This window comes from Cibotium barometz, chromosome 13, assembly GCF_041138505.1.
Source record: "Cibotium barometz isolate CiBa-2024 chromosome 13, ASM4113850v1, whole genome shotgun sequence".
In the NCBI taxonomy this organism is placed as follows: Eukaryota; Viridiplantae; Streptophyta; class Polypodiopsida; order Cyatheales; family Cibotiaceae; genus Cibotium; species Cibotium barometz.
Window position 1 is genome coordinate 5413539 of NC_141058.1, and position 72089 is coordinate 5485627.

General features: G+C 38.3%; 1 protein-coding gene and 1 pseudogene across 3 annotated transcripts; both read left to right on the forward strand.

Annotated features, from left to right (window-relative positions):
* Nucleotides 1-20718: 20718 nt before the first annotated feature.
* LOC147632301 (F-box/kelch-repeat protein At3g27150 pseudogene) lies at nt 20719-23059 on the forward strand (annotated as a pseudogene). The gene is made up of 2 exons (XR_015267185.1): nt 20719-20869; nt 20980-23059. The product of XR_015267185.1 is annotated as an F-box/kelch-repeat protein At3g27150 pseudogene (transcript).
* A 30477-nt stretch (nt 23060-53536) lies between these two features.
* On the forward strand, nt 53537-56177 carry LOC147632302 (uncharacterized). 2 transcript variants are annotated; one of them, XM_086807118.1, is made up of 7 exons: nt 53537-53680; nt 53765-53858; nt 53944-54043; nt 54233-54325; nt 55108-55228; nt 55427-55678; nt 55829-56177. In XM_086807118.1, the coding sequence occupies exons 2-7, from the start codon at nt 53839-53841 to the stop codon at nt 55951-55953; spliced, it is 711 nt and encodes a 236-aa protein (XP_086663244.1). In that variant the 5' UTR covers nt 53537-53680; nt 53765-53838; the 3' UTR covers nt 55954-56177. The 2 variants fall into 2 exon arrangements, with proteins under 2 accessions (XP_086663244.1, XP_086663245.1); XM_086807119.1 differs by having other exon boundaries at nt 55430-55678.
* The last annotated feature ends 15912 nt before the right edge of the window (nt 56178-72089 follow it).

The following is a 72089-nucleotide window of genomic DNA, read 5'->3' on the forward strand; positions in this document are numbered from 1 at the left end:
GAGAGTGTTCTATTTAACATTTGTGAAAGGCCAAAATCACCTATAAGACAAAGAAAAAATGAAGACCACGCAAGTCTTATGCCAAATTTGTGAACTGAAAAAAGGAACATCTAACCAAACTAAAATACTAGCGAATCATAGTGTGTCTAGTATGCCACTAGGAGATATAAACATTAATATTAATACAAAATTAGGGATTGTTAACGGGGCTATTTTGATAATAAGTAGCACTTGCTCAAGAAGTTGCTAGTTTTGGAGTTGTAAATTTTTTGGATGAAGTCTTTTCTATAATGAAAAACAACTCATTTGCCTCTTTTACACATTCTGAGACGAGCTAGCAAGTTTGGCACATTAATGCTTAGGGTAAGCTCATATGCTATCCATACCTTGGTACCCTTTAATTCCCTTGACTACTTAAGGATGCTCACCTTATTAGCTCCAATATCATAGATGAGGTTTAGTTTGATTTTCTAGACACCTAACTTTCATGATCACTCACAAAATATTGAAGATTATTGCCTTCAAGATCATAGATGAGGTTTCGTTTTATTTTATAGACACCTAACTTTCATGATCACTCACAAAATTATTTGAAGATTCTTTTTTGGCATGCTATAGAAGAGCATGCAATCACAGAGTCATTTGAAGATTATGCCTTTTCCACTTTGTCTCTCTTAGATTAGAAAAGCAAAAAGAATATTGTGTTAAAAAATGTGAAGTACAAAACTTGTACAGGAAGTGGGCATGTGGCAATACATTATAGTTTAAAGACCTAGCAAGGAATTATTTTCCAATAAATTGATGTAAAGTAAGAGCAATTGTTATATCTAATATAAAGAATACTCTTAAAAAAATCTAATGTTAGATTTAAAGATTTCAATGTACCCAATTGATTCTAAAGTATCAAAAAACTTATATGTGAGTGTGCAATGCCAATTGTTAATTTGCTCTCCTTCTATTCATGAACATGGTAGTTTGTGATATTGATTATGCCGGTGATTCTAAACACACATTAGCACTTGATTGTAAAGTATCAGAGAACTTATATGTGAGTGTGCAATGCCAATTGTTGATTCATTCTCCTTCTAGTCATGAACATGGTAGTTCATGACATTGATGATGCTGATGATTCTAACCACACATTAACACTATTTTAAGTAAAAGGATCTGTAAAGTAAGTTAATGGAACTAACCTTTGCAAAAAAAAGGGGGACTTCAACATGCAAGGCATTGTCTTTGCTAGTTAGTTCATCAATTAAAAGTATTCATTGGTGTTTTGTATGGGACCCATCATCCATAAAACATAAAGAATAAGAAAATGCTTTTTTGAAGTTGAGATGACAATATGTTTGTTGTATTGTAGCCTTTAAGCACTTTTGAGGGCTTAAAATAATAAATGTCAAAAAAAAGAAAAAGATCCAAAGGCCTTAGCAGGTTGTTATGATGCATAGTTTCACCTACCCATGCACTTTATGATGATCTCCATTATATAGATTGAAAGGTAAGTGATTCATGAGAGGAAAGGATAAATTGTTTCCACATTACTTTTTATTTTAGGTTCAATTGGAGTTTGCGTAAGCAAGCAAGGCTACTGCATACATATGGTTATTTAATCATTTAATGGCTAAGTGTTTAATGGTACCCTTTCCAAAAACACCACTTGTCCCCTAAATGAGGTTCCAAGGCCACAAAAGAAAAGTATCCAAGATCATACTCTTACCATGCATTAGCTTCATTCCAATAAAATGTGTGGTTCTTTAAAGACAAAAGTTCATGTTAGCATACATCAAATGTCTTCCATCATGCATTCATACATAATACACTCTTTACGAGATAATGCAATACATTATTGGAGAGAAACTAAAAATATACTTTTATGGACTTTATAAGCCTCCCTCTTAAGGAACCATAGTATTTGATATGGTGCCAATGTGTGTGTGTGTGTGTGTGTGTGTGTGTGTGTGTGTGTGTGTGTGTGTGTGTGTATGTGTGTGTGTGTGTGTGTGTGTGTGTGTGTGTGTGAGAGAGAGAGAGAGAGAGAGAGAGAGAGAATAACATAGATTTATGTATTTTGTTTTAATGGTATTTGGAAAATAAAAATCCCCCATATCACATCCCATCATGCAATATGTATGGTGGTGCACGATGGCTTATATACACATGTACATCTTGGTGTCAATGTGACACATTTTTAATAGTAGGTTGCTCTAAGAGGAGTAGCCAAACCAATGGTTGTTTGATCTACCACCAAGATGGCCACTACACGTGAAGCTCAAAGTTACACTTTGCAAAGCCACTTGTTGAAATTGCAAGATCATATATTAAGCACCATAGATAATGGTTTTCCAAGATTGTAATATTTCTCAGGTGGTTGATAAGTCTACAACTAGTGGCAAAATCCTCATAAATTTATGCATACAAATTTTTTCAACTTCATTAAGCATACTAGTGGCGAGAAGATTAACAATTTTCACTCTAGATGATGGCATGGAGAAACAATTTGCACCCTAAATGAGGGCATATGTAGAAACAAATCCTATGATAAGAGTCTTATGTTACAAAGGAGTCTTGTATGGTTCAACACTTTTTGTTACACACAATACAAGTTATGGGTTTCCCTCTTTAGCACAATTAATCCAAAATGTTAACTATTTGGTCCCTAGAATCTCCATCCCAAGCTCTAAGGCAACTAGTGCAACAGTTGTGAGTTAGCCTACATTAGAACTACAAGAGATTTTTTGGCTTTCAAAAGACAACATACCAAAAAATTATGGTTGTCAAGGTCCTAAGTCCATCATCATTTTCTTGTTTACAAAAGAATTCCAAGATGGTAAGTTGGGATTAAATACTTAATTTCATATTCAAAACATAAGTCATTTTGTTACATGATATTATATCTTGTTGGTTTACTTACCTTATTACCTTCAAAAAGTTATATAAAACTTGTAAGTAATAACTATACCATATATACAACTATGCACATGCTAAATTGGTGTATTGACATGATAATAAATGAGTTTACCATGACGTAATGTTTTCAACTATTTTTTTTCCTATGTACATCAAATACTAATAAGACATTGTTTCCCATTTGATGTTTGGTTAGCACATTAACTTGTGTAGGATTTTGATAAGGGAGGATGGTTTGGAAAAATTTATATAGAATGTAGATGATAATAAAAGGAATATTCCTCTTATGTTATAGGTTCAATGGAAAATGTGAACGAGCGTGAAAGGGAAGTTTATAAATTTGTTTGCTAAGATTAGTGGGAGTGTTGGAGTTTGCCATTGTGTCAAAGAAAGTCATGGGTTTAATGAAAATGTGAAGCTATGGTCAAGCATGAATGAAAAGTTTACGGATTTGTTTTCCAAAGGTAGTAAGGGTAGTGTTGGAGATTTGGATATAGAGCATTGTGTTAAGAAATAATGATGTGTTATTTATGTTAAGAAATAATGATGTGGTATTATGCGTTGGAGTAATAGATATAAATGGGAAAAGACATACATGAGAGGGGACCTTAGGGAATCAGTATATTGCATGACATAGTTTTGGTGATGTATTATTTGTTGGGGCAAAGCTAATGACAAAAGCGTTTCTCTACTCGAGTCTCAGAGACGAGCGTGCTCGTCTCTGACCCCAGCTCGAAAAACAAAAACAAAAATATTATGTGTTGGGGGTAATCAATATATTTTATGTTGGCAATGCATTATGTGTCACTTGAGACCCCAAAAATCGTGTCCTCATCCTCTTATCTTCTACAAGCACTCCCAACTATCAATTTCCACCCAAAGAAAAATTGGCATAATTGGCAGACCAGTTTACGATCTTAGCAATTCAAAATCCTATATGTGTAGTTTGTAACCACAAGATTTATAGGCATTTTTATCTTGTTTGCATTCAATACTCTCCAAACCAATGTGAGCTTCAAGCAATGTGAAAACTTGCCCTATGATCTAGTTGGGCCTCCGGATACCCTTCCCACATTCCCTAGTAGAGCATTCACAAATGCCACATCCTAAAAAAGACAAGAATTCTCAATTCAAGTTTGCCACATCCTACAAAGGACAAGAATTCTCAATTCAAGTTTGCCTGTATTAGTGGTCTCTAAATGGGCCTCCTAGAAATTTTTCTCAATTCAATTTAAGGGCCCTAGGAGGTCCCCAAAAAAAGGGTATGAGAGGTCCCCAAAAGGGGGGAGGGAAGAGGGGGTGGGTGCTAGAAGGTCCCCCCAAAGCGCCTCCTAAGAAAATATCAGAACTTTTTCGATGCTTACATGGAATATCCAAATGACCAAGGTAAGCCTAGAATGTAGGCTGACAACCTCTCATAAAACAAAAAAACATAGTCAGGGAATTAAAAACTTCATAGAATATTCTAGCTTTAATGACACACATTTCTCTTGTAACTCCATAACACAATAGTAGTTTCAATATATCAATGTATAAACACGGATTTGAAAACAAAATTAAAAATTCTAAGAAGAACAAATGGAAACCCACCATTTTAAGAACCTTCAAATCTTCCTGGCTTGCAATTACTAAAACGTTCCATCTGCACTTACACATGTCTCCAAAATGTAGTACACTTTATATTTTACTCCCTATAGAGTATAGAGAGTATGGAGTGCCTAATAATCTTGAAGGTAGAAAAAGGCTTAATGATAAAGAGATGAGGGCACTCAAGTAGATAGACATAAAATACTTATATATTTGGTGTGACGGATTACCAAACCTTATCCTCAATTCAATAACACAACAACATTGCTATATTGGGTTGGTGATGGTCTCAATGAAATCTTCGAGTACTTCCTAAGTGAGGAGGAAACATTCCATAGGTTAAGTGAGGATCCAAAGGCAACATTTCATAGAAACTATTACTTTGTCATGAGTGAACTAATCATAGTTCCTTAATTAAAAGTTACCAAGAAAGTCAAGTTGAGAGATTCACATTAGAGATAGTTAGAAATCAAGGATTAGGAAATCATAAAATAATCAGATGTATATAGGCACAAGCAACTTCTTTGAAAAAGAAATTATAGGCCTAAAAAATACTCTTATACAAATGAAAAGATGAAAGGTCCTCATCTAGAGATCCGTCAAAGTTAAAAGAACTATCAAAGCATTACCTAATTATCAGTGCAAGGAGGAGCCATAAAGAAACAGATTTGTGTAATCAAATAAGTATTATTTCTCTTTTTTGTTTATACTTTAGTCCATATATCATGTCATATTATTCTCATCCTTATTCATGAGCATTGTATTATCAGTTCTCAAAAGAAGGTTGCTTATGCCAAAAGCGGTACACTACATTTTCTTGTCCCTAATCTCTAACAATGTTTTCTATTAAATCTATATTTTTATATCAACTAAATATTGTTGCAATGCTAATATCAAATTATATCTCATCCAAATTCAAAGAGAAAACAAATCGCCACAAATGTGATGAGAAATTTTCTCATATCAGAGGGCAAAGAAACAACAATCAAGGAGAGAAATGAATAAAAGCAGAAGATTATTATCAGCACTAGATGGAAAGTGTTATGGAATATAAATACTAGAAGTAGTTGTGTGATGCAAGCACATCACAAATAAAGACATCAAAAGAGGCACTAATTAGAAGGAAAGTCTTATGGAATATAAATACTAAAAGTAGTTGTGTGATGCAACTTCTAGATAACACTTGATAAGCTTGTGAAATACAAAGAAAGACATCAAAAGAGGCACTAATTTATAAGGAACTTCTAGATAACACTTGATAATCTTGTGAAATAAAAAAGAAAGACATCAAAAGAGGCACTAATTTATAAGGAATTCTGGATAACACTTGACAAGCTCGTGAAATTCTTGAGGAGGCATGACATCCGACTAGATGAGGCTTCAGAGTTCTAGAGAGTCTATACCAATTGCTAAGAGCATTTGTGAAGGTAATGCAAGAGCAGTACATCACTTTTTACATGGTGGGTAAGATTCTTTTACAAATACCTTTTGTATTGAGAAACATTAAATTAAATCTGACAAAATATTTCCTTTAGTCTTTCAAGGTGGAGTGCTCAAGGCATGGAAAAGTCTCATTGGAGGGCATGTGGGGCATTTTTCAAGTGTACAGGCATGGAGGTGGCAAGGATAAAGGTAGAAGAACTATTATTTTGGTTTTATAAAACATAGCCACCAAGAATTTTGGAAAGTTTTACAAGGACAATAACCTTCGCATCACATTCCAAACTATACTTTCAACAATGAAAATTGATATACTCTCTTTAAAATAGGGTAGGTACTCCTTCAAGTCATGATCTTTGACCACCGCACCTTCACTTTTATGCATACCTCCCTTATAAATAATATCATGTGATTTGGTTACCCTTTCCTCCTCCAAAGAGATGCATTCATGCCCCTTTGAAAAATCAATGGAGCCTAACTATCCTTTACTTCTTGTAGCTCTATCATTTCTATGTGCCCAAATAGAGAATCCTAGGGCCATGAGAATGACCTCTAGCTGTTTCAAACTAACCTTCCTTGGGGGATGATGAATATCCTTTACTTCTTGTAGCTATGTCATTTCTATGACATTGTGCGCAAATAGAGAATCGCAGGGCCATGAGAACGACCTCTAGCTATTTTGAACTAATTTGCCTTGGGGGATGATGACTCTACAACATTCCATGAAGAGTCTATAGCATCCCATGAAGATTTACAACATTCCATGAAGAGTCTATAGCATCCCATGAAGATTTACAACATTCCATGAAGAGTCTACAGCATTCCATGAAGATTTACAACATTCCATGAAGATGAGCTCTCTACAATTTGAAATGGATTGCCTTGGGATGATGGATCTAATGTGCCTTGCGATGATGACTCTATAACATTCCATGAAGATTTACAACATTCCATGAAGATGAGCTCTCTACAATTTGAAATGGCCTAGCCACAAAGGTGTTCTTGATTTCAACATTCATCTTGGTCTCAAAGTAATCAACTTGATCATAAAACTATTATTTTATCTCACACAAGTTACATCTTACAATATTCCTTGAAGATGAGTTCTCTATAATTTGAAATGGCCCGGCTCTTGGTTTCAACATTCTCTACCATCTCGATCTCAAAGTCTACCATCCTCATCATAAAACTATAATTTGAAGATGAGTTCTCTATAACTTGAAATGGCCTAGCTCTTGGTTTCAACATTCTCTACCATCTCGATCTCAAAGTCTACCATCCTCATCATAAAACTATTACATATCTTACACAAGTTACATTATCTTTAATTACCTTACACAATTTCAAAGCAATTCATTATCTCTCATATTGATACCATTAAGAAAAAAAATACTCCATATCATTAATCAATATTAAGATACTTAAGCATCAAAAGCCCCTTAGCTTTTTGATCAAGTGGCGGAAATAATAAGCACAATTCTTACAACTAGTGTGTATAGCATATCCTCCTCCTTCTATTTTTGTAATGATATCTCCTTTATATGGCTTTTCTAACTCTTTATATCCTATACTAAGAGCGTGCACAAAATCACATCATCCTGCTCTCTCTTTCTCTTCAAGAATATTTGTCTCTGGGTGTAACCTCTAAGAAAAGAATAAAGAACACAAAAGCCATATCATAATTAAATTATTTTGGGGTGCTTTGGGCAAAAAAATATCTTCTTATTGTCTGGCAATACCGGGATTGTAGTCTTTGATGAAGCCGCTCGAGTTCTTTTTTTAATTAGCATATCTAAGCTATGCACAAGATATCTCAACTAAATCAAGTCTCCTTGATCCGTTTGAATGGTGAGCCTTGGACATAGGCATGAAAGAGTTCTTTTATATCTATGAAATCCTCTTTGCTCCTTGTAGAACACATATGAAAGACTCTATCATTCACTTTGCCTCTTTAGAAAGTAACGTTGGAGGCCCATGAGTCAAAGGAGTGATTTCAAAGTCCCACCATGCAATCCTATAAAACAAGAAGAAAAATAATTGTCTTTGACTTCTTTCATGGGAGCTTGAACCATCCCATGGATTACAAACATCAATATAAAATACTTAAAGTGCTCAAATGCACTTGGTATATCCTAAAAATTCAAGAAAAAAGGATACATGAAGCACAAAGACGAGATAGAATCTTGGTTGACCAAACCAACAGAGTATGCTCTGAAAAATATCTCTTAATATAATAACAAAGTTATGGAATTGAAGCATGACAAGACAAATGGATGAGGAGTTAGATGAGGAGGGTTAGAGAATGTCTTAGGTTGAAGGAAACCAAACCAATAGAGTATGCTCTAAAAAATATATCTCTTAATATAATAACAAAGTTATGGAATTGAAGCATGACAAGACAGCTGGATGAGGAGTTAGATGAAGAGGGATAGAGAATGTCTTAGGTTTTAAGTAAGGACACAAAGATTCATAGGGATATAGAAATATTATGACGAGTTAGAATTGTCTTGTAAATGAGGGGATACATTAAGCACACATAACATATCTTTAGAAACATAGTATGTGCTTTCTATATCCCACTTGTTCCCTCTCATTTTGCATCATACTAACCTAGATAGATAGGGGATTGAAGGTTATTAAAATTTACCCTACTAATGAAAATGAAGAACTTGTTGTTGTAGAGAAAGAAAGTTAGTGAGAGAGAGCTTAGGGAACTACTTTAGGTTAGTTTTGGGTTTTTGAGAGAGAGAGAGACCATTGTACACTGAATAAGAGGTTGTACCACAAAAATAACCCACCAGGACACATGAAGCATTGACACATCATGCAAAACACCAACACACCACGCGAAGAGAGGACACACCATGTGAAGCACCAACACACCATGTGAAGAGGACACTGACATGTGAAGAGGACATAGACATGTGAAGCTATGACTAGGGGTCACATTCGCATGAAGATCTATCGAAAAGATTCTAGGGTCGCTTTGTGCCCTTGTCAACTGAAAGAGGGATACACTAAGAGCATACACAAGAATGAATATTTAGCAATGGTGTATAGGCTTGGTATATTGCAGGATGACGAGATAATGGTATTCGTGTGGTGATGATAAGCACAAAGGTATTAGGACTAATTATAGACATCGTATTCTTTTTCTATAGGTCTTTTTTGAGAGAGAGGTATTAGGCCTAAGGGTTATTTAATTAAGAGAATAAAGAAAGATTATTCTTTTATGTCATGACATTCTAGAGAGAGAAATTTTGTGTGTGTGTGTGTGTGTGTGTGTGTGTGTGAGAGAGAGAGAGAGAGAGAGAGAGAGAGAGAGAGAGAGAGAGAGAGAGAGAGAGAGAGAGAGAGAGAGAGAGAGAGAGAGAGACACACACACACACACACACACACACACACACACACACACACACACACAGAGATCCTTTTTAGATTAGTTTAGGGTTTTTGAGAAAGATAAAGAGAGAGATGACCACAAAGTGAGCAAGCAATTTCAACACAAAGAGCACCAACAAGGAGACAATCATGGAAGCATTAGGGCAAAGACACACAGAGGGGCCACAAACACAAAGGACACTAAAGCACCACCAAGGCAAAGACACACAGAGGGGGCACAAACACGAAGGACACTGAAGCACCACCAGGGCTAAGACACACATGCTTAAATGCATAAAGGCATAAACAATGAAGCATCAAGACTAAGACATGGGGCTAAACACATAGAGGCATAACGATCATGTTGAAGATAAAAAAAAGAAATTAAGTAGAAGGAAAGAGAGCACCGTCAACCACCATGACCTAGGACACAGACACATGAAGCACCGGCCATGACACACACATGCACAAAAATCATATCGGACGTCAAAAGAAAGTAGTCAAGCAAAAGTGGAGAGAGCATCAATGGTAACAAAACTAGATGATAATAGGTATTTCTCATCTCGCTACCCTTTTCTCTCTTTCTATTATGGTTTAGTACCTCATGTGATCAAATCTTTGATGCCATAGGGTTTTGTTTGTTTCTCGAGGGTTGCCTATGCACCTACCCTAGTTTGTTCCCTGACCTCATGCCCTAGGGTTTGGGCATGCATATTTAGTTTGGGGCATGTGTGTATGATGCTTAGGGGACTGCATGTAGTCTATTCCTATATCTACTCTATTGTGTCTACCACAATCTGTTCCCCCAAATTTGATGCCCTAGGGTTATCTGTTTCGGATAGTTATGGGGGCCGCTTAAATGTTTGATGCTATGATGTGACCGCTTATGTTTCTTTAATTGGATCTTCCTAGTCTTGGTACTTGTGCCATACAACAAGGTATCCCACACATCTTTATGTATCTTGTATATGACCAATCATAGAATTGGGCACATACATAACCTCGTTGGCTCTCTCATGACATGCCTTAAATGCGCGCACTTTTTCAGGAGTGGGTTTTCTTCTAAAAACTCAAGCTCCCTCTTGTCACTTGTAATAATAAACTCCCAATATCCTTAAGTTTGTCATCCTAAACTTTCATGCTTGGAAGTTGTTCTTGTCTAGATTCTTACTGACTGTTCTTACTGACTATTTGAGATAGATTTTTAGACATTGTCACATACAATAACTTTCACGTGCACTAAATTTAGTATTCGGCAAAACAAAAATTGTAATAACTTGTGCCATCATAACAAAAATTCTGTCGGCATGCACTTGTTGAGGAGTGGGTTTTCTTCTAGAAACTCAAGCTCCTTCTTGTCACCTGTTAATAATAAACTCCCAATATCCTTTTTCCATTAGGAAGTTTGTCATCCTAAATTTTCATGCTTGGAAGTTTTTCTTGTCTAGATTCTCGCTGACGATTTGAGATAGATTTTTAGACATTATTACATACAATAACTTTCACGTGCACCAAATATGGTATTCCATTAGCAAAACAAAAATTATAATAACTTGCGCACTCATAACAATCTTGTAATCTAGAATAATCTATTTGAGAAATACATACATAATTACAAGCAACACCATAAACCGGTAATACACCCACTTTATGTGAATCAGTCACATAAACATATATCGGATGCGTACATAGTCTAAGCAAAAACCACTAAGCACGATTTTCTAAGCAACTATTGTGACAATTTATTTTCTCAAAGAAACATAGTTCTAGTGCATAGTCTCTAAAGCAAGCATTGAGTAGTGACACATATTTCACCATAATAATTTCAAGTGGTTGATATTAACAAAAATTTAAAACTTAATTTCCTAAAATCTTACCAATATTTAACTTATATTCATGATAAATCTAGTATCACAAGTTACATAGTTTATATTAGAGACATGTCTAATTTCCACCTGATGATAAAATAATATATATATCCTAGATTCTTTCATAAGATTTAAGTAAATATATGACCTAACTAATAAAAATTTATTTGATTCATACTAGAGTAATGAATAAAAGAAGTGGTAGAGTGTTCTAAAAAAATTAATATTGTTTAAATAAATACTCTATTCTAAAGAAGATAAAGAATGTATTAAAAAAAGTCTATCTTCTTCAAGTAGATTAAATAAAACTTTTAGTATTTTTATATGATTTTTGTGTGTTAAATAATTCTCAAAGAAAATATAATTAAAAATAAAGAATAAAAAATTAAATATTTTTATTGAAAGACCACATGAATTTACCTAATTTAAAAAATAAGTAAGAGAGGAATTATGATTATAGTGATTTGTGAGATAAATTTTATATAAAGTATCACTAAAGTAAGGTTTATGCTTTTATAAAAAAATATTTGATTTTTATTTAAAAAATATATTGGAAATATTTCCAAATGGCTTTTTTTCTTCGATTTGAGTGGTTGAATTGGTAGATGTAGGAGTTAAGGCTACCTTGAAAACCTGCTAGTTTCACCATAGCAAAACTAGGTTTGAAGAGTAGAAGTCATCCATTTTTACCTTGAAATTTTGGCATACAAAAAAAAGATACCACACTTTTTGTATGGAAATATCATGCAAAGAGAAATGTTTATATCAGTTTTCTTTGAAGAACTTGACATAAAACTCAATAATTTGTATTATGCTTTCTATTTTTTTAATAATCAATATGCATATTTAAATAAAACTTCTCCTAATTTTAATTGTCTCATGCATATTTGAAGAGGTGAAGGGCCTCTCCAAATTTCTAGGAGAAGTGATAATTTTGGGATTTTATATTGTTTTGTAAACATGCATAGTGTACATTTTTTTTAAGAAAACAAAAAATAAGAAGAATAGTTCCAAGGAATTCACAAAATCCCTTTTTTTTAATAAAATAGATAAAGAGATTTTGAGAACATTTTAAGGAAAGTTATATTTTTGAGTTTTATTTTGTATTTGAACATGCATTGTGTATACTTCTTCAAGAAAATAAATAAATAAGGAAGACAGTTCTTAATGGATAATTTCACCATCGCTTGGATGCTCAAAAGATTTTTCTCAAAAAACTTGGATGCTTGGAAGTTTTTGTTCGTCCCCACGTGCCATATATGTGCAGATCCCAAAATCTCTATATATGCATTTCAAATTAACTATTATGCATAATAGCCTATACGAAATACGCACTGAAACATTACACAACTAATCACTATCATTATGACACTTTTGTTGTAGAGTGTCTGCAAAAACCTAAAAGGACTCTAAAGAAATGACTTCGAATAACCAAAATAATGATAGTAATGGTAATTTTGACCATAAACACAATATACATGTGCTTTTGCTACACTAAAGAGGACTCGCCAAGGTATGGCAGTGTCTCCTCCTATTATGCCTACTTTTGTTATCCTTGACTAGCAATTATCTAGAGAGATTTGCTTAAGAATGAAAGGGAAAGATATGGAGCTTCCCTTACCAATGTATCAGTTTTTTTACTTGCCTCTTAAGCTCGTTATGTGAACCAATGCTCTAATACCATGAGAAGAAAGTGGGGGAGAGGGATAGCTTGAGCTCCTTTTGCAAGCAAACTTCTTCACACACACACACACACACACAAGAATAGACAAGCACACAAGAGAGAGAAGGATGCCTGAATTTTCTTCTTTCTTCTTACTTCTCTACAACCATAACATAAAGATAAGAGTACATACTATAAGGGAAAGTAATCTACTACTAAAACATACAAGGTACATAGTGTGAATGTGACCATATGAGCTGGCATGCTATAACTGTGCCATAGCTCTAGTAACCAAAGTGGATGCCACATATGCAACATTTTAAACCTGATCTCACCAACCATAGCACCAATGGCATAAGTGCGGATGTGTCATCCTAGTGTGTCGTCCATATCCGCACACTATTTGAGCTCAATATCTCAACTAGTGACATGAAGTGCGACCTCAAGTGCATTCCTCTTCTCATCGCCTTTCTCCCTTTCTACTCCAGTACAGTGTTGTGTCTATGATGCTATGTCTAACTTTGTTGGGGTCATGGTCTAAGAAAGGATTGATTGCTCTCATAAATTAGGAGCATCCTTTGTGTGCGTGTCTGCTCTCATGACTTAGGGAGAGGATTGTGTGTCTGCTCTCATGACTTAGGGAGAAAATTGTGTGTTTACCTATCCCTAAAGATTTTCAATGTTAACTTTTTTGGGTTCCTTAGTGTAGAAATCCTTATCCGTAGCCAAAGTGCCCTCAATGCTTATTTAGTGTATAGTTTGGCAAATACGCTTGTGTATTCTACAAGCCCAAGCTAGATAGTTTCGAGATGGGTTGAGGCGTGATATATGATGCAGGAATTTGTGTATTGTAAATGGATGCATCAAGCACCCAAAATGATTCCTATCATCCAGTCTATCATTTGTGCTTGGTGTATCCTTAATACACAGACATTATGAACTCTCTTCCAGTAATGCTCTGTGTGATAAAGTTCTGAAGTAATCATATATGACTTTGTCAAGACATTTCCTCAAGATTAAGGAAATTCCCTTTCAAACACAGACATTATAAACCTCTTCTAGTAATGCTATGTGTGATTAAGTTCTAAAGGAATCCTATATAACTTTGTCAAGACATTTCCTCAAGATTGAGAATTCCCTTTCAAGCACATTTCTTCAAACACATGACCCCGCACTAAATCATAGTTACCTAGTGTTATTGGTATGGATTAAGACAATGCTTGATGGGGGCATGTTATCTAACTGTAACAAGTGGTGCCATGCTTGACGACTGTGTGTTGTCAAAGTGAAACAAATGGACTATGCTAGACAACTGCGGTCGAAGTGTAACAAGTGCTTGATGCAAATGACATGCCATGCTAAATGATGTGTATAGTGATACACTCATCGAAGTAGTGTAATAAGTGGTGAGACACACCATGCTAGATGATGTGTATGATGATACTCTCATTGAAGTGTAACAAGTGGTGAGTGTATGTTGTGTTTATGCCTATCGATGTTTCATATTGGGATTAATTGTTGTGACAGCAATTAATTGGAATAACTCATGTGTTTACATTTTTGAGATAGGTGATGAGCAGTGCATGTGTTGCACATGGAGGATCTTATTTATATCATCTCAGATTATTATTTCATATGAGTTATTTTATCGGCCATGTGAAAAATGATTGTACATATTATTTGTGTGTGCTTGTGCGTGGCGTTACTTTTTTACTAGCACGTGTTTTAGAGGAACTTTGGTTATTTTACACTTAGTGTGTGAACTTTAGTGCTTGAGTTATTTTTGTAAAAAGTGAAAAAAGCAAATCCCTATTTTGTACGCACAACTATTATTAACTCCTTGGGCTATATTTTGAATACAATTCTCAAAATACTCATGTTATGAAAGTGGAGCTGCACGCATAAGGGGGGAGATTGCACCCAATAGTGTGTCGATGGTGATTTTTACTCTATCTTATGTTTTTTTAAAGATCTTTGTGCTCATGTGCGTGTGTGTTTTTTCATGCCGCAATCAATAGCCAACAGGTTTTTATGTTTTTATGTTATGCTTTAATATTGTCAACTCAATTCAAGTCTATGCTTTGTTCCTTGATGCATATGTGAGCTTGATTAATTCTTCAAGAAGTACATGAGGTCCCGTGATACTTTTAAACATATTTCTTCAAGACTGAATGTCCTTTCTAATAGATATCGCACATTTCGACTTCAAAGAGAATTTGAGATTCCAATTTTGCATGTTTATGTATGAGAATAGAGATAAATAGAAAGAGAGAGTCTGAGTTCTCTTATAACATTTTAATGTTTTTTTCATTCATGGTGTAGAATGCTTGTCCTGTATGGGTAGAAGTAGTTGGTCTTCCCCCCAGGCTTAGGCATACGTTGCATGATATAGCTCAAACCCTAGGTTCTGTGTTATATGTCCCTGGTGTGATGAGGTCGGAGGGAGGTAGGGTAATAGTGTGTGTATCACTTGGAATTCACCATTGAAACCCCAAAATCGATAGACATGGAGCTAGGTCAACTGGGCACTCTGGAATTAGGCCTTAAATTTGGAGCTTTCCCTAGTGCATGTTTTCGGTGTGGTACGTTTGGTCATATTGTCAAAGACTGTCCTAAATTGGTTGCTATTAAGGAAGAGGTAAACGAGGATAATTTGGGAGGAAGTGACAAAGAGAAAACTCCTCAGGAAAAGCAGAAGAAAGAAGAAAAAGGAAAGGAAGTAGTGATGGAAGCCGGCAAAAATATGGTGGAAGGGGGTTGGGCTAAAGTAAAAGGAAAACCCAGTGTTAGGCAGGCTAAGGCTGAGGCAATGAAGGCTCAACTTAATCATGGAACTGAGAGTAGAAGGTCTGGGAATAGTGAGAATTTGAGTTCTATTTTTTATTCGAATCCATTCAGCCCACTCATTGATAGAGATAGCCCCCTTTGGGGCAGAGCAAAATTTTGATCTATTAACAAGTGAAACTACGAAAGGATCTCGAATTGATCAGATTAGCCAGAGGGATAAGGGGGAAGTTGAGATGGTTCCGAAAACTGTCTTATCATGAAGAATTATTTAGAATTTATGAGTTGCACATGGAACGTTAAAGGGTATTAAGGACAAAAAGAAAAATGCTCTGTTTTGGGGATTAGTTAGGGCTTGTTAGTTTTTGCTGTACAGGAGCACAATCTTTTTGGGAAAATTTCTAGATTAAATAGTTTCAGCGAATTGGGAAATATTTTATAGTGGAGTCATTGAATGATATGAACACACTGGACTTTGAATGATATGAACACAATGGCTTTGAAATGGGTGAAACTTTTGGGTTCAACCCTTAGTCTGAAGGAGGATTGTTCTTTGAGGAGGTTTCAAGCTGAAGATAGGCTATTGGGTCTTTTGAAACAAATGGTGGACTTAGATAAAGCTAAACGGTTAGAAAGAGACATTGAGGTGGATGAATGCTAGTGTGCCTTGCTTAAGTTGGGGAGGGAGAAAGCCCCGGGTTAGGATTGCCTATCTATAGAGTTCTTTATAGCCTTTTGGCCTTCCTTGAAAGAGGTGGTGGATGATATTTGTAAGAAAGCCTTCAATTCAGGGCTTTGGGATAAGGTTTTTAAAGAAGGGCTTGTAAAGCTCATCCCAAAACAAACTACTTTTGCAACAGGTTTGGTCATTGGAGACCTATTACCTTGTTAACAGTGATGTACAAAATTTTGGCCAAAGTGATTGCTCTTAGAATAACCCCTGTGCTGCAAGATGTTGTCTCTAGAAAACAACATGGTTTTATTAAAGGAAGGTAAATTTATGATAACATTTTTGCTATTAAAACTCAGTAGAAATGCATCATGTTGCAATTGGATTTAGAGAAAGCCTATGACAGGATTCATTGGTCATTTGTAGCTAGAGTGATGGAAAAACTGGGTTTTGGGGTCAAAATGGCAACATGCATTTACACTTTATCCTAGGGAGGAGGATACTCTAAAGTGTTGCTTAATGGAAGAGTGGTAGGGGGGTTTGAGATTAACAGATCAGTCAGACAAGGCTGTCCATTAGCTCCCTTGACGTTTGCTATTACCTCCCACCCTTTAATAGTTTCTCTAGAATCAGCATGCAGTGAAGGGAAGATTACTGGGTTAAAGCTCAAGTATAGTGAACAATTAGTTATACAATGTTTTGCTGATGATTCTTTATTATTTCTAAGGGAGCTGAGAATAATAATAATGTGAGATTGGCCTTAGAGATAGTGCAAGAGTTTGCCAATGCCTTTGGTTCTAAATGTAACATTCTGAAATCTAGAATTATAAGCTTGATTGAGGATAATGATTTTGATTTGCAAAGGTGGGGCTGTGAGGTGGTACAGAAGGGCCAAATTGTCAGACTGCTTGGTATACCTTTTGGTGTTGGGGTTACTAATAAACAACTGGTAATGTTGGCCATAGGTATTTGGACAAATTGAAAAAGTGGGAGGGCATCAGAGTCCCCTTTCATAGCAGGGTTGATATTTGCAACACAGTACTGAATGCCTATGTTATGTTTTTATACCCTGTGTTGAATATTGGGAAGTGCCACTGGAAGAAAATCATAGGCTCTATTAGAGATTTTCTTTGGAGAAATGTTAATGGGAAAAAAAAGTCTCTGTGATTGGCTTGCATGGAACAAACTTTGAGTTCCTAAAAAGGAAGGGAGCATTGGCATTATTCATATGCCCACTCGCTGTATTGTGAGAAATACTATGATTCTCCCTAGATGTTTATCTCAGAAAATTACTTGGGCACTAATGATGAGGGAACTGGTGGAGCTTGCTGATGTTATGGCTAAAGGTAAATGGGGGAGTCTAAACTCTTTTCATGTGCTCCTCGTAAGATCACCAGCTCAGATCTTTGCAAAATGCTATGAAAATGTTGGAAGGACAGTTTGGGTAGTATCATGGTTTGGGATGGAGGAGGCAGAGTAAGAGACAATCCTATGCTTAGTTTGGGTATATAGTGGACTCAAAAATTTAATCCCCCTCTAGCCCTACTTGATACATCTGTTGCAAAGAGTCTCAACAACAAAGGCATTAGGCACCTGGTTGCCTGTGATTTGGTAGGGTGGAAAGATGTGAATCAGTTATCTTTGGAATATCAGCCTAGTAAGGAGGGAAAGAGATCTGATGGCTCAGGTTTTGGAGGTGCTTTCAAAGGGAGTTATGCTCTACAGCTATTGATACCTCAATTTGGATTAAAGATTGGACTTGGCTCAATGGTGTCAAACTTAAGGATGGCAAAACCAGAGATATATATTCATTAATGAGAAATGGGGATGCCAATGTGCTGTATTGCAATAAAATCTGGAATGTAAATTGGAGCCCCTCTAGCTAAAAAAAGAGATGGAACCTACTCTGGGATTGCTAGATTCCTAAGAAGTTTCAAGTCTTTTTGTGAAAGGTTTGCATGTGGGCATTACCTATTGGCTCTAAACCCCAAAGGAGAAATATCTCTAGTGGCATCTGTCCCAGGTGTAGGTCATCACTTGAAGATGGTAAACATGTGTTTTGGGAATGCCTAGCAACCAGGGGTACTTGGTCCAAAATGTCTAAATGGATAGAGAAGAGCTTGGGTATGCAAACATATTGGGGGGACTGAATCTTGGGTAAATGGTCAGTTAGTAATGAACACATTGGTGTGGTTTTTAATATCATCAAACCTTGCATCTTATTGGAAATCTGGTCTAGCAGGAATGCAATTGTATATATGAGGGCAGTATGTACATGCTTGCAAGACTCAGAGTTGATGCATAAATGTGTTTACATGTGCTGGTCTGTGTGTAATGTGAATAATTAGATGCCCTGAGGTTGATTTGTTGATTCAGAGTTTGCAAAGGAATATGTTCTGAAGTCTGCCCCAGTACTTAGTGAGCTTCAAACATACTAGGGATAAACCCCTAACTCTGGATTGTATGATGCAGGTGAGATGTTGGGAAGGGAAGAAAAGGCCTCCCAATTTTGGTCCAAAAACTTTGAGGTGGTACCGTAAAGAAAAACAAGTTGATACATTTGTTGCTTTCATAGAAAACTCGGTTGGAACCAGACCCACTGTTAAAGTCTGGTCCAAGAAAGGGGGAATGTTGGAAAAGCAGTCCCCCCGTGGTTGCACTACAGAAGCTATGATGGAGGCTTGCATACTTTTGGGGTATGAGATTTCTTGGGAATAGTCTTGCTTTTTGATAGAAGATGAAAGATGGGAATTCTTGTGTAAAATTTCGAATGAGGTTGAGAAGGAGTAGTAAATTGTAATCCTGACTTGGTTGTATGACAGCTTTTGAACAGCTTCAGTTATATAAATAATTATTATTGATCCCAAACAAAAAAAAAAAGAATTTGTGTTCTTCCCCTCTCCTACCTACCATGAAGAGGACTGACATCAAGTAATAAGGTTGAACTCCTTTAAGAAGCTTATTTTGTATAACATGTTGAATATATGCAATTAGGAATTCTTACTTTCTGGTTTAATACTTGTATTAGCTCTGAAGAGTGTCAACCCTTGTATATTGTAATTCTACATCAATCATGTCAACCCTTGCATATTGTATAGCTCAAGAGTGTCAACCCTTGTATATTGTAATTCTAAATCAATAGTCAATCAAATTCATGGTTTTTTTTGCAGGTAAATCTTGGCTTGCCTTGGACCTTGACCAGTTGGATTGGTAATGGTCGTGTCACTCGGGAGCTGAGTGTTGCAAAAGGTGGGTTTCCCTAGCTTTGAGGAACTCGGCCAAAACTAAACTAAATCCAGTAGTGCCAAAATCTGCACAGTTGGGTTTAGGTAACCTAGCCAATCGAATCAGCTTATGGGTGTGGAAATGCAAAAGCTGAGCAAGCCATTCAATAGTTTTCCACTTACACGGGTCTAGTTAATTGGGCCGTGGGAAAGTGCTCTTAAACGTAACCATTCTTGCCAAGCGAAAACAATGTAAAACAAGTAGCCCATGAGCAGAAAACGCGCCCCAAAACTTAGATTACGTAGCTTCGACGGTAAGGCGGGATTCGGATGGAACTGGTTTGGCCATTCCGAAGCATTTCAGACACAGGCGGTCTAATCGTGGACACGTAAGTTCAAAATCTTATGTGGCAGTCCAGTCATGGACGGGCTGGGACAAATGTTATGGGCGCCCGCGCAGACCGGACATGCCAAGCAAAAGGCGAAGAGACCAGAGTTCATAGCCAATTTTATAGGAGAAAAAATCAAATCAATATAATATAATGAAGCTGTCCGCCTGTTTGTGAATTAAGGGTGGACAACGCGTTTGCCCCGGTGCGGACGCCACGAATTCGTGTCCGCGGATGCGTCTGAAGCAGGCATCCTGAGTCCGTCGCTTTTGCCTCGAATCCAAGACAAGATGACTCATAACCTTTGGTGCGACCCGGCTCTTAGAACGCGTGCATGGTGTGCACACTGCAAGCGTCACTCAACCTGCACAGTGCAAGGCCATTATTTATTATGGATTTTATGAAATTAGAGATTGGATTTCATCATCATCAACTTTTAAATTTTGAAAATCGTTTTTGGCAGTCCCAGATCTCGGCAGCCCGAAATTATCGCGGACTTATTACTGGACGATTGGACTTTTACAACGGAGAGTCGAGACGCTTTCGCGCAGCACCACTGGGCCGTTTGCCGTGATTGCGTGCTTAAGGACGGCAGCGGGGCGGCCACATGGACCCGGCGTCGGCCGTCGGGCGCCCCGGGTGGCCGGCCGGTCTGGACTCTGGACCGCTAGGGGACAACTTACAAGACCACGAGGTTGACTTTGACGAGGTTGCTAATTTTTAGGCAGTGAGGCTGCAGGCAGAGCCTAGGCTGCCTAGCCCTAGAGGCTCAAGCCTGAGAGAGCACATGATGATGATGGGTGGACGCCCACAGGCCCCACCACGGCACCACCTTCTTGGCAGTGACACAACGGCGGCTCAGAAATCTCTCATCGCCCTTAAAATCATGGGTTTGTTGGTTGTACTTAAATTGGCGAAACGCTGGATATGCAAATGGCTCGCTCAGTTATAAGGTATCTTTTGTCTGGACCCGCAGGCAACTCGTTGCTTTCACTTCAAATTTATTTCGCGTAATTTTCACGGTTAATTTCAATAACACACAATGTCTAATCTACTGTTAAAGTCTAATGTGCATGGACTCTGGCCGACACGTGGGAGCGCGACCGGGAGGGCCGGTGTGAGCCAGTTTAGAGCGCATCGGGACCAGGGTTGCTCTGTGCAGTCTTGTGAATGCACGCCGCTTCTCTCATCAGATCATGCCTCTTCGCTCTCCTGTGCCGTGACTGTGTTTGCACCGTCTGCCCTTGAGAGAGGAGTTGTGAGACTCGTGACATCAATGTAAGAGAGAAATTACAGAAATTTGGGGTCCCCCGGAACCTCGCTGTTCTTGCCCTCCTGTCCGCATCTCCTGTTTGTCTCGCTCAGGTCCCGCCCTTAACCTTGCGCCTGCTCTCTCCTCGTGCCATTCCTTGCCGTTTCTCAAGCGATGGGGAAGGGCAGCCGTGCAGGTTCGTTACCGGTCGAGCAGCCGAATGCTTCCGGCGATGGCCCAAGGCCAGCCCGCCGCAGTGCCAGAATCGCTTTGGAATCGGCCGATTCGAATTGTAACAACGGCAGCAGGAATCGCAGCAGGAGCAGCCCTCCTATTTCAGGTGCAGCAGCGGGAAAGAACGGCTGTGCCGGAATGGCCGCCTGTGGCAACGATAACGGTAATCTGGCTCGATCCAACGGTGAGAAGCGGCCTCGGGCTCATTCGAGCGGCCAGAAGAAACCCCGGGCTACGGATCAATTGAACAGCCAGATGCAGGACTGGCCTCCAGCGCTCTCTACCTTTGAGGAGACGGCACAGGGGCTGAAGACCAAGGTGATCATCCAGGATATAGCTCCCACTGAAGAGTACCAGTACATACCCGGCCTTGATGATGATCTCGCCCTCCTCTGCCTTGCCCGCGTGCCTCGATCCGAGCATAGGAAGTGCATGCAGATTAACCGTAAGTTCTGTGCCCTCTTCAACAGAGGCGATCTGTTCAAAATTCGCCGCAGACATCTGATTACCGAGCAGTGGATCTACATGTTTACCAGTGGCCAGCGTGTTTGGCAAGCCTATGACCCCAAAGCCGGGAGATGGAACAGTTTGCCATCCTTTGAGGCTGACTACTGTTACGAGAATTCTGACAAAGAGTCTTTCACTGTAGGCACTCAGCTGCTTGTGGTCGGGCGTAGTGCCAATGGATTGGTTACCTGGAGATATGATCTGGTGAGCAACCAGTGGGCCAGGGGATCTATGATGCTCACCCCCCGCTGCCTCTATGCTTGGGCAAGCTGTGGGAGCTATGCGTATGTTTCTGGAGGCATTACCCTCCAGGGTGAGATCCTGCAGTCTGCTGAGAGGTATGATCCAGAAACTGAAAAATGGGAGGTTCTCCCTCCGATGCACGAGTGCAGAAGGCTTTGCTCAGGCTGTCTCCTGGATGGAAAATTCTATGTCCTAGGAGGGGAAAATGAAGCCTTTGCATCTCTCACCTCTGGCGAGGTTTACGATCCTGCCACTAAAACCTGGAAACTACTTCCCAACATACTTCCTTGGGGAAATTCACGCTCATTTCCAGGTGCTCCTCCTCTTACTGCTGTTGTGAACAATCAGCTCTATGTCTTGGAGACGGAATCAAATCAACTGAAAGTGTATATCAAGTCCACCCATTCATGGAAGGCTCTCGGAGAAGTTCCTGTTAGAACAGATGCGGTGAATGGCTGGGGCGTTGCTTTCAAGTCCCTTGGTGACCACCTCCTCCTCATAGGTGGAGCAAGGACTTCGAACCACCCAGCTGGCATATATTTTTGCAAGCCTGACCTCGAAGGTGGTCATTTGCAATGGAGCTTTTTATCGAGGTTATGTCCACTCGGCCCTTTTGTTCTTAATTGTGCCGTTGTATCTGCATAGGTAACCTCTCTCATTCCTGAATGATTTATCATTTGGAGCAACTAGAAATTGATTATTGATTCTTGTGGCTTAAGATGTCTTATTTCTCACATTGGATATCAGCATCCTTCCTGGTGTATGAAACATCGCCTGTATACTCACATAGATGATTTTCAGGCCTTATCCATGGACTTATGGTAACTGTACATTGTACATAGGGTAAAGTTTACTCCACCGTCTCCTGCAAATTATTGTTGTAAATGAATTTATTTTCTGTTTTTAATTTGACCTTGTAAAATCTTGTCATCAAAATTTAATACATGTTTCAAAGTATCATAGGTACTATTATGGTGACCAAGTAACATCTCAGCTGTTTTAAGTACCGACTTTAGATGTGCTTAGGTTTATGAGTAGTATCTTGACTTGTCTGAGTATGCAAAGTCATCGTAGAACCTTATGATGGGTGCTTATAAAGTGGGGTAGCCATGAATCTATGATAGATATGAAATTTTCCTTATTGTTGGTATGTGAGTTTTGAGAGAAGTCAGCTTTGTTACTATTTCGAAGTTCATCATTCCAGTTATGTTCAGCCATGAGCATGCTGAACTGGTAGGTTTTACAACTTGGCCAACCTATGTCGTGCGTAGCCAATTTATGGAAATTTCCTAGTCTTGCACCTCATAAGCAACTCTGAATCCTTTTTCTTCTTTGAATACAGTTTGATAAGAGAACCGTCCCAACACCCTCCTGAGTACTTAGTCCATTGAATCTTAGGAGCCACTTCTATCCATTTGATTTTGGAGGATGGAATAATAGGTGTTCTTCATAGTAGTCTCCTATCTGCATGACAACATCCATGCGTGTGTTTTCTTAGAGTAACAAAGCAAGCATTCAAGGTACCACATAAAAATTGAGGACAAATTTCTTTTAGGTGGGTGTGCTTGTGGTGAAGGAATTTAGACTCTCTTGGGGATACACCAGAGGTGGGAAATATGTTGTGTTTCAGGTGTCTTTCTCTACTTTTTTCTTCCCTTAGGGATTCCCTTGGGTGCACCCAAAATCCCCTCGCTACATAATGTTTGGTTCTTCTGAATGGAAGGATGCGAGATCAATATGGTTGTGGCCAGCATCCTGTGGGTTGCGAGTCCTGCACTAGCAGGCCAGGCAGTCTCCTTGAGCATAGTCACCCAGGAATTGGCTTTTTCCTTCATCATACGCTGCTGTTTGGTGATTCACATGGATTTATTGCTTTCTGGAGGCTGTACTAGCCTACCAATAGTAGCCTGATACCAGGGGACATTTTCAGGAAGAACACATTGGAATTGAAGATGTGCTTTGGGTGCCATGTATGTTCCAAGCAGGAAAGAATCTTATTGAAGATATTTCTTTGCATATGAAAGCTGCAATGCTTTTCAGGCAAATTTATGTGTGGAACAGTTAAGTGATGTAGAGTGCACTCTTGAAGGAAGGAACAAGGCTAGCCGAGGCATGAGGAGAGACATAAGCTGCTGTGTGTGTGCCCTTTCAAAAATTCGGATTGTGTTTCACTTCTGACAGATGAACCAGTGTTAGGGAGGTGAGTCTGGCATTGGGGACTGACCAGCCCAATCCTAGTTTCTAGCATTCTGTACTGCATACATATCATGTGCTGTGTGTATTATGTGTGCTGCTGCATAGGCTGTTTGGCAGAAGTATAGAGAATTGTGTTGAAGGAATTTGAAGTAAATTAGTTAGACCTCTTGAGGCTCTACGTTTTATTCTGAGTTCCTTTTATTTTGTTTCCTTCGAGAGATGTTTTGGGTAACTTCTAAGCCTCTAGCCCATCGGGTGGCTTCTAAGTTCTAAGGCAAGCAAATGTTATTCTTGCCAGCCTTTGTGTCTAGAGCCATACTTAGCTATTAAGCTGACACAAAATATTAAAAAGATACCTTGTTAGAGAGTTGATCAACTTAGAAGCTAATTGAGATTCTGATTTTACTTGGCACGATTGTAGTCATCAATTGATTGATTAAACCAAGACATGTAACATCTAGGAACAACTTTCACAGTAAGACATAATTACGACACCCTCTGGCCCTTCTGAAATAAAGGTGTGCAAAGTCTAGGTCATTCACCCTTTCTATTTCAATGTCTTTCCACTCTTGGAGCAAGAGGGTATTGGCAGGGGCTGCTGGACAGCTGGTAAACTTGCCTCAAGCTATTTTCTGGTCTTGAAGGGTGTAAAATTTCCTCTTGTTTAGTTGTTTGTTGGCAGAAAGAGGTATGGACACTTTGATGGTAGGTGAAAGCATATTGCTTTGGAAAAGTTCAGTTGCCAGCATGTGGCAAAATATAGGCTGGATGTTAATCAATATCAATAGTCTGTGCAAAGTTTTCTTTAGGATCACTTTTTTTTTTTTGACGGATGGTGCTCTTTTCTGATGCCTGCGTTCAATGCTTGAAGTTCTTTTGTTGTGAACGTAAGAGATCGGGAACACAATTGTCTCAGTTTGGTACCTGCTTGGAGGCGTTCCAACACCAAAGGGGGCTTGCAGGGATTTGAACTTGGGATGGCCCCTCCCCGAATCACAAGACCGCTAGGCCATGCACCCATTGGCATCTCAGTTAATTTTCTTACCTGGGATCATGGGTGGAATCTGGGATGCTCCAAGGCTGGTCAATATTGTGGCCTTTTTTCTAGTAGCCAATGAGGAAGAAGAATGGGTTAACTTATCTTCTTGCCTTGCATGTTTTACTTTCTTTCAACAGTGTCAGGTGAAGGAACAACATAGCGAGGCATATGCAGAGGGAGGGGGGGGGGGGGGGGGGCTGGATTTGGAGGGCCACGGTCACCTCCCAACAGCCACTGCTTAGCCAAGAGAAAGATACTACAGTGTCGTCAAATTGTGGCAGAGAAATTTGGAGTGGTGATGCAGATGGCTAACTGCTTGATCAAAAATGCTCGATGGTTTTAAGCTCGATACTTGGACTTAACACAGATGAAAATAAAACCATGTCAAAGCTTTTACTTTTTGATGATCATTTGCTTTGCTTGTTGGATGTACATCACCTACATATAACGGCTCATTTCTAGTGCACTATATTTCCCATAAGATTAGTGAATCTAAGCATACCGAAGATGACATTATTCTTCTCAGCTTGTCCTCCATGTTTGCCAAACAGCCAATGGGACTAAGTGATCATGACATCAAATATAGACATAGCCACCTACTAAGATGAATCCACACAGCTCTCAATGTAGGACAACACTAGAAGACATGTTACGTGTCACCATTTGGCCACCCAAATGGTCCACCCTTGCTTTTTGACTATGTGTATGCATCGGACTGGCGTCCATGGTATTGACGCTTGCCATGTGGTTACCGTGGACATGATCTTCTGCAAGGACTTGCTGTGTTCATGCTTGGAATGCCATGTTTGGGATTTAGATGTTCAGCCGTGACTTGTGCTTGTGTGTACATATACCCAGAATATTTGGCTTTCCGCTGGGACTTGTGCGTGTGTGTACATCCCTAGAAATGCTTGGAGGATTGGCTTTCTGTTGGGACTTGTGCCTGTGTGTACATGCCCGAAAACGCTTACAAGATTGGTCTCGTATACTTGCCCGGACACGTCCCTTAGTTTATAGTCTCATGAACAGGGGTTGCCCATACCAATGTTGCATTGCATAGCATCCTTATGTGCTTGCTTGCAACTTGAATTTGCATGATGTTTTCATGCTTGCATGACTAATGTGTAGTTTCGGTTAAGGGAACGCCTGTTCGTGAACCGTGCATGTGAAACTATCAGCTGACATGGTTATGTTGCATGTGGACACGTGGTAAGTAATGGTCAAATTGCATTAATTTACCTCTTAGGACTTGATGTTAATTTATAAGTGAGTGCATTCACACTTTAATAAGTTTTGGGCGATCAAAACTCACTATAAATTATGACCAGTCATGTGTACACACCCACTGATGTCCAGGTGCCCAAACCTTATCCCTTTGTCTAAAGTAAGTATCCACCCATGTGTCATTTCCACCTTGCACCCTTTCGCACTTACCTTTTGTAGGTGGACTCTCACTCTCCCTTCTCAAAAGTGGGCCTACTTCAAGAGGACTAGATGGCTGTATATTCTGCACTTCTACTCTATATCCAAGCTTGCTAGAGTGTCTCTCAAGCATCGAAGATTGTTTTTTGGTCATTTTCTTCCTCCTGCATCCCCAATGGCTTAAATTCAACAAAATAGGTCATTTGTTTGTTGGAATTTTTGGTCTTTTGGTTGAAAACCCTAATTTCATCCATCCTTTCTTAAGTAGAGAACTATAGGAAGGTTGGGAAAGCCTTCCTAGGGTTTCGTGCACGTGCGTGAAGGCTTTTTTCACGAAGGATCGCGACAAATTGAAGATTTCAGCCTTCCAAATGCTTTTATCACAAAGACTTCCCGTGTTGTGGACTCTACTTGCAATTGCTAAGCTCACATTCCCAATTATGGCAAGTAGTAAGAGGGAAGGGTAGGACTCCGTACTCACATATCTTGTGTAGTGTTCTCTTGTCCTACGTTGTACATAAGACTACTTTGAAGACAATATTTAGGTTTTATGAGTATCTTATTATGTCTTTTGGGCTTATGAATGCTTCAACTACATTTAATAGAATAATGGATCACATTTTTACGTGGATAGAAGAAATTTACAGGTGTCTTCTTTAATGATATCTTAGTCTTCTCGAAGACTGAAGAAGAGCATAGAGCTCATTTGGCCATTGTTTATGAAGAACTCCATAAGTATAAACTTTTCATAAATACAAAGAAGAGTGACTTCTTCTTGTTAAAGGTACACTCTCTTGGGCATATTGTATCCAAAGATGGAGTGCAGATGGATCTACAAAGATTAATGCAATTCAGAATTGACTCGAATTGAGATCAGTGCTTGAGATCCATAGTTTTCTTGGGCTACTACCACAAGTTCATTCAACACTTTACCTGGATTGCTTCTCCTTTGCACGACTTGACAAAAAAGAAGGCTATATTTATATGATGTTGAGAGAGGTGCATTCCTCAAACTGAAAGATGTAAGTACACGTGGTCCAGTGTCGATCATTCCGAATTTGTAAAAGCCATTTAGTGTGGAATGTGATGCATTTGGAGCTATCCTAAATCAAGAGGGACATGATTTGGCTTATGAGAGCCATCGATTGCATGATGAAGAGCTCTCTCTTGGCATGTAGGAGAAAGAGCTCTTGGTTGTAAAATATGCACTAACCATATGGAAACATTACCTTCTTGGAGCTAATTTCACTGTGAAGACAAATCACCAAGGTTTGAGGTATTTTCTTATCCAAACTAAATTGTGAGTGAAGCATACGAGGATGGCCAACTTCCTCTCCATGTTTCATTTTTAGATCTTACACACCTCAGGAAAGAAGAATGTAGTGGTAGATGCATTGTCACAAAAGCTGTATGTAGAAGTAGATATCTCAATTGCCTCTCATGCCATGCGTGATTTGTACCATACAAATACCGATTTTACCACTATTTGGACTAATTTTATAGCTAGTGACATGCCTCCTTTGTGTTCAAAAAGGGTTATCTTAAGAAAGATAGTTGTCTATATGCGGTGTCTAACGTGAGGCAAAAGGTTTTGGATGAGTGCCATGCTCCTCCATATGTTGGTCATAGAGGCATAATGCCTATTACGCACCTGATTGAGCGGTTTTCTTTTGGCCATGTATGCGGAAGGACATAGAGGCACATGTGTATGCATGTATCACATATCAAAGGATGAAATTCGATAGGCAAAAAGCATTAGGGTTGCTTTAACCCTTGCTGCAATCATCGAAAAATATTACAATAGATTTCATTATGGATTTACCATAGACCCATAGGGTAATGATGCCATTTAGATAATTATGGATAGGTTTAGCAAGCAAGCTCACTTCTTGTTTGCTAGTTAAGAAGACCATCAAAGATGAGCATATGGTTAAGATATATCTTGCACAAGTTTTTAAATATCATGGAATGCTAAAGTCCATTGTAGGGGATAGAAGTCCCAGTACTAGCGAGCCTTGTTTGATAACACGGAATGTTGAAGTCCACTGTAGGGGATAGAGGTCCCATAACTGGCGGGCCTTGTTTGATAACATGGGCACCATACTTGAATTCTCATTAGCTTATTACCCTCAAATGGGTGTTGGACCTCTTGAAATGATTTATGGCAGATCAAGAGTCTTTTTAGAAGAAGTACTTACTGCTTGTGGAATTTGCATACAACAATGCGGTGCATGCATCTATGGGAAAGGCTCTGTTTGAGATTGTTTATGGTAAGGTGGTTTTGCTACCCATCCTTCGCACAAAGGATGAGATATTTGTAGCTGATGAGTATGTCAAAGACTTGGATATTGCCTTTACTCAGGTGCGGGCAACTGTTGTTGCAAGATCACATGACAAACATAAAAGGGACGTTGATGACAAGCGTAAAAGGCAATTAGATGTCAAAGAGAATGATTGGATATTGCTCAAATTTGAGAAAGCAAGACTTAGAAAGAGGCTTGGCAAAGAGGGTGCATACCCTAAGCTTGCAACCGGGCGCTATGGGTCTTTTCGAGTGATCAAGAAGATCAATGAAGTGGCTTTTAAGTTGGCATTGCCTAGTTCTTGGCATATACACAATGCTTTTCATTTGAGTCTCCTTCGTAAGTATGTAGGGCTGAAACCCAGTGAACTAGTCATTGAGGATTTACCATAAGCGGATGAGCTAGAGGAGATTTTGTAGGAACATATTATGTATCAAAAGGAACACAAGTTGGATGGAGGCAAACTTGTCAGGTTTTCTTTGTGAAGTTCAAGAACTATCTTCCCATTGATGCTAAATGGGTAGATGAAGAGTTATTTAGAGATTTCCTGAACTTGCTTCAGACGTATTTGGATGCTTTTCGGTTGCACAAAACTGTTTAGAAGCCAGAGGGAATGTCACCATTTGGCTATCCAAATGGTCCACCCTTGCTTTCTCACTATGTGTATGCATCGAGCTGGCATCCATGGCTATTGGTTTATGCTTATGCATGGGATTGACACCTATCATATGATATTGTGGACATGATCTTCTTTTGGGGCTTAATGTGATCATGCTCAGAATGTCATGTTTAGGATTAGATGTTCCACTAGGACTTGTGCTTGTGTTTGTACATGGCCAGAATATGTGGTGGACTTGGCTTTTCATTGGGACTTGTGCCTATGTGTGCATGCCCATAAATGCATGAAGGATAAGCTTTCCCCCTAGGACTTATACCTATGTGTACATGCCCGGAAATGGCTGGAGGATTGGTTTTCCATTGGGCGTGGTACCTTGTGTACTTGCCTAGAAACACCCCTTGGGTACAAGCTCATGAACGGGGATTGTCTATAGCAACGTTCGATTGCTTAGCATCTTTATGTGCTTGCTTGCAAATTGAAATTGCAATGCTTATATGACCAATGTGTAGTTCCAAGTAAGGGGACGCCCCACCCATGAATCGTGCATGTGAAACTATCTATTGACATGGTTATGTTGCACATGGACAAGTGGTACATATTAGTCAAATTTCATTAGTTTATCTCTTAGGGCTTATTAATAATTCATAAGTGAGTGTATTCACACTTGAAGGTTTTGGGTGACCAAAACTCACGACTAGCCCTATGTACACACTCACTAAATTCTTGAGGCGGTCATAACTCAATGTCCAAGTGCCCAAGTCTTATCCCCTTGTACAAAGTAAGTATCTAGCCATGTGTTATCTCCACCTTGCACCCCTTTGCACTTACCTTTGGTAGGTGGACACCTCTCTCCCTCTCTCTCTCCTCCCTTCTCAAAAGTGCGCGCCTACTTCAAGAGGGCTAGATGGCTATATTTTTTGCACTTCTACTCTCCCAACTCCATATCCAAGCTTGCTAGAGTGTTTCTCAAGCATCCAAGATTGTTTTCGGGTTATATTCTTTCTCCTTCACACTCCTAATGAATTAAATTCAGCAAAACAGTCCCATTGTGTGTTTTAATTTTTGGTCTTTTGGCTAAAAACCCTAATTTCACCCATCCTTTCTTAAGCAAAACCATAGGGGAAGCTTTTCCAAAGTTCTCTGCACTTGCTTAAAGATTTTTGTCGCGAAGGATCGTGACAAATTGAAAATTTCAGCCTTCTTAACGCTTTCGTGACAAATTGAAAATTTCAGCCTTCTTAACGCTTTTGTCTTGCAAAGACTTCCATTATCATCAACTCTACTTGCAAGTGGTAAACTCACATGACTAATTGTGGCAAAAAGTAGTAAGAGGGAAGGGAAAAACTCCATACTCACATATCCTATGTAGTGTTCACTTGTCCTTATGTGCTCTCCTAAAGATTGTTTCTACCATGTTTGGATGGAATAATAGAGAGGAGACGGAAGGGAACATGGGCACTTGAGAGGATAGTGTGAGAAGGTAGCTCCTTGGAGATCATCTCAACAATCATATTGTTTGCAATACTATTTATTGTTTTCATATTCAGTGGTATGAAAATATGGTTAAAAATGCCCATAATGCTATTTACTTGATTCTCCCAAGATAAATATACATTATTTGAGGGAGGGGTTAGCCATTCTTGCTCATCATGCGTCTCTTGTTAATTCAACAAAAAACATTTTGTATTGTGCTTAATGTCCAATAAATCTTAGTATATTTAAGTGTATTGATTAGCATTGTGTTCAACCACATCAAAAAATTCATTTGGAGGGTTGTTCGCCATACTTGATGTCCAATAAATCTTAGTATATTTAAGTGTATTGATTAGCATTGTATTGTGCTTGATGTCCAATAAATCTTAGTATATTTAAGTGTATTGATTAGCATTGTGTTCAACCACATCAAAAAATTCATTTGGAGAGTTGTTGGCCATACTTGAGACTACTTTTGAATTTGAGAAGGAAATATGTGAAAGGAAAGCTTGAACTGATGTCATTAGATGATGGGAAGCAATCTGTAAACATTTGAAAATTAGCAATAGAATCGGATGATCCAAGAAATATAATTGTCAAAAATTAAAATCGGCACAAATGTAGAATCCACAAAAAAAGTGGAATCGTCAAAAAAGTGAAGTCAATCGATCCCAAAAAAGTAGAACTTGACAATCACATAAACTGGAATTGGTGAGGTGGAATCGCTGAGTGAGGATCACCCAAGAAAGGGAATCACCAATTAGGATCACTAATGAATCAAGAATTGAAACGATTCCAGAATAGAAATCAAGTATCAAAGACTAGAATCAGTTTAATTGGAGAAGAAGCTAACAATCCAAGAGTTGAAGCGAGCAATCAAAGAAACCCATGATTCAAGAGTTAAATCGGCCCATTGTAAACCTTGATGATCCAAGAATCGAGTGATTGCACCTAAGAACGATCCAAGATAGAAAATGATCCCAAAAACAGGTGATTCTATTTGCCATGTGTTGATGACTATAGTAAGTGAAGCGGTGGAAAGTGGAATCAGATCATTTTAACAAAAACAATACAAATTTGTATGTAATAATCTAACTATGAAAAAATGAATCAACTTCAGCTGTGCTAGAATCACTTGGTGAATGAGTTGAGCCAATGACTTAAAAAACCTACAATGAAGTTGTTGCTTGAAGTAGAGGAGTCTACTCAAGATAAGGATAAGGAAGGCTTCTTCACTATTCATTACAGAGAAAGTAAGCTTCAATAGAAAAATTGAATATGCACCACCACTTAAGAGCTGCACCAAGTAGAATAAGCTGTGGAAAGCTTAAACACAAGCTATGGAAATCTTGAACACAATATGGAGAAAATCAAAAACCAATCTATAGAAAAGCTTTGCCCTAATATAACTCTTGGATCTCGCAAAATGGAGAGCCGGACTCTCACACACACAATCAATGACAAGAACACAAGTGTATAGAGTGTGAGAGAGAATGACAAGGTCAAACAAGAGACATGAAAAGATCTCTACAATTACAAATGAGCAAAGCAATCCTAAACTGTAAATGAGGTTACTTATATACTAGCTAACCCTAAGGTACCCGTTCACACCTGGATGGCCATGAGAAAAAACCTAGTGGGACAAAAGTTCCCATGGCGTAAGTGCATAACCTCATGGTAAAGTACTACCAAATATCTAACATGGGGCTCTGAGTCTCATAGGATGGACCAATGATTGACTTGGAGGAGGAGGAGGAAATTGAGGGCATTAAGAAATGTGTATATGAGGACACTGTGAAGTGCCATGACCCACACATACACAATCATAACAATCCCCAACCCCTTATGGATAATGTGATGGTTGTCCTTGAAGACCACTTCACAAAACAAGTTAATGCAATCCAATATATGTGAACTAGTCTCCTCAATTGTCATGTTATTTACCATTTCACTTCTTTTCTTGACTTCAAGTTCGTTGGCTTGCCTATGATGAGATGTAGAATGTGCTCCATCATGATGTCATCTAAGCAGATTGCAAGCTTACAAAATTAATAAAAGAATTTAGGATTTAGAGTGATGAGGAAGTGACGCTAATGGTTCACTTTTAGACTGAAGAGGGATTTCATTAGATAATTGCTCAATTTTTCCCTCCCCTTGCATCTAGAGTTGAGGTATTTTACGCATACGATAAAATGTCTAAGAGATTCTTCTAGCTTCCTGTCTATGGTCTATAACTCAATGGCTAAGCTCCACCTAGGGCCATGAAGTGAGAACCCAACAATAAAGGATTATTTCTTTGTGGGGCAGTCTGCATTTCCAACAACCTTGCAAACATGTTCAATTATTTCAAGATATAAAAGAGGGTTACATGTTTCATTGGATTTGGTCATTAGCTTAGACAATTCAACTTGCTTTGGTTCTCTGGGCTCTAGGTTTTGTGCAAGTGGCATTACCTCAGAAACTCCCCTTCATAGTTCACGTGCCATCCGTTAGAGAAAGTCTTAGGAAGAGAAGGGAAAAGATGGTTGAGGGGGATTAAATCCAAGTGTGTGAGGGTGTGTTTTTTTTTGGGGGGGGGGGGGGGGGGGCAACAAAAACCATGGCCTACACGTTAGGTCCAAACCAAGAGCACAATAGGCATACGAGATGGTTAGTGTGTACCCCAAGTTCCTCTAAGGACTTGATGAAAGAAAGAATTTCAATGGATCAACTAAAACTTGCATAATCAATCATTTAAGAAACACATATAAAAGATTTTCAACTCTTTGTGCAAGTGTTTTAAAAGTGTAGAGCTCATAAGTTTACACCCCCAGATGATGAAAACTCGACTCATGGGTACAAAACAGCTTAAAGAAAGTTTCATGAAGAATGCACAAGGGTAAAATCAGTTCAAACTATCGAAAATTTTCAAAATCTTAGAATCAAATGATATCAAATCCTTAATATCTGAGAATTCGACAACGTCAACCCCTTAGAAGCTGACAAAGTGAAATCAGAAGGTCTGTGTGAGGTAGGGATGTCCTCTACCCTTTTCCTCTTTTCCATAGTTTCCTATCCCTTGATAGTGGCTTTGGAAGATGCTTGTGAAAAGGGTGTGGTAACTAGATTAAAGTTGAGGGGTGGGGAACAGCTGGTGATCTAATGTTTTGTAGATGATTCACTGTTATTTTTGAAGGCTGATAATGATAATCTAAGACATGCCTTATAGATAGTTCAAGGGTTTGCTGATGCTTATGGCTATATTAACACTTTAGCATTCATACTATGTAGTTTAATCTTAATCAACAAAAAATTTCATTAAAAAAACTCTTGATTTTTGCTACTCTTTACTAATACACTGGTTTTTTGATTAGTGAAGTCAAGATATAAAATCATTAAAAAGTAAAGTACAAAGGATCATAGATTAGGCTCCATTTAACACATATTCATGATCTTTATGCTTAAGAGACCCATACTGGACAATTTGATTAATCAAAAACTTTTCAAAAATCAAATTTTAAAATTTCTACAAAATCACATTTTTGGGTAAAACCTGTCATAAATCATGCCCATGATTATCTTCTTGAGATTTTTGTCATGTTTTTTTAGGATTATGAGGCCAAAAATAGTAACACTTTATCTTATCTTGATCTACGGGCGTGATTCTACAATCCTCATGGTAAAAAATCGACGTGATTCTGCAGTCATGGTAGAAATTGATGTGATTATGTGGATTTCTTGTTATTGTGTTTTCTATGAAATATTAATGCAAGTTTAAGTTTAAACTTTGTAACGTGAAGGTTTCTCAAATTCATGTGTGACTTTTAGACTCAGGGGTCCTATATGCTAGAACCCTGAGAGAAAAGGGAGCTCCTTAGCTAAGAGGCTTATAAAAGAACAAGATCAAAAGAGGAAATATTGGCTAGTCTTTTAGTGTGCTTCAAAGCCATTAGCAACAAGTGTTTGCCCACATTAATGAACAGATCGTGGATTCTCATACGGTCACCTGTAGGACTCCAAGAAGATGTAGATATCCTTACAAGAATTAGCTACTCACTGAACCCCACCAATAGGGAGAGGAAGAAAAGTGGCCAAATCACTGGAAGCACAAGAGCAAAGGGTGACAACACTCCAACAACAACTCAACTACCAAAGCGAGCCTATTGAAGTCGACGATAATACCTATGGTAAGCTAGTAGAAAGGGTAGCCCCTCTGGTTGACCTTAAAGTGGTTCCTCGAGCCCCTTCCCAAACCTTCACTCTGTTTTTTGCTTCACTAACCCTCTATCTCTACCAATATAGCATAAACTTAAGTGAGGTACTAACATAAGGGGACCTAGCATTAATTTTTAAAAAACCTACCAGCACAGATATGTAGACCCCACAATCATTATGGATATCTTTAATGTGAATCTAGAGCTAAGGGAGGGAAAATCAATATACATATACCCCCTATTTCCAATTATACTTAATTTCTTATCCTGGTGTAGACTACCACTAAACCCCACTAACTTCATTGAAGGTGAGGAGCTCCTAGGGCTCATAAAACCTACTATCATTGATTCTTTTATTTCCACCCTCTCTAAAATCCAAAAAAGCCTAGAGTGGATGGAAGCATTGTTAGCGCCTGATTTACCCACATTACTTATGCACCTTAGTATTAGCATGTGAACGCACTCTTATGTTTTAGAGACACATTTTTACATATTTGATATGAGGAGTTACATGAGGGAAGTTATATGCCTCTTCTTGTACATGAGAGAGAGAGAGAGAGGAGTTATTTATGAATGAATGAAGATGGTTCTTGGCTCTCTCTCCTTCTCTCTCTCTGGGTTTCTACGCATTGCTGTGTGTGTGTGTGTGTGTGTGTGTGTGTGTGTGTGTGTGTGTTGTGTGATGGTGGTGAGTGTGTGTGTCTCCCTGCCATTACACTTGGTGATCCTCTGGTCGTTGATGGTTGATTAGGAGATAACCTAGAATCAAAGGAGAGGGTGCAATGATTTATGTAGGAAGCAACAATTGTGTTGCAGATTGGGCATCTCAACTTTCATTCTTTGCTCTTCAATTATGGCTACAACCATCTTCATTCTATACATCATTTTCTTGATGATCAAGCATTTTCTTGATTGTCAAGGCGTTTTCCAAATGATGTGGCATTTCTTGCAAATCAAATCAGTTTATCGGATCAATAAGGCAGTTTACCAGATAATTCAAGCAATTTTTTTTTTTGCATTTCACGTAGTTTTCCTGTACATTCAGGCAATTTTTTGCATATCCAGACAGGTTTTAGGCATTGCAAAGAAGAAGAAGTGTGCCATTTGTCAAAAGCATGAGCACCGCACAAAGGAGTGTCCATACATGTGCTAGCCATGTCAGAAAGAAGAGGTATGCATCAAATATTGTATGCCGGATCTATGTAAGAAGGTGTATCGGATTGTTAAATCTTTTCATAATGCATCATCTCATGGTGAAATGCACGAATAAAAGGAAAAGCTAGATCAATTATCAGATTTGCTGGACAAAGCTGAGAAATGGCATGAAGATCGTGCAGGAAGAGAAGGAAATCATGCTCTAGTGCACGATGAATATCCATGTTGCAACAAGAAGCAATTGAAGATGTAATGGAGAAGTATGCAAAACAGTTTGAGGATGAGGAAAGTGATGAAGATGAGTGGTGGTTACCACCACCAATGATTTCAGTGAGACTGGATAAAATGAAGTACAACCGGTGGATGTTGTCACATCAAGAGCCAACCAAATTCTACAAATGCACTTGATGCAGTTCCAAAGTCAGCCAATATTGGTGTGGCTAAATATCAGTCTTTATGGAAGAAATTTCAGAAATTAGGGTTTGTTGAACCTGATATTCATGCTCGTGAGTGTTTGTGTGATGTCATTAGTGTGGAAGATGTGGATGCATAGCCATGTTCAATGGAAGGAGATGTTCAAGCACAAAGACAACCGGAAGGAGTTGAGAAGGTAGTGTTGGGAGAAGGAGGACAGCAAGGGGAGTAGCTCAAGAGCCAAAGAAACCAAGAGGAGCCCTCACTATCCCCGAACCGCACACTAAGAAGACACAATGGTTTGCAAGATGCTGACATACTCAAATCCATAAGAGGTATGGCACGATGCATGTTGTTAACAACTTTGTTCGTAAGTTCTCAAGTAGCCAAGAAGCTTGAGCCGGATCATAAGAATCCGAAGATGCAAGGTCTTGATGTCGGTGAGGTGTTATGCTTGCATGACAAGCACATATGTGAAGTGGTGGAGAAATTCCTACTTTCTCTTCTTGTAGATGAAGATGATGTGACTGATCAAATTCAGCCTTCAATATCTGCAAAACACATGCCAGGAAGACAAGCACTATAAAGTCCATACCTATGTCAGGTGGTTGATTCAGCTGTCATTCTGAATGACCAGAAGATGGATTATTTCCAAGTTATATATTCTAGAAAAAATTATATTTACAACAATTCTATCAACTTAGATTTTCTTTTGAGGATGATTTGGTAGTGTTTCAACCTATGTCAAGTTGCCTTTCGAGTTGGGGACTGCACTACAGCCTACCAGTTGTTTGACAGTTTTTGGGAGATTCAAAAGTGGGACAAATGGGATGATATGGATGACGTGAGATGGCTGCAAGTTAGTTTTATGGTTGGTTTATACCCATCTAAAATAGTTTTTGATTTGCGTATGTCTAACCAACTCATTCGAGGGTGTTTTTCCGACCAAAAAAGTGATTTTCTGCAGTCCAAAACTGACAATTATGCATCAGAAAGAAGGAGGTGATGTTTTGACCATAGATGTGCTTTTCTTCATGTTAAATCATATTCTTGCTATTGGAAGAGAAAATTTTATCAACGACTCCAATTTGGGGTGCATCAAATCTCTATCGGTAGCAATTTCTAAGGTTCTGGGAAGAAGTTCGACAGTCCTTACTATACAACCAGTCCCTACTATACAGCCAGTCCTTGATATTTCAAGAGTTCAACCAGTCTTTGATATTTTAGCAGCTTAAATAATTGCTCTTGAAGATCAGAAATCTAAATTTGATATTTGGTTTATGAAGTTGGAAGGTCAAGAACTTGAAATAGAAGAAGTGCAAGAAGTCAAACCAGATAGTCAGGTGATTGAGCCCGAAGTGTCGAAACTCGACTATGTAGGTCAAGAAATGGTTCATGTTGATGTTTTGTATGTTTCATCAATGTTAAGCACACAGATTGATGCTTTGTTTCATGCTCATTGCAAGTATTCGGATGTGACACATGATGGGCGTTGTGCTTTCCATGTGGAGGAGTTGGTTCTATGTAAGCATGATGGGCTTTATGCTTTCCATGTGGCTGATATGCATGCCATGGATATGATCAAGTATGATCGATCTAATGTTTCATACACTAGCAAACTAGAGTGTTTCAATGGATATGATCAAGTATGATCGATCTAATGTTTCATACACTAGCAAACTGGAGTGTTTCAATCCTATTTCAATCAAAGTGTTGATTGATATCCTTGTGCAATTTGGATGGTTACTTCTTCATCGATAACCATTCTTTCCTGCATGTTACTTCAACTATGTGCCTATTTGGATACACATCAAGGTTGATGGAGGTTTATGCTTTAACTTTAAAGGTAAAGAGAAGCATGATTTTGTGAAGGAATGGATTAGGAAGGAGCATGTGGAGCAGATTTGTGATCCTATATTAGGCAATTTTACCGAAAAGCTATATTTTCTAGCTTTAGAGAATTTATTGGACTTGAAGTTGGATGTGCAGTAATGGGAATATATGTGGATGTTTTTCAAAGTTGATTTTTCTAGTATTGCAAATCAAAATTTGTATGTTCTGGTTCATGTGTCCAAATTTCATAGCCGAGTTTTCTGGAGGTGGATCCTGAAGTTCAAGTTTTTGAAGATGTTAACATATTATGATGGCTTGTTTGTGGTCAAAGTTGTAGATGATGAAGATGATGTCAATGTCATTATTTCAGCATGGCTATATGTCTTTATGCTGACTGATTTAATGCAGTGTGCAATATTATCTCTGGTTTTATGCCTAGAAGTGTTGGTACCAGATGATCCACCACATAGCTTTAATGATCCGGGAGGCAGCTTTGATATTGTAAAATGTGATGTTTTGATGCTAGATGGTATGCATGATGTTTTGAACATCACCAATCTTCTGATATTATCAAATTATTTCTAGCCTAAAATGTTGAAATCTAAATTTCAAGTGTGGCACATGGGATTGTCTACAAGAGCAGCCAGATTATCAGGAAAACCTTGAAAATGCTCCAATGCAGGGAGACTTTGTTCCTGCTCAATGTTCTGCAGATATTTAGTCATTTTAGCACAATAAGTTCTTTCTTTTGGGTTTGGTAGACAACCATGTTTGGTGGTAGTTTGAACCTTGGTATACTGCACCAAGCTCTTCTCTCTCTATTTTCCAGCATAGTCTTGACTCGGTGTGGTGCATCAAGTTGAGGGTTTATCAAATTCCATCAGATTGATCAAGGGAAATAAGTGGGTTCAGAGGTCAAATTTTTCAAATTCACCCATTGGGCTGTGCCAGGTGTTAGCGCCTGATTTACCCACATTATGTATGCACCTTAGTATTAGCATGTGAATGCACTATTATGTTTTAGAGACACATTTTTACATATTTGATATGAGGAGTTACATGAGGGGATGTATATGCCTCTTCTTGTACGTGAGAGAGAGAGAGAGAGAGGAGTTATTCATGAATGAATCAAGATGGTTCTTGGCTCTCTCTCTTGGTTTCTACGCATTGCTCTGTGTGTGTGTGTTGTGATGGTGGTGAGTGTGTGTGTGTCCCTACCATTACAGGCATGAGACACTCATCAATATCTATTTCTACATATTAGTAGAACTTACCATCCTTACGGTATTCTAAAGCTTTTTGATATCATATGGCACATCTACATACTCTCCTAACCACACTTGTGTATCATTTTGATCAAATGCACATAGAATACTCTTCATTCCTAGAGGAAGAGGATCTACACCCCTTTCACGATTTCTACATCTCTAAGAAGACTCCATCACCTTCCAATGAGATGGGCATAAGGATGAGCACAAAGAAGATGAGGACCACACCTACTTAGTGTTTAGCCTTATAACATCATACTTATGTAATGTTTATGATAATAATTATAAGGGAAAAATTGTTGAAGACTTGAAGTTCACATGGTGTGTAGGAGTAGGAGACTGTGCAGAGAGTGTAAGAGCGACTCAAAGTGAGTGTAAGAGCGACTCAAAGTGAGTGTGAGAGTGAAAGCGCAAGCATGATTGGCATGAGTACTTCTTTGATTGATTTGAAAAGTACAAGGGCATTTTATAGGCTTGGTTGAGCCTTATCTTAGGCTAAATTAAAGGCCTAAATCACAGGTGATAATATCTATCTAAAAGGTGTTGACATCACTGCTTAGCTAAAGGCTTAAGAGGGTGTTCCCATGTATACACACTTACTCATAAGAGTACGACTATACGAGGGTTAATTAGGAGGAACACATACACACACATGAAGGGTAGACACAAGGCAGACTACAAAACCCAACAAACCCCCCTTCGGAGTCAACGAGGTGTTATGTGGGTAGCCTTCATATTCATGTTGATTTGGGCCCATGATTGTACACATGATACAAAAGGTCATAGTGTGTACCAACACCTGAAACTCTCATGTTAGGCTTGATAGGAGCTTGACCACACATGAAATCCCTTAGCTCCCTAAACTAGCCCCCCCCCCCCCCCCCCTTACTCTATATAGAGAGTAGTTCGACATCATAGTGGAAACAGACACATGCTAACAAAGGAATACACATTTTGGGTGGACTACCCGGGTAGAGGACCCATATTGACTTGAACAAAAAAATAATAAATAAAGGGGAGATTACAAGGCATACTCGTCCTCATCATAGGTTGCCTTTATAACATTAGGTGTACAAGGTTAGGAATATAGGTGTGGTTACATTGAGATTTAAAATAATTTCTCAGTGGAGTTAGAGGCTGATACAAAGTTAGCCTCTGACTCTTTGTTAGGACATTTAGAAGTGATATGTCCCATTTGTTTACACTTGTTACATTTCATTTTGTTGGGATATTTGATCCAACAATTATTTGCCAAATGACCCACCTTTTTGCAATGGACACATCTTACTTTGATCACTTGATGTGACAAAGCTTGTTCGATATTCGATGAAGTTATTGCATTTGAAGATTTTGATCCTCCCTTTGGCCTCTTTTCTTCATCAATACAAGATTGAATGACTCCTTCAAGGGTGGGATTAGGTATGTTCTTCAGGGTGGTGACTAAGGTGGGGTACACCTTCTTGATTGCTTTTAGCAAAACAGCCACTGCATCATCTTCATCCATTCTCGCATTCACTGATGCGAGTTGAGCCATAAGGCCCTTCAAGTGAGAGATGAAGGCTCCAATGCCATCTCCCTCTTTGAGTTCCAAGCTGAAAAATTCAATTTTAAGTGAGATCTTGGAATTCTTACCACGCGCTCCATAGAGCTTATCAAGCTCATCCCATTTCTCCTTTGCAGTCGAAAGCCGGTCCACATGGTGAATGAGAGCCTCATCAAGATGAAGCATGATGATGGCTTGTGCCCTCTCATCATCTTCAATATCTTCAGCCTTAGTTCAATCAATAACCTTAGTGCTGGAGATAAATGGCCAAAAACCTTTGGACATCATACTTGACAAGGACTTGCCAAGTGTGGAAGCCCTCTCCTGAGAACTTCTTAATTTAGGTGTTGTCCTTTGACATTGGGTATTGAAGGAGATTACTAGAGAGTAATGGGCTGATTTATGAAGAAGAAAAAACCAAAAATTTGTGATGTTTTGGCTTAAGTAGAAAGAGAAAGGCTTATGAGAGTGCAACAACCCTTAATCAAGCCAAGGATGTTACATAAAAAAGGAGATTAAGATGGTGAAGCTTATGGTTTAGAACTTAGGGTTTGTGCCCAACCACTAATTCTGATGGAGATTAGCTTCATTAGTGTCAAAGAACACTTTGTTTGGTGATTAAGATCACCATTAGTGTTTAAAAACACGATTAGTGCTTAAGAGCACATTTCTAGCGTGTCTAATGACACTTGCATTGGTGATTAGATTCACCATTAGTGTTTAAGAACACTCTTAGTGTTTAGAAACACTTTGGAATGCCTCCCCTTTTGCTAGATTAGAAGCCTTATTAGTGTTAATCAACACTATTAGTGCTTATAAGCACACTTTGAGAAGCTTTGTGCACTGGAAGATGATGTTGATGAAGCTTGATGAGAATGAGGCCCATGAACACCTCATGGTGTATGCCCATAACATCAAAGAATCTGGAGCAAAAACACTTCAAGAAGCGCTCAAGAGATTTGAAGCTAAGAGGAGAGGATTAGTGCAAAAAAAGACTTAATTTTGAAGCTTTAATGGAAGCTTCAATGGCTTTCAAAGAGAGCAGCCTGGTTTTTTTTCTTGTTGTGAGCGCGTCAAGCTACCATTAGGGCTGAGACCTGGACTGTAAGACCTTGATGTTATGGGCTTCAAAAACCCTAAGCCCACACAGTCAATAGTCACCTACAATTGGCGGATAGCTGTACGGCATCGACGGCAGCCAAAAATCTGTGCCGATCTGCTCAGACGGCAATGCCGCGGCCAGGAAAAGAGAAATTGACTGATGAGCTGTACGATCTTGAGCGCTCAGACGTCTTCTACACTTTCCCAGTTGAAAACTCCCCGAGTTCTTGCCTCCACAAGGTGTTGGAGCTGCTCCACTGGCAGGAGGTTCAGCTCCACAAAGAAAAAGATAATAAAGTTGACCTATTCTACACCACAAAAGTGACCTAAGCAACCAAAGCTCTGATACCATGTTAGAATTTTGTGGTGCTCATGCTAGATCAAATATGTGGAGGAGAGAGACTCACAAAATACAAGAAAAAATCTTGCCTATTAAGTTGCTCAAAATACAACTAAGCTTCTTGCTCATACAATGCCTTCTAGCTCCACCTTTAAATAGGTGAGCTAGTGGACCATAAGTCCATTCACACACACACCTTTCTCTTCCCCTTTTACAAAACCTTAGTCTCTTAATAACATAGTGTGCAGGAGTAGGAGACTATGCAGGGTGAGATAGCGAATCAAAGTGAGTGTATCTGAGAGTAAAAGCGCAAGAATGATTGGCATAAGTATTTCTTTGATTGATTTGAAATGAAAGTACAAGGGCCTTTTTATAGGCTTGACTGAGCCTTATCTTTCGCTAACTTAAAGGTCTAAATAACAGGAGATAATATCTACCTAAAAGGTGATGAGATCATTGCTTAGCTAAAGGCTTAAGAGGGTGCTCCCATGTATACATACTTACTCATAAGAGTAGGGCTATATGAGGGTTATTTAGGAGGAACACATACACACATATAAAGGGCGGACTAGAAACCCAACAAAAACCAACCCACCACCAACTGAGAGTGATTTCCCTTCCACTTCTTTTGATTTCATAACTAACCCTCTAGCCCCCGAGAAAACACTAGATGACCATCTAGAGACTCACTACAGCATTGTCAAGAGGGGCCAGTAGATTACAACAAAGATCCAATCTTGGCTCTCTCGATGGAAAATAAGTAATCATTATAGGTAATCCATTACTTAAACCCCAAAGCATGTGGCAACATGCCCTCTTATAGATAACACCTTTTGATCCAACAACACCAATTCAAGTTGAGGCCTATATAATTTCCCCCCAAATAACACATCTACCATATCCCTTGGTAGAGGATAGGCCAAAAGAGGTGGAACTTGGACATATGGATCAACAAGAGTCATTGTGGGGAAACATAGTAAGAAGATCAAGGCTCGTGAACCCATGGCTTGCTAATTTGCTAGAAATCTACCTTGTCACATTCATGATTTCCCACGCCTACAAGAGATGGAAGGAGGAGAATTCACAATCACACGCGAAGGGCTAATATGAAGAAATCCAGGCTGATGCTAATGGTGAAGTCCAAGAAGAAAAATTTGGTATCCAGCCAGCCTGGAGGGTGTCATTCCTTATAATCAAGCAATATGCTAACATCTATAGGGTTTCTCTATGGCACCTTAGAATTGATCCATAATGCATGCTATTTAAAATAAGATTTATTGATAGAGAGTTCAAGGAAAGGCTAGCCCGAGACTCGCATTTCATTTATAACTTTCCTTACTTTTGAGCATAGTAGGGTTGAGACTCTAAATAAGCATAGATAGTTTATGTTGACAATAGATGCATGCATGGAGAGTCATCCCAGATCCAATCATATTCACCATTGTTAGGTTTTTCAAGCTCATTATTCTTCTAATTGACATCTAGGATGACTATGTGCACAACTACAACTACAAGGACATGAAATTTGATCTTAACATAGGGTCTTTAGATAGTGGTATCATGCACTATTATCATAAGCTCTGTTGTCTTTCATTGTACATGCATACTACCTTTGAAGACATGATCAACACAAACTTCTGGAAGATGCTTTACTTCCTCCTTCATGGATGAGTCCCTCTATGATGCCCCTCTCTACTCAAGGTTGTGGAATTTCAACATTTAGTGCTTCTTCCCCTTGGGAAAGGATTTAATTTCAGCATTTAGTGCTTCTTTCCCTTGGGGAAATATATTGCAAATATGCGGGCATTCATTGTATGAAATTTGATCTTAACATAGCAAAGCCTAGCACAAAGACATTCTTAGGCCGCGTGAAATTGACTTAATCTTATGGTTTAAGCATCCTTTACCACTGATGTCCTACCTAATGTTAGGGAGAGACATTCTTAAGCCGAGTGAAACTGGCTTTATCTTTTGGCTTAAGCATCCTTATGGATTAAGCTGAGTGACTTTATCTTTTGGCTTTAGCATCCTTATGGATTAAGCTGAGTGACTTTATCTTCTAGCTTAAGCATCCTATACCACTGATGTGCCTTCCCACCTAATGTTAGGGAAAAAGAATGGATCTCGATGTGCCCACATGTCTCAAGAATAGACTCAAAGATTTACATGTGTTGGATGGGATTCCCTTCTCCATGAAGCTGTGCATTAGTTTAGCTATGTGAGATGGCTTTATGGGACTTTGGCTTGGGGCATGAGCTTGAACAATCCCCAATTCCCTTGTTGCCACCCCCTACCTATTTCAGTTACCATCGCTAATAAATTAGTTAGGGTGTGGTTAAGATCGGGGCATGAGCTTGAACAATCCCTAGTTCCCTTGTTGCCACCCCTACCTATTTTAGTTGCCATCCTTAACAAATTAGTTGGGGTGTGGTTAAGATTGGGGTTAGCTTATAGGCTAGTTCTATGAAGTGTATACCATCTCCCCCTCCCCCTTCATAGATGGGTATCTCTATGATGCTCCTCTCTACCCCTTCATAGATGGGTCTCTCTATGATTCTCCTCTCTACCTGAGGTCATGGGAAAGGATGGAATTTTAGCATTTACTGGGGAAATCTCTCTTGCCCTTGCAATAGCACTGTTTGCATGTACGCAAGGAAATCAGGATTTAGGATGAAAAATCACCACTAATGTAGTCTGACAAGATTTTTACATTGGTCACCTTAGAAGTTTGAATAAATGAGATAATTTGTCATCAATATCTCAAGAAATTCACGGTCATGAAAAACCTTGCCAAAATTTTTTATCCTTTTGTGTCAAAATCACTTGTAGAGAACTTAGATGATTAATTTAGTTTATGTGGACATCTCACTATCCTCAATTATTAAATTATTTTGACATGAATTTATCAAGAAATTCACGCAAGTATATCTTGGAGTTTTTCATACGTGAAGAACTCAATAATTCAACTGTCAAATTTTGATTTTTCATGTCATAATTATTTAAAGGTAAGAGGATAATATTTTCTATTTTTGGCCAAACAATCGCACAAATCATGGCATGATTTTTGGGACTTCTTCTTGACGTGAAAATGTTTGGGTTTTTGTACGACCACAAAAACTTATAAAGGCATTAAAAACTAGGGATATACTAAGTTCTTGATTTTGATGGTTTAAATTTTTTTTTGGGCTCAAAGAATACAATTTGAGAATTTTGACTATGGCTAAGGTAATAAATTTTTTATAATGACTCAAATAACAATACTTTTATTGTTTTTATTATTTTTTGAAAAAAAGACAAAAACTCACACACTGATTTTTCACGTGAAAAAGTAGTATGCTGAAAAATCAAAAAATTAAACAAAAAGCGATTGGTATGCCTTCCTCCAAGTTTCCCAAGTACTCACACACCACTCCTTTCACAAAAAAACAACACAAAAATGTAGTCTACCATACATTCCACCACTTTATAGAAACCTTATCCACACACAACTTTTCTCCAAACCTCAACAAAACTGAAAATAAGGGTTGTTATATAACCATGTATGAAGAAGGAAAAAGGGACTGAAAGAAGCTAGAAGAAGCAAGCTTAGGTCCCCAATGGTGGCGCCAAAGCTGTTATGGCTTATTCCTCATAAGAACTCTACCATTTTAGCAAATTGTGGAATAAGAAACAACTATCGTGAAACTTACCTTGCTTTCAGCTTTGACCTCTACGAACCACCAATGGTTGCTAGCTCTGAGCTCCCAAATTCTCCTCCTTGTTGTCACCACAAAGAAGTTGCCTCACCTCCTTGCAAGGAGTCACCTCTCTCACTCTTTCTTACTCTCACAACAAACAAGAGGTACATGCACCAAGATTCATGCACTCTACTCTTAACTCTCTCTCACACACACAAGACAAGAGCAAGTAGATAAGCAAGACTAAATTTGCCCAAAGGGGCTTTGTGTTTTTTCATTAAGAGAAAGTCACTTATATATAATTGGACCTTATTCACACTTCTAAGGGCACCTAAACTTAACCTTGTGGTCATTTTCCATTTTTTCTCATAATATATTCAATGTTTATAGTGCCGTTTACATTATTTTTCTAATCTCGTGTGTGTAGTAGGGAGTGCCTTGATTAAGCCAAAAAGGGGTTAATAGAGACTGCTCATGTAGAGAGTAGGTCTTAATTTATCAGTGGGTTAGTTGTTGGAGAGACTAAGAGATTCTATTAATGTTACGAGTTGCATAGGGTTACCCTTGTCAGAGTAAGATTTAACCCTTATGGTTAGTGTTGACATGGTATGAGAAAGACATATTCATTAAGAGTGGCTATCAAGGTTAAGGATTTGAAAATAGAAGCATGTTTCCTAGATGGAGAGGATAGAGTTAAAGGAATATAGACTTTGTCAAAGAGTGAAGAAGGTCTTTAGCAAGAGAGGCTTATGGTGTGAAAGCTAGTAGCCTTTTGCACTTAGCATCATAAAGATCATTAAGGATCCTCTTTGTCATAAAGTGGTACTACCATCTCCATGTTGTGGACCTACAAGGTGATTATAATGTTGGTGAAGCACATAGTTTAGCTCAGGTGATTATCCATTCACATACTAACATCAGATTGTAATGTTGGTGAAGCACATAGTTTAGCTTGGTTGATAATACATTCACATTACCAAAATAAAATCTGCTTTTCCAGCACATACTGAATCGCAAAGAAGTTGCAACTTGGGGGCTAAGTTTCATATGGATTGCTTCAAAGTACCTCAAACATGGCATATTCATGTACTTTGAGAAAGGGGTAGGTTTATGGATTGTTTATTCAAAGTATCCTAAACATGGCATATTCATGTCCCCTTTGTGAATGAAATCCACTCAGGATGAGTTTGTAGTGTAGGTTGGCGTAATAAATCCCACATTTCAAATATTATAAGATTATACTCATGCCATGAGTAAAGTTGAACTTTAATTGTTATGATTATTATGAGGAGTTCATCCAACATTAAATCTTAGAAGCTTGAAGTTGGGTTCATGCTGTGCACTGATTATTTCAACTCTTGTGAGGTCTCCTCCTCCTCCTTCTCCTACAAAAGCACATCATACCCATCCAGACTCCACCAAGGATGATTTTATCTATAAGTGTTGAACTTGCACATACTATAGTTCCACTCACTATGAGTATGGCTTGTTTGAGATGGCCAAAGTTTTCAATAGGTTCCCCTCTTGCATCTAGCACAACATAGTCTCCAGTCATGATTGTTAGTTGCCACACCCAAAGATGTCCAAGTTTCCTAGGATATGATATTATGATTAAAATTAAGGTAAACTAACACTGTTTTCCATTCAACATTCTTACTCGTTAGAATGTTTAGACATACCTTGAGAGATGTCTCAAGAGGAAGTATTGAGTTTAGACTTTCATGTGCATTGTACGAGAGTTGGTCCATTATATTAAGTTCTTCATCATGACTCCCAACATTATCAAGAGTTCCCATTATGTTAACTTATGCATCATAACTCTCAACATTATCAATGAATTGGTCCATTATGTTAAGTTCTTCATCAAGACTCTCAACATTGTTATGAGTTCCCAATGTGTACAATGGAATCATACCCACTAAGCATAGATTCAATACATGTACCTTTGTAGGGTAGTTCGAATGTCCAAAAGCTTAACATCATTGCTTAATCAATTGCATGAGTTAAATAAGATTGGTAGATTCATCATATCTTCCCATGAGCTTAGAGATCTTTATGGCTAGGGTTCTAAACGCATCGCTTGGGCCATGTGCAACTCCTCTTAAGTTTAGAGCACCGTTCACCTGTGTAACCCCCCCTTCTAAGGCTGTTCAATATTGCTAAAGTCTATGACTGAGAGTTGTACTTGAGACATAGATCTCAATGGTTGGTAGATTTCATCTACTATCTTAGGGTGGAAGCATGTTAACGTGCTATGCTTTTTAAGGTTAACAGTGCTTTTAGTAGTGCTAAAATAAAAAATGGGCATGTGGTAAAACTTTTACAAATAAAATTAGAAGTTTTTGGGATTATACATAAATATTCTCTTCTTCAAGAGCTTTCCAATGATGTATAGCATGATAGTGCTCAAATAAAAAATGGGCATGTGCTAAAACTTTTGCAAATAAAATTAGAAGTTTTCGGAGATTATGCATTAAGATTCTCTTCTTCAAGAGCTTTCCAATGATGTATAGCATGATAGGAAATTTTGCATTCTGGGTCATCTTTGGATCCAAAAATCATTATAAAAAGTCATGCTAACTAGCACTTGTTCACGGACACAAAAAAGTGTATCATGTTAACATGCTTCCACCCCTTGTTCAGCTTCCTCAACAAGGGCTTAATCCCTCTAGATTGGCCATGTATTATGTTGAATGATCCTTAATGAGTTCGCGCACAATTCTCAAGTAAAAACACTATTTTATATTTTTTTGTTTTGTTTGAATTGCTGGAGTTTTATAACTTGTTTAGATGTTCTTTGGGTTTTGTAATCTGTTTAGATTTTTTTTAATATCTAGATATTTTTGGTGAGTTATTTTTTTGGATAAGAGAGACTTTCATGCAAATAGCGTCTTAAGTGAAGTGAAAATGTAGCTAATCCAATTTACATCCATAAATGCTAGCACAAGTGCTTAACTGCCATGTGCACATGATTTGAAATTGAGTCAATTTGTCTCTCTTTGTTTCTATGCATGTATGCCTCAAAGAGGGATCCACGGTGGCTAGATGCACTAAGCGAGATCATTACCAATCACCATCTTGGATTTTAAGTGCATGAGGACGGGTCTAAATAAGCCAAATTCCACTCACCATACCTAGGTTTATGTTTTGTCAAAATATTTATTTCCACATAATAGAGTTTTTCATGGCGTGAAAAACTGCACGGTTTTTCACGGTGATAGCTCCACCTTGTAATTGATTTTTTTTAAAATGTATGATGTATGATACATATACATACATGTATATGCAATACTGCAATACCTCAGATGACCACTTTTGAATTAATAATTGATAGGGTCTTGAGGTTTTCAATGTATGATACATATGCATGTATATACAATACTCAAGTGATAGCTTTTAAATTAAAAACTGATAGAGCATTGAGTTTTTCACAGCGTGAAAAACTACATGATTAGGCATAAATTTTGAAATTCGATTAGGAGGCTTATTTTGATGCAAAATGTTATCCTTGATGATCAAATAATGATTTATGATACAAATCTTTCCTTTATAAAAAATTTCAAGATTTTCACGAGCATGAAAAACCAGTAGTTTTTTCACAACATGAAAGATTCTTGATTTTTATGGATAAGAGGATAAGATTCTGATATAAGGACTTACTGTTTTTAGTAGCAAGGTAATCCCTACAATCATGACTTAAAAGCAAGGAGACTTTCACGACGTGAAAAATGATTTTCACGATGTAGAAAACCAATTGGACAATTGTTAGATTTGGAGGTGCGAAAATGAATGTTTTTCCTATCAAGATCAAGTCTCTTACGCATGGGGGTCATGGTTTTAAGCTCAATGAGACCCAATTAACACAATATCAATAGTTTTTTTTTTGGGTTTTTTAATCTCTCTACCACTAATTGAAAAACCACTGGTTTAATAAAAGTTAGCAAAAATCGAGAGTTGTGTTTTTTAAAAAGCTTTTTTGCTTCTTTAATATTTTCTAATCACTTGCTAACCTACCTATTTTCTCTATTGCAAGAAAAACAACAAAAAATAAATAAAAATCTAGGCTTATCCTAAACTTTTTTTGTAATTTACCTAAAATGCACTACAAGGGAATGATCCCAACCATTACCCACACCGATGTCTTAGACTTAGGAACTTTTTTACCTTTTCCCCTCTTGTAAGCATCAGGGTATCCAAAGCGTCAATAAGATCATGGATAGAAGTGTTGGTACATTCACTTATCGATGCCTCTATTGATGCTTATACTTAGAAGTGTCGGTATATTCACTTATCGATGCTTATAATGAACTCTCATAATTATCGATGCTACCCCTTCTCTGGTAATTACCGATGCTTATAGCTATGCTCATACCAACGATCATATCAGAGCTTATACTGACTCTGGTTATTATCAATGCTCATACCAACTGTTATATCGACTCTATATTTTATTTATTTTTGGCAAAATGGGATAGACTGGGGTTGGAAGCTCTACTAGCCCCAGTCTATCCCATTATGCCATTGGTACCACAATAGGTATTCAAATTTGAGGGATTTTGAAAGAAGTTATCCGACATGAAATTACACATGAAGATGATGGGATTGATATTAATATTTGTATAAACATCATTTACATTGCTGAGTTACAAAAAATTTGAGCCAAGCTCTTACAAAAAGCATGAACAAATAACAGCCTATCTATGCATGATGGCTTATCTACTCGTTGAGGGAGTAGATCCAAAATCCCTTTAGGGATTGAATAAGAAAGCACTCTCAATCTCTCAACACCTCACACCTGCTCTATGTTACAAGTAGTGCTCTTTTAACGCATACACAAACCCAATCATACTATCACACCATGATGATATGAAGCTGAACTATGTACAAGTCAAAACTTACCTTTTTAGAGAGAAGACTACAAACCAATACAATTGATTGTTTAAGGACTCTCTTCCACTCTAACATCTAGGGAAGAGAACTAAAAACATAACTAAAGATGGGGACTTCTAGAACAAGATCTTTACTAAGAAAGATTTGATGATCCAATACAAAGGAATGACCCTCTTTATATAACAAGTGGAGACATCATGAGTCCATGGGTAAATGCCATGGCATATCCTATGCACACATGGGAGACAAGGTGAAGTGGATGAAGCTCGGGGGGTGCACTACTAAGAAACCCTATGTATCACATGCGTTCAAGGGGTATTAAAAAAACCCCTTCCCTGTGAATTTTTCATGAATAAAATGACCCCTTTTTCTTTATGGACTTATGGGTTTTTTTTAAAGCGATTAAAAAAAAGCCCTTATGTAAATGTATTTTTGTAAATTTACCTTAAAATTTGAACTCACATGCATACTTACATACTTCTAGGTGAACCCTCCGGAGGGATAAATCTAATCTATACATGTGGGTGGATAGAAGTGCGGTAGAGTGTGAATGGGACAACTCCCTAGTCAATAGCCACTCCCCCACCTCTTTATTTTACAAGAAGACACTCCATAAATATTAAAATGAGATTCTTTTCAAATCCCACTTTAATAGCCAAAATGTTATTAATCCTTATCTAGTAATGTGCACCAACATAAGCAACCTCTTAGCTAGAGATTTGTCACATGCTCCATACAGATGCTCCTTATTGTCATATATATACATGGATTTTTTTGGCTTATAACAATTCCCCCCTTAAGTCAATGCAATTGACTTAAAGCTAAAGAGACTTACTCCGTGAGGGTGCCATCTTCCTTGAAGCTCATTGTTGCTCTGGTTATAGGAAAGGATTTAGATAGATGGAGTTATATACATTTGTTAGTTGTCTTCCCTACAACCTCTTTAGCACCATAGCTCCTCAATCCAACATTTTAATCACCTCAGAAGGTCCTTTCCAATGGGGTAAGAACTTCTTATCAAAAGTTTTATCCTGCCGAGCATCAAACATCAACACCAAATCCCCTTTTTTGTACATCATAGATTTATTCTTTGACTTCATCAAGGCTTTATCAAATGATGTCCTCCACAAATGCCTTCCTGGCACTTTTGTGTGATGCCCTACTTCCTAACCTTGGTGCTCTTCAAATGATCTTCCACAGATGCCTTCGTGGCACTTTTGTGTGATGGCCATACTTTCTAGCCCTGCCCTGCTTCCTAGCGGTACTCTTGGGATGATCCCATCCTTTCCTACACTGTATAGCCACATTATGCAAGAGAGAACTGCCTCACATCCAAACAGATTTTTCTTCTCTCTGGCTATAGCATTTATGAGAGAAGAATAAGTGCTCATGTAATTCGTCACCTCTAGATCGTTGTCAAAGCTCCTTATCGGAGCACAGGGGTGGGTGGATAGCCAGTAGTTTGCAATCACAGTTTGCAAGTAGTACTATTGTTTACTCTCCACTTCTTTCTGCAATTCAATGCTTTGTATTGTGAAGATCTTGTTTCCGCTATTGTGTTTTCTTACACCCTCAAGGATGAGGGGTCGTCTTGTAGGTGTGTGGAATCGGAGCCATACAATTTGAATCTTATTCAGCTTCAGGGCCCCATCCAAATTCAGTAATTTATGCACCGCTGAGACCGGTCGCGAAATTTGTTGTGGTTGCGTGTCGCTATCTCAAACAGAATCTGACATGCCGAAATCTTCTCTCTTGGTGTTTGTTTGCATCTCATTGGGAACGTTGTTATGTGTGGCCTTAGATGGTCACAGGGTTGCCCCTTGACCCTTGCGCGTCAAACTTGGCAGGAACTTCTCCTTAAGGGAAAGGACCCCAAATTTGTGGGGCCGGGCGGGGCGTCCGGACGTTCTTTTCTGTACTCAAAATTTCCGTCAGTTTTCCAAAGATGCGTGTGAAGGGCATCTGCATGCTCTAAGAGGCGTGTCGCTCTTGATCACAGCGAGAATTGGCTCTCCTACGCTGTGCGTTTCTTTGAAATCATGGCTGCTAGCTTCCGCGAGAGGTAGGATATAGCTGCAGAAAACTGCGATATGAACAGAATGCACCCAATCGTGGGATTCTTATCATCGGGTTTGTTTTTGTGCAGGTGTTTTTGATCGACCTTCCCGATGAAGAAAACCAGAAGCGGAAGCGGCAGAACCCAGAGCTCTTGACGCCACCATGGGAGCTACGAAAACAAGGCATGGGCCGACTCCGTGTGTGTGTGTGTGTGTGCGTCTCTGTTTTTGCAGCATTTCACCCTCATATTCGTTTGGGTTGATTCAGGGAGAAACCCCGAAAGTCCACTACATTTCCGAGGGGTGAGAAGGATGTTGATATTGAGGCTGCTGTTCTCATGAATGCCCTCTGCAAGCCATGGGAGCTGGTAAAGACTGTCAACATGCCCTACATCACATCCTCTTTTTTTTTTCTTTTGGGATGTCCATACCACCTTGAAAGGTGCAGATTTGAATTATGATGACATGCATCTTTCAACAACAACAAAAAAAAAAGCCAGATTTGAATTATGATGACATGATGTCTAGGATGCTAACTGATTTATGCCTCTTGACAGGGCGGTCACCCCCATGATTTCCTAGTCGCCCATCGTTCTGCGAGAATCACAGATGCCACTCAATACTACGAGCATGACACTGCCAATGTAAAGGTTTGTACATTGTATTTCCTTTACTACTGTGATTTCTTCAATGTTTGAAGTGATTCTTTTCCCCTTTAGAGTGCCAGCCTTAATCATGGTTGAGTGTCTCCTTTGCCTTGGGAAAAAACTCGACATCTTAGTTGGCCGTAAATCATGTGAAACTCTTGGGCATTAATGGTGTAAACCAGCATGTCATCGTGGTATGCAGGCTATGTTGTATTTGATGTAAGTAATAATTCGAGGCATGCTCAGTAGACTTTGGTAGCATCAAGGTAGCACTTCTGAGTGTAAGAGACTGTGGACTTCGCATCAAAACACACTGAAAGAGATGCAAAGAGTTTCATGTGCAGATGTGCAGAAAGAAGGGTGTGGAGACTGAAACATCCACGGGCCCATTGTACATTCTGTCATGAGATCAAACCCACGCGCTTTTATCTTTGGCAGCCAGATTGTAATTCCCAGCATTGAGCTTCATTATCCCATTTTTGCCTTCCAAATCCCTCGAAAGTGTAGAAACTTGCTGTGAATGGAGTTGTTGGTGTGTAGATACAAGACACATGTTATTGACAAGGCTTGTTGTTTTTGTAAGAGTTGAGGTTGACTGCTAAACCGGGTTTTGCATATCAAACATGTCAACCACCGTGTTTAGGAGAATGGAAGACCCTGAACAGTAAGCTATCCAAGCATTCCAACATGGGGTTAACAAGTCAGCATGTGGAATTCATTGCTTCCTCACACTTACATCTTAGTGGATGCACTCTGACTCCGCACTCCTCCTTTTGATATACCAGAAACACGAGAGAATGGTAGCTGAGAAGGTGGTTTGGAGTAGACAAAGAGCAATTAGGGATGAGATGCTTCAGCTGCTGACAAGGCTGCATTCTATAGAAAAACAAAGACGGCATTTTAATGGTTGGAATCTTCTTATTCAAAGCAGTGCCTAGATTTCTTGCCCAACATTACATGGACCATTAGATCATGAAATTTTATCAACTCGTTTCCATAATACTGGACAAATCTCTGAGGCTGCTCCTAATTGTGTTGTCACAATGTATGTCTACATCACAACAAAGTGAAACTCTTTTGAAGCCCAATTTTGTTTGTAAACAGCAGTGAGAATTGGAAGTCAAGAGTCAAAAGTCTCTCCAACGGCGAGGTCATTGAAAGTGGCTAGGCCTGTTTATGAGCACGATGTCAATGCAAATTTGCAGATCCTTTCGTCAAGCTTCGTAGATGACAACTTCTTTCCAGAATACTCAGATACTTATCCCCCACACCGATCCACATCACTCGGCCACTCACTTATGCCCATTGACCAAGATGTGGATGTACCAAAACAAGCTTCCATGTCTCCAGTGACAAGTAAGAGGAACCCAAAGACTTCTCACATTGTTACAACTTACAGATTTACAAGTGTAAATATGGATATAATGTGTGCAAATATTTCTGGAAGGGCACCATGTGCTGAATGACCAGGTTTTTTTTTGTTTTCTTGATTAAATTGACACTAAGGTGCTGAAAGAAAACTGGTTGAAGATTTGGATACCTTCGAGGTACAGTTGGTAGCACCCAAACAGAAGCAAGGAGCAGGAGCCCCGGGAAGTGCATCCTCATTTGGTAAAAACAAGCGGAAATGATGATGTATTGGGCTAAGGCCAATGCACACTATTTTCTTGTGGGTAGGTCACTCTTGGCTGTTCTAGCAGTCATTGCAGAGATAGCCACATTATATGCTTTGATATGATGTGTATTTCTGTGTATATCATGCTTATTACTTTGATGGAATTTGATATTCACCAACCATCCCATTAATTTGGTTGCCAAAGGTAACTGAATTTGGATTCATTTGCTTTTATGGTTATATTTTTTCTTAAACTTTTAGCTTAATCTCTTTGTTTTATGCGCTTTTTTTAAATTTCAATTTGCATTCACATTAGCTCACGCTAAGTTTTTCTTGACATTAGACTTAAATTCAACCTAATTAGATTGTTGATTACATTGTTAACTAGGGATTGATAGTTTCATCAAAATTAGTAGATCAGTTCATCAACCCCTAGTTTAAAAATCTCAATAAATCTTAAAAACTAGTCTAAAACTTTATTTTTTGCATTAGGCTAAATCCACGTGAATCTAGAGTTTGAAACTTTTGTGAGCAACCTTTCCTCATGTGTACAACCCTTTCCTCATGTCTACAACCCTTTTTGTGGAAATTAATGCACATAAATTTGATCAAAATTAGAACTATTGCCAAAAATTGCCAAAGTAGTTGCACACGTGCCATGTATTCTATGAATATGTGTCTTAGACATTGTAGGTGAAAGTTTTCTCATGTCGGTGTCAAATTTTCCTCATGTTGGAGTGAAGGTTTTCTCACACCATTGTCAAGGTTTTCTCACGCTTGTGTCAAGGTTTCTCATATTGATATAAAAGTTTTCTTCCATCCCTTTCTAAGGGTTTCACATCGGTAGGTTCTAATATTTTCACACCGATTGTTTCCAAGGTTTTTTTTTGGGAACATAAGATATCTACTTAAAGCAATTTACAAGAGTTGATTACAAAACGACTTCCTTTCCCATCAATTCCATCCAACCTATTCCCAGACACTAAACAACAAGCTACATGTTTGATCCCAACATAAGCAGAGATTTAGTAGTACGACCTTTTGGAATCCGCTCCTCCATACTATTTTCTTTAGTCCATACCTTCCCAATAGGTCTCTTGCCCATAGGAGTCTCAATGAGGGCTGCAAAAAGTATATTTAATTTATTAGTGGTTGCTTCTCCTTCAAATACCATCTCTTGGTTTTGGGCCCAAACTTTGATGTCTTAATTTCAAGTCCTTCCTAGTGTAACCCTCACATATCAAGATTTGTTAGGTTACACTAGTATGTACTAGTATCTCCACAGTCAAAGAACAACTCATCTAATCCCTGCTTGAAGGGCCTGAACAATCTCAACAAAAGCACTATCACTCATTTTATTTACATAATATACAAACTAGCATTTGCAAACACATTTATGCGTCAACTCAGTCACATATGTCTCCTGATTTGGTTCTCTTTGAAATACCATGCAGCTCTTGGAGTTCTAGATCTCCTACAAACAACAGTTCTAATAAGGTAAAATGCCAAATTAATAGCCCCTTCAGTTTCAGACAAGGTCCCCCAACAGGCAACCCCTCCAATACCCTTGTATCCCTATATAGCTTGAAACCCATTTACCAATTCTACCCCAAGACCCCCTAATTGTAGGCCAATCCCAAAAGGCATGTCTGCCATCCTCCAACGCTGATTTGCATCTAGGACAAACTCCAAAAGTTATTACCTCTTTCACCATCTTGGTCCAGATCTCCTCTTTGCCAAAGACATTTAGGTAGACTAGTTACTACCCTTGCTTTGGCATGGATGGGTAGATGCAGGATCCCAATGCCTCCCACCTTTTTAGGTAAACTCATTTTCTCCCAGGCTAACCATGCTTAGGTCTTTCTGTCATTTCCACCATTTTTCCATTGGGGTTACAATCCTCTTCTAGTGACATTTTTGGAAATCTAGCGCAATCAACTATAAAAACTAGTGTATTAGTGAAGAGTAGCAAAAATCAAGATTTTGGTTTTGTTTTTTATGAAATTTTTTGTTGATTAAGCTGCCTAGTATGAATGCTAGCATGCTCATGTAATCAACTGCAACAAAAAACCTAGTTAACATACAAAAATTAAGCATCTAGGAACTATGTTAACACATAAAAGAGAGCAAAAAGAAAGCAAAAACCACATAACAGAGAGCAAAAAGAAAGCAGAAACCACATCAAAGAGAGCAAAAAGAAAGCAGAAACCACATCAAAGAGAGCAAAAAGAAGGCAAAGACCACACCATTTCCACATAAATCTCATCAAATTCCACACTCGTTTGTGGCACTCCACTATTCAAGAGTGTGAGCAATGGGTAAACCATAGATTAGAGAAAAGAAAATGATAAAGCTAAGGGAGCAATGCCCAAAATTTTAAGGCTGAGATAGCTTTGAGGGAACCACTCATCTCTACTCACCTCAACGTGTCGTGGTGGAGATATTTTCGATGGGGCCAAGCTCACAACCCTTGAGGTTTCCAAGCTCAACATTGTCATGGGGGTAGCTTATCGTTCACCTTCTCCCGTGCGAGTGTTGTCATAACATTGTGTTGTATTACGTGCACGACTCCCTCCTCTCACCGCAAATCACTCACACACACTGACTAGCATGCATTAGAGAGAAGATTAGAGAGAGGTTTAGCAAGAGGGAAAGCTCAATTGAACAATGGGAGAGTGCACTTGCATTACGAGAGAAATTTCTTTACATATATGGTCGTAAGTGTTCACACACACTTAAACTATGGTCAAGTAGGCGCCCAAAGCTTCTATTTAGTATATTGCTTGTACATTGCTTCATCTCATAATATGTTGATGTATTACAATACTAGGAAGCACATCCTAGCTCACCTACCACATGCTCTTGGAGCAAGAAATGTCGTTAATTATCCATCAAACCTTTATGGACACATGCCTAAGCTTGAGATTTGGACACCATTCCTTCATGGCTTGTTTATACATGAGTTTGGTGTGTCTATCATTGATATTTGATGTAGATTACTCATGCTTTGGCATATAATTGGGTGTGGCAACCTTGTTAGCGATAAAATGGGTCAAGTTTGAGATTTCAACAATATTGCTTCATGGCTTGTTTGTACGTGAGTTTGGTGTATATATCCTTAACATATTTGATATAGATTACTCATGCTTTGGCACATAATTGGGTGTGGCAACCTTGTTAACCATAAAATCGGTTACTCATATGAGTAATAATAGCAAGATATTAAGTAAAATCGGTTAACACTCTTCATGAGTAAAATAGTAAGATATTCAATATGCTCGATAGAAAAATCATATACCATGGATACTAAACTTTTCTCTAAATGTTTATAGATTTTTATGATAGAACTTTAGTATAGCATAATTCCATGTAAGCTTAGATACTTGTATGTGTCATAGGCCTCTATCTATCCTTGATTTTAGAACCAAACAAATGAGGTAATAAGAGTTTTAAAATTAGCGAGTGGAGGAAAGGTTAGGGGGCATATCTCTTCCCTCTCATCCTAAATGGAGGAAAGGTTAGGGGGCATATCTCTTCCCTCTCATCCTAAATGGCAGAGTTCATTAGTACCTTACATCATGATCTAAAGTTAAGAACTATTGATTGGTAGGCAATAAGTATACATGGCCGTATATTCTATATTATAAATATTGTTATGAAAAATGGCTATAATTATGGTGGGGTCAACATCTCTATTAGATTTTTGTTCAACTAATACAAGTCTTACCTAGTTAGATCTTCACTCAGTATAGGTCATACTGTAATAAAGAGAGGGTTAATGTAGAAGAGAAAAGTTAGTGTAATAAAGAGAGGGTTATTGTAGAAAAGAAAACTGTTAAATTTTAAGGAGGGGTTGAAGGAATCACTGTGACAGTGAAGCCAAAACTGCGAGGCTCGCTTCACTCCATGAGTTGCTTCATGCAAGCATGTAGCTCTTTATCTTGAGGCTTGAATTTTACTTGACTAATGCAAGTCCCCCCTAGTTAGATCTTCACTAATTATAGGTCATACAATAATAAAGGTGGAGTCAACATCTCTATTAGAATTTTGTTGGATCTTCACTAAGTATAGGTCATACTATAGTAAAGGTGGGGTCAAAATTGCTATCAAAATTTTGTTGAACTAATGCAAGTGCCCCCCTAGTTAGATCTTCATGAAGTATAGGTCATACTATAATAACGATACGGCTAGTGTAGAAAAGAAAAGTGTTAAAGTTTAAGGAGGGGGACCAGAGGAGTCACTGATAATGAAGCCAACTATGAGGTTCGTTCTCCAGTCCACGAGTTTCTTCATGAGGCATTTAGCTATTTAGCTTATGGCTTGATTTTTTTAAGACTAATGTCATTCTCCCCTAGTTATATTTTCACTAAGTATAGGTCATACTATAATAAAGGTAGGGCCAACATCTCTATCAGAGTTTTGTTGGACTAATGCAAGTCCCCCCAAGTTAGATCTTTACTAAATATAGGTCATACTGTAATAAAGGTGGGGTCAACATCGCCATCAAAAAAATTTGGGACTAATGCAAGTCCCCCCAATTTAGATCTTCACTAAGTATAGGCCATACTATAATAAACGTGGGATCAACATCTCAATCATAATTTTGTTGGATTAATGCTAGTCCCCCAGTTAGATCTTCACTAATTATAGGTCATATTATAATAAAGAGAGGGTTAGTGTAGAAGAGAAGAGTGTTAAAGTTTGAGGAGGAGCTAGAGGAGACACTGATAGTGAAGCCAACTACGAGCCTTGCTCCACTCTATGAGTTACTTCATGTGGGCATTTAGCTCTTTAGCTTTCGTCTTGAGTGCTACCTCAACCATTGTTCTAATTGGACTATCCTTTGATCTTTCTTTGTCAATAATGTTGTAATGGCCACTTCTCTTATCGCCCTTACCCCTGTGAAAGAAGCTGATCATATCTTTCAGTGGTCTCATGTGCCACTTTTGCATGTTCTTCGAGTTGTAATGGTATCTCTTGAAGTACCTCTTCTTTTGTTTGTAGCTCTATCTTTACTATTTGACTAGAAGTGACACGGCTTATGGTGGCTACTGATAGCCATCTCAAGCTACTGCTTGATTACCTTGATCTCTGCATGATAGGCTCTTATAGCTTAAGCATGTTATCTATTAAGCTCCAATCACTCTTTTTCTAAATATTTAATTTTTTCATTCTTTACTTCTTCAACCTTGTACAATATGGTGATCTACTCCTTTGTCAAATTTTGTTTGCCTCAAAGTCTTTCTTTGTTCGTTACATCTTGGCCTTGGGCTCATTTTCTTATGCCACTGGCTGTCGTAGCTTTTGTTCATGTTTTGCTTTTTTGTTCTGCTAGCTACTTGATGTGCTGGCTAACTTGGGCTTGTAGTCTCTAGGATTGTTCTTTATGAGATTTAAATTTTAATGCTTAAAAAAATAACTTAGCCTTCATCCCAAAAAGATGTGCAATTATCTCTCCCAGCTTATCTTGATACCTTTGTTGTCATTCTTGGAGGTCCTGCTCAATTTGTCTTTCTCCTTGCAACTTTTACAGCCATCAATGCCTCTTTTATCCTATGTAACTATTATGAAAATGGAAATTATCTTGATACCTTTGTTGTAATTTTTAGAGATCCTGCTTGGTTTGTCTTCTTTCTCCTTACCACTTCTACAGCTAGGTCCTCTTTTATCCTATGTAATTGTTATGAAAATGGAAATTATTGAAATGGTATTTTTGTGATATGTTTCATTTATCATGGATATTTATTTTTGATTATTTGTTGCATGGTTAGTTACTTACCATAAGGTACTAGTCACGCCGTTTTGGGTACTAGTCACTAGATATAATATTTGGCATGTTTTTTTTATAGCAGATTAGTGGGAGGGCTAGTATAGGCTACTCGATGAGGGTTGTACATGTGTGCACATTTTTGTCGTCTTAGATTTATGGTTGTTATTATTTTGGATTTATGGATGTCATTATTTTATAGCTAAATGGCAACCAAACACACTTGTTCATATGGTTTATTTACCCTTAGTAGGTCCATGGATCAATTTATTTAAAGTTATGCCAAGGTTCATGCATAAAAGCATAGACTTTTCTATTTTTAAGAGAAAGGCCCAAGCTGGAGTGTAAAAACTATTTTTGGCTCACAAGTAATGCAATATACGATATTTAAATACACTTGCTTGAAAGCGTGAGCCATCAAGTGGGGAAGATTTAACCCATTTTGGTGTCGTGCATATTCTTCTTCTTTGTGTACTCTAGCAAGCTGGATACATTTTTATGCTATGGTTTTGAATAAGTAATTAGAGAGGCAAAGAGAGACATGGGGATTATGTTCATTATTTTTATGTACACCCTCTTGCAAGAGGGGTATCAAAGCCAAGGACAAGTCCAAATCTTGAAGTGGTGAAGGACCAAGCTGGTGAAGAAATTCATGTTGGATAGGTGTCATCTCCAGATGGTGTCACACTAGTGGCACACTCTTTAGCCTCTAGGCATTTTTGGGATTTATAGCATTCATTTCCATTTTTTCCTATTTACACACTTTTTTGGGTGGAGGAAAGGATAGAGGAACTTTCCTATATATATGAGGCATTGTAGTTCATTTCTAATGAAGTTGGCTAGTGGTTCTTTGATGAGTTCTTGAGTACATTGTCTCTTCTCTCATCTCTTCTTTCTCACATGGTATCAGAGCAAGGTGGTGGTTCACATAGAGCCTCCTTATCCTTCTTCCTCTCTACCTCTAGTCCTCTTCAACAACCCCGCTTTCAATTATGTTTTTTCATTCTTGATTATCTACTAAACGGATGCATTTTTGAGGATTATGCTCGTGAGATGTACTGGAATCGTCGTGGTCTACAACTTTGCAGAAGAAAGTTTTTGCAAATTCCTCACCGTTTTTGAGTTATTCGCAGACTGCTTGCATGCAGAATTTTTGCTTGCGTTTTTTGCAGAAGCTCTTACATGCAGAATTTCTGCTTGCGTTTTTTGCAGAAGCTCTTGCATGCTTGATTATCTACTAAACGGATGCGTTTTTAAGGATTGTGCCCGATGAACCTATTGGAATCATCGTGGTCTACAACTTTGCAGAAGAAAGTTTTTGCAAATTCCTCACCGTTTTTGAGTTATTCTTCATAGACAGCTTGCATGCAGAATTTCTGCTTGCGTTTTTTGCAGAAGCACTTACATGCTTGATTATCTGCTAAACGGATGCGTTTTTGAGGATTGTGCTCGCATGACCTACTGGAATCATCATGGTCTACAACTTTGCAGAAGAAAGTTTTCACAAATTCCTCACCGTTTTTGAGTTATTCTTCGCAGACTGCCTACATGCAGAATTTCTCCTTGCGTTTTTTGCAGAAGCCCTTACTCATCATCCTTGCACTCATTCAATGATGCAAGAGGCTTCAAACCAGCCTCTTACCATCCTCTACAAGTGTGTTTTTAAAGCACTTCAATCCGAGTCCTACAACTCTACTTGCGGTGAAAACATTGCCAACTAGTTTTCCCTACATGCGGTAGCGTTTTTTTGGAGGCTTCTTGTGGAGAGATTTCTTGGCTGCGTTTTCATCATCAACTTCAGCCCTCTTCATGGTGTTTTGAGGTACATATTTATCCTCTTTTTTACACCTTTCTATCGGCTGAAAATTCTACTTTGCTACACACTTTGTGTTTGCGTTTTTGTAGACAATCAACTCCTCCATACTCCTTCTACCTAAGGCTACATTCTCAGCCCTCTTTTGGAGGTTTCTACGGAGTCTATTGGTTCATATATCGGCTGCATTTTGTGGCTGTGTTTTTGCACTATCTTTATGCATATTTTAGAGATACTTCCTTGGTAGACAGCCCATCTATTAGCTACATTGGAGGTACGACACTTCTTCCCTTGTGTTTTCCCACCCTCCACTCCCTATGGGATCTCGGAAGTCCTCTACTCCAAAAGACAAAGGCAAACTTGAAGATACTATGGATCCTACATCTCCTACGACGGTTGGACTGGCAACTACTACAATGGAAGTTGGTGCAATTCTTTCTTCGGTAGGTGCTTCTACTTTCTCTTTTCCGTCGTATCCATTACCTTCTACGGATCCATACACTCTTTCTTCTTTGTCCTTTATGCCTTCCTATCCACATACTTCTATGCCCTCTATGGTATATCCCCCTACATCATCTATACCTTTTATGGCAACTTTATCTACTATCATTCCTCCTCCTACTTCTTCCACTACTACTCCTCTCCCCACTCAATCATATCAGCCCTTTGACCCATTCACTCAATCTTTGAGCCTTCCAAGTCTTTCCGATTCACAAAAGCTTACCCCAAACAACTACCACACTTGGTCCTTGTTTATGCAACTTCTTTGGAAAGCGCCGGGGTGTGGTCTATAATCACTTCTCCTCATATGGTGCCTTCTCAATATCAAACCTATATGGATGCACGGGCCAAAGCTTTACTTGTGCATGGCATGTCTACATCGGTTGTGTCTCAATTTCTCTCTACAAGGAGAACGGCTCAACAATTATGGCACGCTATACAAATGCAATATGGAAGACTTTCAACGGGTAAGATGGCTAAGTTGGAAGAAGATTTGGATAAGCTTTCTATCTCCGAATCTGATAACATAGTGGAGAAGCTTGGAGAATTCAATCGAATCAAGCGACAACTTGAAGAGTTTGGTACATTGGTAAGCAATCCGGTCCACAAGCTACTTGGTAAATTGCCTTCTTCTTTTGAATCATTCAAAGATAACATCTTTCTTCGAGTTCCTTTTCCTTCCTTTGAAGAGACTATGGGTCTTCTTCATGATAAGTGCCTTACTCGCTCCGCAAGCAAAACAAAAATGACTCGGCCTTTGTAAGCCAAGGCAAGGGCAAAGGCAAAGGCAAGGGGAATGATCAATGCAAAGGCTCTAATTCCAATGCTAAAGATTCTTCAACCAAAGGCGACAAGGACAAATCAAAGGATTCTTCCAAGGAGTGCACTTTCTGTGGTCGTAGTGGCCATACGGAGGATCGTTGTTTTGCTAAGAAGGCGGCATCCAAGAAGGTAAAAGCTGAACTTGAATCCAAATCTAAGGGTTCTTCTACATCAACATCTTCTCACGACAAAAACAAAGACAAGAAGAAAGACGGTAACGCCAAGATTGCATATGTTGCTATGTCTTCTACTTCTTCATGTGACACATCACTTGTGGTAATCAAAGATCTTGATACGCATACTGCGGATGAGTGGATTGCCGATAGTGATGCTACCTCTCACATGATGAATAGTTCTTCCTTATTGGAAAACTATAAGTCTATCTCTTCATCAGTACACATTGGTGATGCTTCGTCTCTCCCTGTGATTGTTATTGGTGATGTTTCTTTTGGAGATGCTATCTTACATGATGTTTTGCATGTGCCTAAGATGTCTGCCAACTTATTTTCTATCTCTAAGGCTACTTCTAAAGGTCTTGGGGTCTACTTTGATGATGAAGTGATTGAAATCATTGATAGACAGTCATGGTCCTCAAAATGCTGGGCTTTATCATATAAGCTCTTTTACAGCACAGTTGCCACCACATGAGTCTCATCTTCATCAATTATTTGCTTCTCCTAAAGTACTTGTTTCTAATGAAGATAGTGATCTATGGCATTTCCGCTTTGGCCATGTTCCTCTTGCTACTTTGCAACATCTTGTCTCACATGACATGGTTACAGGTCTACAAAAGCTTCAGAAACCTCGCCATCACATTTGTTCTTCTTGTGCTCAAGGAAAGCAACATCGGGCTTCTTTTCCAGAGGAGGCTACTCATAGGGCCACACGCATACTTGAGCTTATTCATGCTGATCTTGCAGGACCTATGGAAGTACAATTGCTTGGTGGATCCAAGTATTATATGCTTCTTGTGGATGACCTCTCGCAAATCATGGGTTTATTTCTTACCTAAGAAGTATGATGCTCTTTCTCAAATTCTGAATCACCTTGGATGTTCATCTACTCTGACACTCATCTACTTAGATTCACAGAGTGCTATTACTTTAGCCAAAAATCTAGTTATTCGAGGACGATCCAAACACATTGATGTTCATTGTCATTTTGTTCGTGATTGGATTTCTGAAGGTCGCATTCAGCTTGAGTATTGTCCTACCAAAGATAATGTTGTTGATTTGTTTACTAAGTCTCTTCCTCGACCTACCTTGGATTATCTTCTTCAGCGCGTTGGCGTTGGTCCTCCCATCTGGACCTGAAGAGGAGGTGTTGGGGATAGGTGTCATCTCCAAATGGTGTCACACTAGTGGCACACTCTTTAGCCTCTAGGCATTTTTGGGATTTATAGCATTCATTTCCATTTTTTCCTATTTACACACTTTTTTGGGTGGAGGAAAGGGTAGAGGAACTTTCCTATATATATGAGGCATTGTAGTTCATTTTTTCTAATGAAGTTGGCTAGTGGTTCTTTGATGAGTTCTTGAGTACATTGTCTCTTCTCTCATCCCTTCTTTCTCACAATTCAAGGGAGAAAGACCAAATCAAGGATTTTAATCAAGCCTTGAAAGCTAGAGGTAATTTTATATATTGGTTATTGTCCAAAGGGCCATAAGAGGTGGAAAACCATTTATGGTTTCTCAAATCTACTCAAAAATCCAAAACCATCTTTCTTCGCATAAATCCTCTTCTTAATCAGCAGGCACCAAAGATGTGTTCTGCAAGCATAGAAGGCTTCAAATCTACTTACGCATGATCAAAAGCTTCAATTTCACCCTCTCCAACAATCAATAGATGTAGGCGATTCCAAATAGACTCCCTTCTTCTCCACGATTTCATTTTTATAAAAAAACCATGGTTTTGAAGCTTGCAAAATACAAGCTTACAAGATTTTAAAGATTAAAAATCCCATAAACTTTATATTTTGTGTTATTTTTTCTAAATTGCATGCTGAAAAATTATGTAGCTTCCCTGAGAGTTCCAAAATTTTATCCATATTTTTTAAAATTTTCAACCTTATTATCTACTTTCTTTTAGCCCAAAACCCCTCCAAAAATGCAAAAAAGTCCCTTAAAATCCCATAAAACCCCAAAACAATCATCAGCTTCTCCATTGATTTTGAGTTCATTTCATGTGCAAAGTTATTTTCAAGCTTCACAATCAGTGTTCCTATGAGTGTCAACCTCTCCTTTATCAATTCTGGCATTAGTGAACCCTTATGCATCCTCTACAATGCCTACAAATCCATCAATAAATTTGACCACCACATTCAACACACGGTAAATTTGGCTTATACAGAGCAAGGCAAACCTCTACCTATCGGTAAAGAGCTTCAATCCATCGGTAAATTTGTTCAACCTATGCAAGGCCCTCTCCCATACAATCGGCAATCATCGTGTAAATTCAAACCCCAAGCCTAGTCACAATAGCACCCACAATGCTTCACCTAAACCCCTAGACCTGGTGCTATTTGTCACCATTGTCAAAATCGGGCCACATTGCAATGAATTGCTACTCCAAGTTACCACCTCCAAAGAAGCCAACTACCACAATCCACTACATTGAAGAAGAAGCTCGTGATGTCGATTGTGATCTCACTCTAGATTGGGCTGAGCATACTCTTCATGATGAGATTAATCAAGAATCAACTAACCCTCCACGTATTCCCCAATCTTTCCACCATTCATTATTGCACATGAAAGAATCCATCAATGGTAGTCAATTTTATGTTTTACATGATGATGGAAACTCACATGATTTCATTTGTGAAAAGCTTGTTCAAAAATTACAATTGCACACCTCTCCTATATATAAGGTCAAATTTGCATTTCAGGAAACTCATAACAATGGTACATGTGAAGTTAAAAGTCTTAAAATTTAGATAGGGCCATACAAAGAGCATCAAAATTTCTTATTGCACCATCGTATTCCACAGATATTATTCTTGGCATGCCATTCCATCACCAAGCATGACTACCACACTCACACTATGAAAATCACACATAATGGTGCATTGATTTCTCTTTCTAGTAGTGGTAACTTTTTCCATTGATTACAGACACTCAAGCAAAAAGAGCACTTTAGAAGGAAAACAATAAAGACATGATTTATGTCACAAAGGTAGATAAAGTCAAGAACTTCGGAAGGAAAATAATGTATACATGATTTATGTGACAGAGGTAGATAAAGTCAATCAAACACTCTCATTGCACACCAGCAATGCTTTCTTGACTCTTTTCATGATTGTTTTGCTAATGATTATTCACTTGACTTACCTCCCTCTCACCTCCCCAAGGACCACAAAATAGAACTCATACATACCAAGTAGTCAACCACCACATCATGCACCTTATAGACAAAATCCTTTACATCAACAAGAAATTCATCATCAAATTAAGGAATTGCTAGATAAGTGTTTAATTCAACCTAGTAGTTTACCATTTAAGACCCTATCTTGCTAGTCCAAAAGAAAAACAAGGCCTATCGAATGTGTGTAGATTACTGTGCATTAAATAAAGTAACCGTAAAAACATAGTTAGCCTATCCTTCCCTAGGGTTGACGATTTGCTTGATAAGTTAAAGGTGCTAGTGTCTTTAGTAAAATAGATTTAAAATAAGGATATCATCAAGTGCGTATGGATTCTTTCAACATTTATAAAACTATTTTTTGCACTTAATTTGGTCACTACTATGAATTTCTAGTAATGCCCTTTAGCCTTACGAATGCACCAACTATATTTGTTTGCATGATGAATAGAATCTTCTTAAATCACCAAGATTTTGTAATGATCTTTTTTTATAACATTCTTGTTTTCAATTTCTCTAAAAAAGAACGTGCGGGATCATTTAAGAACTGTTTTTAGACTTCCAAAAGAGAACCAACTAAAAACAAACCCTTACAAAAGTTCTTTATTTCAAATTGAAATTGAATATCTTGGACATATTATTTCTGCACTAGTGGCATCGTTGTTGGTCCTAAGAAGGTAGAAACTATTAGAGACTAGCCCATTCCTAAAAATGTCCATGATGTGAGATCTTTTCTAGGACTCTTTGACCCTAAGAAGGTAGCAACTATTAGAGACCAGCCCATTCCTAAAAATGTCCATGATGTGAGATCTTTTCTAGGACTCTTTGGCTTTTATAGGAAATTTGTGTAGAATTTTTCCCTCATTGCCCTACCTTTGACTTTATTACTCAAAAAGAAATTTGTTTTCTATTGGGGAGATAACTAACAGAAGATTTTTGATCATCTCAAATAGCTTTTGACTCGGGCCCTAGTCTTACAGCTACCTGATGATAGACCCTTTTTCATAGTTATCATTGATGCTAGTGGATCCGGTATAGGAGCTATTTGGCATTTGAGAGTAGAAACTTAAAACCCTTTGAGGTTAATTATAGTACCTAGCAACTTTTGGCCATAGTACATGCTCTTCGCATGTGGAAACACTATCTTATGGGTTCAAAATTCTTGATAAAGACCAACCATCAAAGCATTAGACAACTTTTTAGTAAGCCCTTAATCTTTGAGTGTCATATTAAATGGGTGTCATTCATTTAAAGCTTTCACCCTATGATTCAGTATCAACTAGGTCATGCTAATGCTGATGCTTTGAGTTTCAAACCATCAATAAACAACATTTTGTTATTCACATTCAATCTTTTGATGCTATGTGTGACACATGCATATAATCTTGATTTTTCAAATACTTAAAATGCAATTATGCATAATAACTACTTGCTTTTCAATAGTTACTCTTATACTGATGGTTTTCTAGTCTTTAAAAAAAGGTTATACATTACTACACCCTATAGAGAACTGATTTTTTTACAAGAAATGCATGCAGCATCTTATACAGGACATCATGGCATACTCTCTACTTTGACTACTTGTAAAGAAAACCTCTGTTGACCTAACATGAAAAATGATGTAGTAAATTCTGTTTTCTCTTACATTGTTTGCAAACATGTGAAGTGTCATTATAGAAAACCATGTGGTCTTTTAATGCCCTTACCAATTATAAATGGTCCATGTGAAAAAAAATTAATGGATTTTATTACAGGATTACCTGCTACTTTGCACATAATGATATGATCTGGACTATAGTAGATAGATTTATCAAACAAGCATATTTTGTCCCATGTAAGAAAACATTGATTGCTCCACTTGCTCCTAAATTATGTATTAAAACATTTTCACTCATCACGGTTTTCCTAGACTCATTGTTTTTTATAAAGGCTCTTGCTTTTACAAATCATTTTTGGATAGCTTTATTCTCTAATTTAGTTACTAAAATGGACTTCAGTTCTGCTTTCCATCTTGAGAGAACTGGCCAAACTGAGGCTAATAATATCCCTATCATGGATCTTCTGCGATCTTAAAGTATTACTTCACCCCCTAATTGGGATAAACATTTGCATATCTTGGAATTTGTTTATAACAATACCCCCCCATTGGGATGAGAATTTGCATATCTTGGAATTTGCATATCTTGTAATTTTCTTATATCAATACCCCCCATTTTTCCCACATGCAAAGCCCCTTTGAAATCATCTATGGTAACACGTTACATATCCTAGCCTCTAGTATTAGTACATAGGTTCTAGCTACTCATAATCTTGCTCACATGACCATACCCAAATATTGGTTGAAGTTACTCAACCTATTCAAAAAGCTTAAGAAAGATATACTAAGGTAACAAGAAGCTAACACCTATGTAGTTTTAAGAAAATGATTGTATGGTTTACGAATTGAGAAATGTAGACTTAAGAGTGTTGAAAAGTACCCCAAACTTAAACTCACTCCTCCATGATTTTATGGGCCATTTAAGACTCTTGAGAAAATTAACAATAATGTCTTCTGATTAGAAATTCCCTCATTAGCATATACACAACTCTTTTCATATCAATTTACTACAACTAGTTAAGGGAACTCTTTTAGTTTACCATGTTCTAGATGACCCCCCTCTTTACAAGAAGACTCCAAAATCTTAGTCTGTAAAATAATCATTGACCACCATGACTAGATCACAACCCATGCACTAGTACTATTTGTCATCGCTACTTGATTAAGTACAAAAATCACTCTCTTGAGGAAGCACAGTGGCTCATCATTGTTTTTTGCCTACTACCGTGCCCTGCATTCATAGTTTTCTTGATTCCAATCTTAAGTATACAGACTGATTGATTGTGGTAGTACACTATGTATAGAGACTCGTTGATTGAGGCAGTGTATAGATATCCACTCCTATGTGCAAACTCATTGATTGTGGTAGCACACTATCAGGTCCATTGTGTGTGCAGACTTGCCGATTGAAACAACACATGTTATGGGAAAGAAGACTCACCGATTGAGGCATCTTCCTAAGTTCATGATCAAATGAGGATAGCTGCATTTCAACCTTGGGGCGTGTTATGAAAATGGAAATTATTAAAATGGTATTTTTATTATGTGTTTCATTTATCATGGATATTTATTTTTTATTATTTGCCACACGGTTAGTGACTTACCACACGGTACTGGTTGCACTGTGTTGGGGTGTTGGGTAGATAGTCACTGGATATAATATTTTGCATGTGTTTTTAATAGCAAATCAGTGGAAGGGCTAATGCAGGCAACTCGATGAGGGTTGCGCATATGTGCATATTTTTTGTGTCATATTATTTTTGTGACATTATATTTTTGTAACAGATTTATGGCCATTATTATTTTGGATTTATGGCCCGTCATTATTTTGTAGCCAAATGGTGGCCAAGCACATTTATTCATATGGTTTATTTACCCTTAGTAGGTGCACAGACCAATTTATTTAAAGTTATAGCAAGTTTCATGCATAAAAGCTTAGATTTTTCTATTTTTAAGAGCAAGGCCCAAAGTGGAATGCAAAAACTTTTTTCCAAGAAAGAGACTTCTATTAAGTATGAAAAAAGCATACAAAAATCATGGCTATAAGCTTGAATAGAATAGAATCACCCCAATATGTAAGGTGATCTCAACCCCACTGAGGAGCATCATGGTGCCATGAAAGACTTATGGAACTAGAGGAAAAGAAAATGCCATGGTCCCACTCATGCGTAAATACAAAGGGCTTTGCCAGCATGGAACGAGAGGACCCCTAAATACGAGCCCAATTAGCCATGAGAGTATGGGTGATATCACCCCATATAGTGCTAATTCACTTAGACTCAAAAATCTAGACAC

Bases quoted from the DNA above. Each gene is read 5' to 3' on its own strand.
- LOC147632302 (XM_086807118.1), top strand. From the start codon at position 53,839: ATGGGAGCTACGAAAACAAG. The intron at 54,044-54,232 runs GTAAAGACTGTC...GCCTCTTGACAG, and splicing joins TCTGCAAGCCATGGGAGCTG to GGCGGTCACCCCCATGATTT. The intron at 54,326-55,107 runs GTTTGTACATTG...TTGATATACCAG, and splicing joins ATGACACTGCCAATGTAAAG to AAACACGAGAGAATGGTAGC.